The sequence below is a fragment of the Terrapene carolina genome, unplaced genomic scaffold, assembly GCF_002925995.2.
Source record: "Terrapene carolina triunguis isolate 2854851 unplaced genomic scaffold, T_m_triunguis-2.0 Scaffold53, whole genome shotgun sequence".
Classification (NCBI taxonomy): Eukaryota; Metazoa; Chordata; order Testudines; family Emydidae; genus Terrapene; species Terrapene triunguis.
This window is the reverse complement of record NW_020664404.1, coordinates 13,394,036-13,465,972: the sequence shown is the minus strand read 5'-3', so window position 1 is coordinate 13,465,972 and position 71,937 is coordinate 13,394,036. Positions and strand designations below refer to the sequence as shown.

Genomic DNA, 71,937 nt, shown 5'->3' with positions numbered 1-71,937 from the left:
TGTGCAGTAGGTGGCTAAGTATTGTTCACAGCCACATTGTTTGAAAGGCCAAAGCTACACAGTAGAATTCCGGCCCATCTGCCTTCCAACCCTGTGCTCTCTGCTCCACACCACTCTGCTGTCTTTCAGTTCCTGGGCTGGAGGGAACTTGGTCTTTCTGGTGTCAGGCTGTTGTTTCTGGAGGACCAGAACAGCGCATCGTAAAGAAGGACTTTCTCTGGGGCAGAAAATTCTTGCTGTATATCTCAGACCAAATGTGATTATTTTACAGGATGTCACTGCCCTGTGCACTCACTGCTGAAAGCAGAGAATTCCACCAATACCCACAAACCAGAAGTCAGCATCAGAGCTGCGACGGTGGGCAACAATTATGGAAACTGCTGGGAAAAATCCCAGTTGCACAAAGAGCAAAACGTTTTGGAGTTTTGCCTTAATTTGATCTTTACTGCTTCCTACAAACCAACAGGTGATTGCACACAATCAAGACCAGCACATCTCTGCCTGGGATACAATTATGAAAATGCATGAGCTATGGAATTCTTAGTTTCCCCAGAAGAAAATCTGGGGGGAAATGGTGAGATTTTACTTTTGACCAAATTCTGATTAAAATCTCAGTTTCTGCACACAAACATTCTCCAAGTGAGGATGGATCATTTTCCCCAGCTGTCCTCAGGTGACCTTTAGAAAGTCCTATGGCTTTTAGGCTGCTTTCATGCCTAAGTATTGGAAACATCACCACTTGAATTAAACTGTACATATTTCTGCATAAGCCAGCGAAAAATAAATACATTCATTTCTTCTGCTCAGACTGTTAATGTTTTCATAGCTGGAGAGGAATCTCCTTGAGCCTGGACTATTTTACGTATTTTATTTATTCACCTTTATGTTTTCCTGGAGCTCTCATTGCTGTACTCTCTGAGCTCCTCAGATACACTAATGGAGTTTTCTGCACATCTCTCAAGAAATACTTTCTCCATTAAACTGAACCACAGCGAGGGTAAGGCCCCGATCCTCCAATGTACTGAGGTACTTAAATATCTTTGAGTATCTGGGCCTAGGTGACTTGCTGAAGGTCCAGCAGTGAATCTGTGACAGAAATTGGAATGGGGCCCAGCTCCGCCAAGTTCCTTACCTGCAAGCCAGCCCATCCTTCCTCTGACTGGCTCGTTGAGCTAACAGTGTTGCTTGATTGGAATGGCTCCTGACAAAGGCAAGTCCCAGTGGAATGGGATCACATTGACAAAAGCGTCCAGTTTTTATGCACAGTTCAGTAACGGGAAGTCTTTTAAACAGCCAGGCTAATTGGCCATTGGTAAACCTATTTACCTAGGGATGTGGTGGATTTTTTGTCACTTGGAGTCTTTACATCAGGAACGGAGGCCTGGGCTGGATGCAGGAACCCCTGGATACAATTCTCTGGCCTGTGCTATGCAGGAAGTCAGCCAAGAAGCTCAGAACTGGTCCCTTCGGGCATTAAAAATCTCTGTATCTATGAGTTTTGGCTCAGCGTAAACGAACCTGCTGATTCAATGCAGACCAAACCTCATCCTTGTTATAGCTGAGCTGTGAACTAACCACAACACACTTTTACTACCTATAAGCCGGCTCACCATTCTCCTTACTTACCCTCTGCAGTGCACGGAGTCTAAGGCCCCTGCTGAGCACTCTGCTTACTCCCTACTGGCCTAGGAAGCCATGTTAGCTGTTAGGTCATTAACACTTCACTATATTGCTTCTTAGTGGAAACAAAGTCAAGCCAATTTCAGTGCTGTTTCTGGCAAGTCTGCTTAGCCCCAGGAGACTGGCTGTTTGTTTGCTGTAGCATTTCTCCAGCTTGAACATTGACAGCAACTAGACATTTATTTAGACGTCTCAAACAGGATTTATGGACTTCTGGGATGGCCCAGGACCCAGGACTCCTGTTTTCCATTTGGCTTTCACTGTGACTTCTACTCAAAAGCTTGGAAGCCTTTGCTGAGTCCTTCCTGCACGGCTGCTGACACTGAACTCCCGGTGCCACAGGAGCAGGCTCTGCCAAGCCTCAGTTCTTTGATCTTGCAATCTGGACGAACCCTCCTGCTAAGACTGCCTCTGACAAGCCCTTTCTGTGCACCCCCTTCCCTCTCAGCAGCAGAGTCTGGACATCTGCAGAGAATCCCCTTGGGGAAATTGCTGCTTCTTTTCCTGGAACCAATTGAAACCTAAAACGGACATTTTAAACAAACTCCTCGCTAGGGAAGGTTTCCCCTGCTCCGTTTCTGAGCTCTTCCTCCTTGGGTTCTGCCGGCGACCCTTTCTCCTCTATAGCATGTATCCATTATTCTGCTCATTTTGTGGGGACTATTTTTTCTCTGCCCAGAGTCATCCCCATTCTCAGTTACCTTTGCTGGCCTCGTAACCGCAACCCCCCCAATTCTCCCACCTCCATCTACTGCTACCTACTCTCTTCATTCTCAGCACCATCTGCCCCTCCCATCTTACTCCAAATCCAATTCAGAATTGCTCTAATGGCTTTGGAAACACTCTCTGCCTCACTCCATAGCCACCAGCTTTCCAACGCACTTCTTCCAGCCTGGATCCATCACCCCTCCTTGCTAGCTCTCCACAGGTGATGACTGCACATTCCTGAGTGCTCCCTCGTGTCCCTAAAACTCACTCCTCTTCCTCCAAGGTGCTGTCTTCTCCTTTTAAAGTCTCTTTTCTCTTTAGCTTGCAGCTGACTTTTTTAAAGAAGTAATTGATGCTGCTGCATGTGAAGTGTTATGTTCCTGGTATACGCACACAGAGAAGTTAGATAAAAATATAAATGCTCTTGCTGGAAGGTTGCAATGTAACATGACTTTATGTCTTAGAATTTAGAACAATAACACCCAAGAACCTGAAAACAGAGAGAGACAAAGCAGGCTGCTCCCTAAAACACAGAGGCACAGCTCACTCCACCTTATCTTAGGCTGGCTGCCAGCAGACTCCTGCTGGTAGGCCCAGATCTCACACTTCCCTAAAGATCCCTAACCTGTAAGCAGGCCCAGAACCCGCCCTACACTTGGCAATTTAAAGTGACAACCTACAATTATAACCAGAGTTTTCAATACACCACATGAAGGTCACATTATAGGAAAAATTTGTGCTACTTTATGGAACATGCCTTTTGGGCCTGATTGTGTGCTTGCTCTCCTAGACATACATTCAATAGCGATTGCTTTGTACTTGTCAATAGGGACTTACCTGTTGCAACGATGGTGGAGCAGGCATCTGCATAGTGAGGACAGCTGTGGGATCCTTGCTGGTTGCAATCATCCTCATTCGATGCAATGCAGCTGTGGCACTTTAGGGCCGTCCCTTGGCAAAGAGGACAAGAGAAGAGCATGAGTGGAATTGTGCTGCATGTCCTGCAGGCCCAGCCTGCTTTGTGTTGCTTTTCTGATCGAACAGCAAAAGTATGTGTGAGGGTTGTAACACCACACTGCATGTCCTCAGGAAAGCTTGATTATGGGTCCCTCTGCATGACTTGTCAGGAACACAAGAGTTCCCATACGGCAACAGAAATCATAGATCCATCAAGTCTCATTGCCTGCCTCCAATGACCAATAGCTAATGCTTCAGACAAGGGTCCTCTTTGATCCCTGTGGTGATTGGTTTATGCCGTGATTCAGGAGAGCCAATTATGCATTATTGCTATCTACACGAATTAGCAATGCTCATAAAATTATCTTGGCCTTTTATCTGTAAACACCTGGAGGATAATAGGGTTATAAGGAATAGCCAGCATGGATTTGTCAAGACAAAATCAGGCTAAATCAGCCCAATTTCCTTCTTTGGATGGGGGAAAACAGCAGATGTGATATACCTTGATTTAATAAAGCTTTTGACACAGTCCCACATGACATTTTCATGAGCAAACTAGGGAAATGTGGTCTAGATTAACTTACTATCAGGTGGATGCATAACTGGTTGAAAGCCCGGACTCAAAGTGTTCACTGTCAAACTGGGAGTTTCTCTTTAGTGTGCTCCTGCAGGGGTCTGAACTGGGTCCTGCACTATTCAATATTTTCATAAATATCTTGGCTAGTGGAGTAGAAAGTACACTTAGAAAATGTGCTGATGACTCAAAGCTAGGAGGGGTTGCAAGCACTTTGAAGGACAGGTTTAGAATTCAAAACGACCTTGACAAATTGGAGAATCAGTCTGAATTCAGCATGATGAAATTCAATAAAGACAAGTACAAAGTACTTCACCTAGGAAGGAAAAATCAAATGCACAGCTACAGAATGGGGAGTAAGTGGCTAGGCAGTAGTACTGCTGAAAAGAATCTGGTGGTTATAGTGGATCACAAATTGAAAATGAGCCAACTATGTGACGCAGCTGCGAAAAAAAAGCTAATATTCTGGAGTGTATTAATAGGAATGTTGTATGTAAGACAAGGGAGGTAATTGTCCCATGCTACTTGGCACTGATGAGGCCTAGGTTAAGGGGCTGTTATAAAGAGGACAGTGATCAATTGTTCTCATGTCCACTGAAGGTAGGACAAGAAGTAATGGGCTTATTCTGCAGCAAAGGCGACTGAGTTTAGATGTTAGGGAAAACTTTCTAACTCTCAGGGGAGTTACTCTCTGGGACAGGCTTCCAAGGGAGGTGGTAGAATCCCCAGCACTGGGGCTGGATTTGATGCCCTCGTGAGGGCCCTTCCAGCCCTATAATTCTATGATTTGATTTGATTGTCTCCCACCACAGTGAATTTATGCGGTAACCTCGTTATCACACAAAACTGGGCCCATAGTAAAGACAATTCTCTCTGCTATGTGACGGGCTTAATTCTGTCAATCAGTGATTGATTGGGAAGAAACACCTGACTGGTGCTTGGGCTAATTAACTGTAACTTTCCTTTGCAGAACCTATCAAAGGTGCTGCTCTCAGGAAGCAGTAAAGGGGAGAAAGTACAAAAGATAATTTATAGCACTATTAATGCACAGGCCGTGTGGTCCGGTGGGTAAGGGCCTGGCCTGGGAGTCAGGAGATGTGGATTTTAATCCTGGCTCTGTCAGTGAGTGACCTTGAGCATGTCACTTCACCTCTCTCTGTGCCTCACTTTCCCCTGTGTGTGCGAGGGGGAGTGCTTTGAGCATTGTGGGTGGACAGCTCTAGATCAGAGCCAAGTCTCTCTCACACATGCAAAATATATTCAAAATGTTCCAGAAGTGACTCAAGCTGATGAGACCAAAGCTAAATCGGACCCTCCGTTCCTTCCCAGTTCTTGTTCTGCAAAATCTTCCTGACATTACTCTTTCCCCTATTCCCTTAATCTTACAAATCACCAAAAAGAACATTTTAATTAAAAAACCAGTTAAAATAACCATCTATAACGCTCTGTGGCCTTTTGTGCCAAATTCCGCTCTAATGCAACTGTTTATGGTGGAGTTTTCAGATGCCACGGCAACAGGCACACTATACAAACCTGTATCCGACCAAGTGGGTATTCACCCACGAAAGCTCATGCTCCAATACGTCTGTTAGTCTATAAGGTGCCACAGGACTCTTTGCTGTTTTTACAGATCCAGACTAACACGGCTATCCCTCTGATACTATACAAACCTGAACAGCACAGACACCCTTGCAACCAGCAGTTTTACCAGGAAAATCACGGCACAAGAACTGCTGTGATGATGCCATGGCCTCTGCTGTTCTCATAGGAGAGTAATAGCTGTAAGAAATGACTTAGCAGGGGACACTAAGGCAGTTCTGATTTCCAATGCAAGTGGCATGCTATGGGAAAGGCCCAAATGCCACACAAACTACTCAGGAGCCTGAAGATATGGGTAAATCCAGCCTGTTAGTATATAAGCATGTCAACGTGGACTCCGACACTGGGGAGACCTGTCCATTACTCTAACACATCTCTATGAGCTCCTGGGACAATCCTCCCACGCATCACTCTCAGGCTTTTACATGGTGCCTTCCCCAAAGACCTGAGAAGAAAGCCTTGTGCTAGAGTAGGACATGCCATGGGTTGAGGCTCTCTGCTTTGGAGATAGGAACAAAGTCCCTCAGTGCTTCACCCAGCAATCTGTGGTGCTCCAGTTGCAGCTTCTCTGACCTCACACCCCCACAAGAGCGCTAACCTCCACCTCCAGAGTATTCTCAGCTCCTGCCAGCTGTGCACACAGCAGTGTGTTTGGAGCTTAAATCCATAACCTCAGGGTTGGCCCGACCACGGACATGCTTGCATTGGGACATACGGCATGCACATTGGATATGTTGTGCATTTGAATGAATGAAGCTCTGTCACATGTAGCACCTTGCCTATAAGCTGCATCCCAGCGTGCTGTACAGGAAGGGATTAAACACAGGGTTAACATACAAAGTAAATGGAAGACATGACATTAAGAGGCAAGGCACAACAGTGGTCTTTCTATTTCGTTATGAAGAGGGCCTGGAGAGTTGATGAGGTGACAGGTGAGGAAAATAGCCAATTATTGGCTGGCTTGGGGCTCCATTTATCTGGGCCGATAATGTCAATAGTAGCTATTTGACCCACTTCTTTCCCTGAGACAGAAACTGTGTGATTGCAGAGCATCACCTGCTCACACAGACCCGCTGAGAAGGTGCTAACATGTTTGTGTCACTTGAGGACAACAAGAGACTTTAAAGCACCACACTGGTTTACAACACCTGCAGACCAAAAACCTCAACAAAAACTAGAGAATCTCATTTGTGTCTAAACCTTGGTATCTACGGGTGTTTGATATTGAACCATCCCTACCGAGATATCATTTATGTGGTCGGCTGTGCCTCATGTCAGTACCCACGTTCTCAGCTGAACAGAGCCCTCTCGTGGCCAGAAAAAGAGCTCTGGATACCACTGGGAGAGCAGCTGGGTTTGAATAATCTTGGCTGCCTATTCTGTTGTTGCTGCTGCTGCTGTGTTACGAGGTTCACCTCAAAAGAAGCGAGGGACTGGATTTCACAAGGGAAATAGGACCGTAACGGGGCCAAATGACAGTAAACACTAGCCATTCTTTCCAAGAAACAGTATAGTCCAATTCATAAAGCCCTGGCTCATTCTCTGTAGTGCCAGTGCAGTACGGGTGAGTCCTAAAAACCCAACTGTTCTGCATGGAACCACTTGGAGCATTGGTGGTGCCACCCGCCTGTGAAATGGCAACATGTGCACCCTCTCTGTTGGGGAGAGATTCCGTAGTCAGTGGGAGCGTGGCTTGTGTAAAGATGGGGTCAATATTGAGTATGGACATCAGGATTTGGCCTTATAGACATGGATATGCCCCTGGCCAGTGCACCTGGCTGTATCCTGGCCCCCGTATATGCACTGCCCTCCCCTCCCCCGGCATGTGCACCTGTCTGTATCCTGCCTCCTCACCCCCGCCTCCCAGTATATGAACAGATGGATACTCCCTTCCCGCCCCCCCGGTTTAGGCATCATTCTATGCTGGTCCCACATACTGCACAGAGATCTAACTCTCACCTGTCTGTGAGAGAGAGGAGAACATTTTAAAATATCAGCCATTGCGAATCACAATATCTCTACAACGTAGTGCACAACACGAACGACCGTTACGGCAGTAACAAGTTTCCATCTGTAGTTCCAGCCATCCCTTCTGAACACTGCGGTGTGAATCTGGGTACGTTTACAGAGGCTCTTGCCTCATTGTTTTAAGGTGTCACCCGCTTGCAAACCAAACAGCTCCTTGGTTTCTGAGTATCTAATTGTATCTCCCCAGGATGTCAACGTAGAGGTTCTCCTAGCCCACCGAGATGACTGCTAGCCCAGTCTGGGGAAGCAGAATGAGGCTTCCAATCCTCCATCGGAGAAGTGGGCAGATAAGACTCCCCGCCATCACTGCCTGAATGGGAAGGGAGCTGGCAGGAAGAGAGAACTCTTGACAGGGGCCTTTCCTGCTGGGAGGAGAAAACATCCCTGGAAATGGTGCAGAACAGCCTCTAGTGAATGAATAAAAAACGCCAGCGTCTGTTCTGCGAGATTGTCGAATAGCTCGTCGTACCCTTCTAGCCCGGTTGACTTTGGTTTTGCCGAGAAGCAAGTCATAACGCTGCACTAGACTATAGGACCCGTAAGTCTATATAAAAATGCACTGTACACCATGGCATGGCACCTTCAGCAGCAAAACAGCTTCTCTGCCTCCCTGCTTCACAGTAGCTTTTCAAAGGAACGATACCAAAGAGCGAAGTTTTAAACTTGCAACCAACATCCTAGCAATGAAAACATCACCCTCATCAGGGAACAACTTGGATGATCCAGATCTCCAAAACACAAGGAACTAGCCATCTCTCTTGGGAGAAGCTAGTTCTGGAGTTTCCATATGGTGCAAAGTGGATTTTACGCTTGCATTTCAAACATCCTGAAGAGGAAAGTGTGAAGGGAGGTTATTTCTCTTTGAGCCCTCTCCAAAAGAGAAGGCACTTTCCTCTGAACGAAAGTGAATTCTCTGCTGGGGAAGGAACGCACTGTCCGATAGGTGAGGTATTACGCTCTATAGAGATGAAATAACAGGGCACAAGACAGACAGATAAGCTGGCAGCTAACAAGCAGTGCAGAGTTATGCCAAGAGCTGTTTCTTCTACCATCAATTTCCACTACATGGCACTTACTTTCTGCTGCCAGGGACATGAAGATGACCAGTGCCAGGAGGGTCTTCATAGCAGACATTTCCTGGAGTCTCTGGAACGTTCAGGACAATTTCTGGTTTGTAGTAAGGTCTTCCACGTAATCTACCAGAGTGATGGGCTCAGCTGTCCAAGGATAACATACTTAGTGCACAATCTGTGGTTAATACCTTCTTAGCCACATAGGACAGGAGGCAGAATCCAAGGGCACTGCCAGACCTGCATACAGGGGAGGGTTGACTGTAGGCTGTACTCTGGGCATCTCAAGGCATAACTTAGTTTTCAAGGATTTTTTATCCTGTGAAAGAATAAATCAGGAACAGTCAATGACTTACTTAATGTACCACGGGTGGCTTTGGAGGGACCTCGGTTTTAGCAAAGCACCTGACCACAATATTCTTCCGTCAATTTAGACGTAAGCTCCTTAGGGAAGAAACTTTGTCTTTGTGCCTGTCAGTAGAATATCTAGTACAGGTAGCACTATACAAAAAATAAATGATAATGGTATGCCTGGCTTGGATGAGTACCCCGTCCCTGTCCCCTCTAATCTCTAGAAAGCACAATTCAGATACTTCTCCTTTGAGTGAGGAGGTATTGGGTGAAAACAGGCTCATTCAGATGAGTGAGGTCTCTCTCCAAATCACTTCTTATAATCACAATGAAAAACAATCCCACAGGCAGGAACTGAAATCTAGGTTCCCTACCTTTATCGGGGTTACCCCTGGATCAAGGGTCGGAATAACACACTCAGAGACACGCAGCATTGTCTAGTGGTTCATGCAGGCAATTCTGAGACAGACTACTCACAAGCTAATCCTGTACCACTGTGACCTTGGCCAAACTCAAATAATGTCTCTGTCTCTCAATTTTCCCACCTGTTCAAAGAAAAGGGGGAACAGTGACACTGCCATACTCTTGCATTCTGAGATCCTCTCACAGAGAGGAAAAGTATCAATGATCATTAAACCCATTTAACATGCACCTTCCCATTGCTCTGGCTGCACATATGAGATTTACTACCCAGCTCCAGCAACTACACAGGCTTGTTTCCAATCTGGGAAAGTCTAGTGCAAAGGGTCCAGTTATTTGTCAGATGGGGGATACGGGGGTACACGACTCAGAATGGCAGGGCATTGGGTAGTTTGGCAATTGCACACAGTACTGAAATGTCCTTCTTCCCTTAGAGAGTTGTGTCCTGGCAAGGTGAACTGGGCTGCTGGAAATACAGCGTGGAAGCAACCTGCTGGGGCACAGCACAATGTCCCACTCGTTTTTGTGTATAGAATGCTTCTCAGCGGCTGGAAAACGCTGACGTTGCAGTGGATTTTTAAAACGCTGATTAAGCTGATCGACAGTGCTAAAAAAGGAACCCGCCTCCTCCCATTTGATGGAGCTCAGCCTGGACACAGTTCTCCCATTCCCAAATCCTCCACCTCCATTTACTTTGAAACTCTCCCAGCCTGAGGATTATCAGTGATGAATATTAACACTGAGCATTTACATTGTGCGCTGCTTCCTTGTCCTTCACGACCCCGTGGTCAGGCTGGGAAATATCTGCCTTTTTACAGATGGAGAAGCTAAAGAGAGGAGAGGTTTTACCTGAGGCCATCAAGAGAATTGGTGTCAGAGCTGGGATTAGAACTGAATCCTGTCTCCTGATCTATGACCACAACCCTCTATTCACCCTTCTGCAGCCAGCCCGCCCAAAGTCTGTCACCATGTAAACCCACAAAATACAGGGAACATCCCCTCAAATTAGTATGAAACTATAAAGCACGTGACCTGAGGGCACTGGAAATTGATCATTTTTAAAATTAATTTTGGGTGCATTTTAGAGTCCATAAAAGCCAGTCTCAGGATTTGATTCTGATCACACTTGCACTGGTGTAACGGAGGAGTAACTGCATTGAAATCAATGGAGTGACACCTAACCCTGTGTAAATGGGTCAGAATTAGGTCCTCAATACACATACAATAAACTAATACAGGAAAAGCATCCAAGAATGGTAAATACAGTTTTTATTCAGGCAATGAAACATGGAAAAAATATATTAGTAATCATTATTATAATCTCATTTGTGTGAGTATAACTCTTACAAATATTTACCTGACATATAAAAGGGAAATTATTGTACATATAAAATTTATGCAGATGGCAGTTACATACACTGTACAAAGCAATCCTGATAGTAGTCAATGCAAAGAGTTCTTCTTCCTGCCTCTGGGAGGGAAGAGACTGCACGAGGGATGCAGTGGAAACAGATTTGCAGTCAGGATGGTCATTAATTGGCACTTTACTGCAGACAAGATCTATTGCAAATGTACACTTGTAGACGGCAACATTAATAATTTTACAGGCAGGCAACTTTGACAGTTAAAAGGGATGGTGCAATTCTACTGGAAAAAAGAGAGATCATGCTTTGAACTTGGTGCATGGCCATTTGCAAGTTTCCGGGTATTAGCGATACATCTTGGCTTGTTCATTAGGGAAGGAGTTTTGTGTTCACAAGACACTTGTAAAAATTACTCAGCAAAGCTTGAGTATTGCCATTATCTCTCTGTACAGGAACAGCAGCAAGTTGCAGATCTTCCTGAAAATGCTACTGAATGGCAAAAGATGAAGCGGCATCTTTACAGACCTGAATAGAAGGATCTACAGATGATGAGCCAGACTATACCAAAGCTTTGCTTCTGGGTTTGTACACTATAAAGCAGCATACAAGATAAAACAGTCTCACTGATTTAAAGTTCCATACATCTTCCATTATATATAACTATAACCATTATATATGTAACTATAACCATATTATAGTTAATAAATCATTCCTTAGGAATCTCATTTGCCCAAATTCTAACGGCATGCTGAGAGGCACAGAAATGGAACAACACTCAGATGATACAGACAGTGAAAGTGCAATCACTGGACTCTGGGGAACAGATACAAATGGGAAAATGCTCTCAAATCAGATTACTACTGAGGGGGAGGAAGGAGCTCTCTGCAGAACTGTCTTGCATTTCAGTTCTCTTACCTTTGGAGGAGAAGGAGGTTTGTTAAAGATTTACTTTGTAATTTGCAAGCTGCAGTTCTGTATAGATGCTGAGACTCATGACTGTATTTTATAGAGCTGTGTTCTCTGGAGTTTATCAAAACCTCTCTGCAAGGACGCATCATCTCAGAGAAATGGAAAAAAACCTCACAGAGAGACAGCTACCTCAAAACATGCTAAGATTTGAGGAATCAGTGTCCCCACACCCTAATGCGCTGGATCTCCAGACTTTAGCCCTCAATAAGCAAACCTTTCCTGCTTTTGTTTTAGTCCCTTATGGCCCCAGTGAGATAGCAAATGCAACTATGTTTGCTCAGAAATCTAATTTCGCTTCTCTTAACACAGGTGGAAGTGAACATGAGTGGCATAATATGGGGCAGTGTATCTGAGGGCAGAGATAACATCAAACAACTATTCATAACAAAGAAAGAGTGGATCTAACGGACATCATTTACACTTTCTTATGTGGGTTTTTTGGGGGATGAGGAGAACCTGTGATGTGACTCAACCATAAAAGGGGGTTTTATTAAACACACTTTATTAAGAAAACTCTTCTCAGTTCTGTGGCAAACTCTTGTTTATTCATAGGCTTTTCTCATGGGGCAGTAGAATAATGTTTTACAAAAACTCAGATTTGGTTCTGGAGCTGCCAGGCAGGTTTTCAATGCCATTTGGTTCCTATCTAAACTCTGCTACAACATGGACACTGTTTGCAGAGAGCAGGTCAGCCCGGGATCCTGGCTACTCTTTTACAATCTATGAACGGCTTTAGTTAAAACTCAACATTTTGAGCACATTGGGTGAAATTCACACCTGTGCAGAGGACTAGTGCCAAGACTAGGTACCACTCAAGTCTCACCAAAATCATGTGCGACATGAGTGGTGCATGGACCTCGTGCTGGAATCTTGCCCATTGTTATTAGGGGAGAGTTAAATGGATCCCGATAAAATCAGAAACAACCTGAAATTTGCCCCCAACTCAAAACTAGCCCAAAATAACAAATAACTTCTTCTGGGATCTGAAAAAAACTTGATAACTCTCCTCCCTCACACAACTTTTTTCCCATCCCTGCTGGGGCTGGAAGTGGAGATGCCGAGCTCCTCCCACAGAATGGTTGCTCTCAACAAGGTTTCTAGCCCAAATCTGCAGACCCCAGAGGTTCAGAGCTGTATCTCAATGTTTGGCTTCTTTCCTTCGGGGGCTCACCTTTGATTCATCTATTTGCCATTGTCCACTTGCAGTAACATCTAGCTAACACCTGCCAAGAAAGAGTCGTTATTATTCAAGAATCACAACACGGTTTAGGTGCGTTCTGGAAACGAGTGAGCTAAAGAGAATGCTCCTACTTCAGTCTGACCACACTCAAACTATGGTATAACCCAGGGCAATCAATTATTTTTTGTCAAGGTCCAAAATTTCTTGGTTAAGGTATAGTCAAGGTCTAGACTTCAGAGAAAATAATTTAAAAAAATAACAATAATGATGATAATAAATAAATTAAAAGATTCTGGCATCCGTTCTAAAGCATCTGGTCATCCGGATTTGGCTACCTCTGGTGTAACCTGATCACTGAGGTTGACAGGAAGAGCAGCCTCGTGGCCCCATGCTCTCCTTTGTTTGTGGTTCGCTCACTTACTGCCTGGACAGAGGTTGCCCGTCTCCCTCTGTAGATCATCTGATACAAGCTCTCTTACCAACATGCTTGAGGGCTGTGTAACTACTGCGCCCGGGGGTACAGCACAGGAATGGGGGGTTTCCTTTCCTGCCACCACAGAGTGCTCAATAGTCACAAAAACGCTGGGGGTCCATATCCCATCAAGGGAACTACCCCTGGGCTAATTTCGGAGGGACCTTCTCCAGTGCACAGCAGGACACTACTTTCAAAGGAGGCATGCTAAACTAGTCCCATTAGCTAGTCAGGGGCAGGGTGTCACCATCTTGGTCTTGTTCAATGTATAATAATCATCTCCCTACAGAATACATTTCAAAAAGTATATTTTAGAACAGACGTGTGCTCTGCATGGTCCATGTTAGGAACCAGAAAATAGAAGAGTTTGATTTTGGTATGAAACGTTAGCAGCCAAAAGGCTTGCTAAACTTTTACATCCGCCACTAGCTAGGGCTCAGTTCCAAAACAGCAAATCCTTCCCTGGTTTGATACTTCACCACTATCCACTCAGGACTTTAAAATCGGATCCACTGCCACCCCAGCTGTTGCCTAGCCCAGCCCATGTTTTGTTCTGGAGTTACATTTCTCTGTCTGAAGGGCAGGACTGCTTTGCACAAAACCTCAGACAAATGGTTCCAAAGCATAAGTCCCTGACCAAGAGAAATTAGCATGGACAGAACAGTTCATACAGCTTGTGAGCATCACTGCTGTCAGGCTAGAGGTACTGCACCCTAGTGAATGCCATATGGATGAGACCTGCTGCAACTCTGCAGGGTGGGAAAGCATTGCCAATGCGCAGACAGGTAAAACTCATTGCTAATGTTGGCTCATGCAACAGCATTCCAAGTATGGTACAAAAACAATCTACATACATTTAAATATATGTCACCCTGCAGAACTTCTGGGTCTCTACTGCAGTATGAAGGGTGCTTCAGCAATTCTGCATGAAATTGGCTTGGTCCAAATAAAGGGAAAATCCACACTACAGTTCCACTGAGTGGTTTGCTTGCATAGTTAGTATGATTCGGTTTCCTGCCCATTTGTACCTGCACGTTTATTTAACAGCTGTTTGCAGCTGACTTTGCTTGTACTAGTTTCTGGTTCTATTAGTACTTGTAAAACTGCAAAGGCATTTCTGAGAGCAAGACACAGTCCAGAGCATTTTGCATAATTTTAAATGGCATTCTGTATTGACTTGGAGAAAAGGATTTTAGGACATTCACCATATGCACAAATTAGGGCCTGCTCCCTTCTTTCTGCAGTCCCCAAAGGGAGCGGTCACTCCTCTAATCTCACAGCAGCATTTTGATCCAATACCAAAGAGCTTTGCTTTGCATATTTTGAATTACTATTAAAATACTACTAATCAATGCCAGGAAATGATGGTGCTAGAGGGCAGCACAGGGCAAGTGGTACCACCCCAAGAGGAGATGTACAAAGTAGGTAACCAAATATGCACGCACATCTGTCTGGATGGAAGATCCAGCTGTGCAGCTGTGAGGAAGGACCCACCAAGGCTGACGAGAGAGCCCTAGTGCAAGGACAATAAAGTGCACTGACCAAGGGTACCTTTGCACTGCAATTTGAGGTGTGACTGCAGCTCAGGCTGAAACACCTGCGCTAGCCTGGCTAAAGGCAGCAATGTAGATGCGCAGTACAAAAATGCCCGGGACCCTGGGTACCTACATGCATTGCTGAAGCCCATGCTGCTGCATCTACATTGCTATTTTTACCCATGTTAGCGCAGGTATGTCAGCCTGAGCTGCAATCACACCTCAGAGTGCAGTGTAGACATACCCAGAGAGACACTTGGGCTTCCCTCCCTAGCTGCTGGCAGGGCATGGGATCAGGACTTGCTACAACATGTTACATGAATATACACTTGGATCAACCTATCAGAAATGAATCAAACCACTTTCAGGCAAACCAGTTCAGCTGTAGGATTAACCAGTTAATCAAAATCGCATGCTGTGGACACCGTGTGTGTGTGTGAGTGTGTGTGTGCGGGGTGTTTCCTGTCAGATGCCCCTGATTTTAACATCATTACCTCCCTATCCCAGACACTTCTACTGAGACCCCACAGTGCCTTCCTTTCTCAAGGTACCAGTATTGCACTGTCAGCTCTCGGCACCTGGGTGTGGGCTTAGCCTCACAGCTGGGACCTCCCCATTGTTTTTAGGCGGAAAATGCCAACTGGTTAGGTGCTCAATAGATGTAACCAATAAAAATCCCAGCTCTCATATGGGTACAACTCAAACCAGCTCTCTAGCTGCCAGGAAGGGACCCCAGAAAGTGTCCGCAGGCCTGACTGAGGTGCTGTCTGTAGGGGTGGGCATGTGGCTGCTGATGACACCAAAAGAAATGCACAAGTCCTGCCGGATTAGGGAGAAACTGAGCGAAGCCCTAAAAACCTGGGGCTGCAAACCCTCTGAAACGATCAGACTAGAACCCTTTGGGACGCCAGCTTTGCCTCTGGGGTGATGGGATCCTGCAGTCAAGTGGGGCAGGCAGCTGTGCGCATGTGCTTTTCTCTGCTCAGGGGAGATTATTCCTGGAGACTAAGGCAAGGTGCGCAACGTTACAAAAAAAGCAGCCAAGTGCAGAGTGTTGGACAAAGGGTGGCGAGGCTCAGTCAGTCTTTCCCATCTTTGCAATCAGCTCGTCACAGATCTTGGTCAACTCTTCAATTTCTTGGTTCTGAAAGACAAACGGTCACATGGAGATGAAGAGCTGAAGTTCCCTGATGGCCACGGGTAACCAGTGAGTGACCAATTCCAGCCCCTTTCCCCACTGGTAATACAAATAAATCATCATCATCATCATCATCATAAAAGGAAAGGCATGGCCCCTGGGGGGGGGGGGGGGGGAGGAAGGGGAGCAGAGCCAATCTGCTTCCACTGCTGACCCTCTGCAGGGACTGGGGCTCTATCACATGGCGAGCGGGGGCCAATGAAATTGCTCTGCAGTTGGCACTGTAGTTCAGGGCATTCACTTCTGCAAACAGGATTATGGCTACTAATCCCTTTGTAACACCATCCATTGCATTTCAAAGCAGCTATCCTTGTAGTATGCAGGCACTCTGGCATGTGCCAGCCGAGTGAATGGCAGAGAAGCATGTAGAAAAAGAGACTCGCTATCTGCCCTGATCTCCAGGAGATCTCCCTAGAACGATGCCAGGGATCTGCATTCCAAGCTAGTCCTGCAGGATCTGCTGTCTAGGCTGATCCTGGGGGATCCTAATCACAAACTATCGCTCTCCAGCTCCGTATAACTGCCCACCAGCCCAGGTCCCTGTCTAGGAGCACAGTCCTGATACAACTCAAGGCGAGGATCAGCTGGGACACACATTCCATGGTGTGTGGGGGTTTAACAGCCGCATGGAGACACCCTGGTATCATTTATCATGGATTTCATGTCCCCAAGTGGACGGTGCAGCTTGAAATGCAGCTGTTCCCAATAGCCACACCAATATTTCAGTGTGATGGTAAGTGGATAACGGGCAGAGATTTAAAGAACAGAATTTATATTCCTCCCCTCCTCACTCTGCCTGGCTTCAGGCTAGCTTTTCTGAGACCCTCCCTCTCATGTCAGCTGTGATCTGAGGAATGATCCCAAGATCAGTAGGAGACATTTTAATGGCAACTGTTTCCACTGAAATCAATAGCTAAACAAACACCACTTCAGGATCCAGATGGGGGCGGTGGCCGAAGGGCCTTTACCTTCTGTTGGAGGGCTCTCTCCAGTGATTCCACCTTCATCTGCTCTTTGCGCAGCCCAGCATGGAGAGCTGCACTCTCAGCTTTTGCTTTTGTGCGTACCTGTGCAATTTCTTCATTGGCTCTACGTGGGGGTTTAGAGAGAGAGAGAGAGACAGAGTGAGAGAGAATATTTATCACATGGGCCACAGCCCAACAGAGTAACATTACACAGTGCCACAGCGTACAGTTATCTAAACGCCTAAGAAAGCAAAGGATAAAGTCACCTGTTAAAGCAGCCAGTAACAGCTGCACTTGCTGTGCTGGCTCCAGTTCTCCTCCATGTTTATGAGCAATAGATTCTGAGGCTGTGTCTACATGGGGAAGTTGCAATGGTGTAACTTACATTGGCTTTTAAACTGGTTTATTTAAGATGGGGCAAACCCGCATGGACACGCTGCTTTCAGTTTCAGAGCAGCTTTTCTTGGGGTAGCTTAAGTCAACTGCAACAAGTTTAAGATGAACAAAAATAAGCTCCTTATACCAAAATCAGACTGTCGACACAGGGGTTTGACTGGTTTAACTACATCAGTTTAAATTCACACCTTCATGAGCTAATTCAGTTCAAACTAAATGGAAGGATAAACAAAAATAGATCTGTGACTAGGGTTTTTGATTCAAAAGGGCTAACTTAAAAAAATTAAGGAAATTAGTTAGGGAAATGGATTGGACTGAAGAACTTGTGGATCTAAAGGCAGAGGACGCCTGGAATTACTTCAAGTCAAAGTTGCAGAAACTATCAGAAGCCTGCATCCCAAGAAAGGGGAAAAAATTCATAGGCAGGAATTGTAGACCAAGTTGGATGAGCAAGCATCTCAGAGAGGTGATTAAGAAAAAGCAGAAAGCCTACAAGGAGTGGAAGATGGGAGTGATCAGCAAGGAAAGCTACCTTATTGAGGTCAGAACATGCAGGGATAAAGTGAGAAAGGCCAAAAGCCGTGTAGAGGGGAGGGAATTAAAACCAATAGTAAAAGGTTCTATAGCCATATAAATAAGAAGAAAACAAAGAAAGAAGAAGTGGGACCGCTAAACACTGAGGATGGAGTGGAGGTTAAGGATAATCTAGGCATGGCCCAATATCTAAACAAATACTTTGCCTCAGTCTTTAATGAGGAGCTTAGGGATAATGGTAGGATGACAAATGGGAATGAGGATATGGAGGTAGATATTACCACATCCGAGGTAGAAGCCAAACTCGAACAGCTTAATGGGACTAAAATCGAGGGGCCCAGATAATCTTCATCCAAGAATATTAAAGGAACTGGCACATGAAATCGCAAGCCCATTAGCAAGAATTTTTAATGAATCTGTAAACTCAGGGGTTGTACCATATGACTGGAGAATCGCTAACATAGTTCCTATTTTTAAGAAAGGAAAAAAGTGATCTGGGTAACTACAGGCCTGTTAGTTTGACATTTGTAGTATGCAAGGTCTTGGAAAAAATTTTGAAGGAGAAAGTAGTTAAGAACATTGAGGTCAATGGTAATTGGGACAAAATACAACATGGTTTTACAAAAGGTAGATCGTGCCAAACCAACCTGATCTCCTTCTTTGAGAAGGTAACAGATTTTTTAGACAAAGGAAATGCAGTGGATCTAATTTATCTCTATTTCAATAAGGCATTTGATATGGTTGCACATGGGGAATTATTAGTTAAATTGGAAAAGATGGGGATCAATATGAAAATTGAAAGGTGGATAAGGAACTGGTTAAAGGGGAGACTACAACGGTTCATACTGAAAGGTGAACTGTCAGGCTGGAGGGAGGTTACTAGTGGAGTTCCTCAGGGATTGGTTATGGGACCAATTTTATTTAATCTTTTTATTACTGACCTTGGCACAAAAAGTGGGAATGTTCTAATAAAGTTTGCGGATGACACAAAGCTGGGAGGTATTGCCAATACAGAGAAGAACCGGGATATCATACAGGAAGATCTAGATGACCTTGTAAACTGGAGTAATAATAATAGGATCAATTTAATAGTGAAAAGTGCAAGGACATGTATTTAGGGATTAATAACAAGAATTTTTGTTATAAGCTGGGGACTCATCAGTTGGAAGTAACAGAGGAGGAGAAGGACCTCGCAGTATTGGTTGATCACAGGATGATTATGAGCCGCCAATGTGATATGGCCGTGAAAAAAGCTAATGCAGTCTTGGGATGCCTCAGGTGAGGTATTTCCAGTAGAGATAAGGAGGTGTTAGTACCATTATATAAGGCACTGGTTAGACCTCATCTGGAATACTGTGGGCAGTTCTGGTCTCCCATGTTTAAGAAGGATGAATTCAAACTGGAACAGGTACAGAGAAGGGCTACTAGGATGATCTGAGGAATGGAAAACCTGTCTTATGAAAGTAGACTCAAAGAGCTTGGCTTGTTTAGCCTAACCAAAAGAAGGCTGAGGGGAGATATGATTGCTCTCTATAAATATATCAGAGGGATAAATACCAGGGAAGGAGAGGAATTATTTAAGCTCAGTACCAATGTGGACACAAGAACAAATGGATATAAACTGGCCATCAGGAAGTTTAGACTTGAAATTAGACAAAGTTTCTAACCATCCGAGGAGTGAGGTGAAGTTCTGGAACAGCCTTCCAAGGGGAGCAGTGGGGGCAAAAGACATATCTGGCTTCAAGACTAAGCTCGATAAGTTTATGGAAGGGATGGTATAATGGGATAGCCTAATTTTGGCAATTAATTGGTCTTTGACTATTAGCGGTAAATATGCCCAGTGGCCTGTGATGGGATGTTAGATGGGGTGGGATTTGAGTTACTACAGAGAATCCTTTCCTGGGTGCTGGCTGGTGAGTCTTGCCCACATGCTCAGGGTTTAGCTGATCACCATATTTGGGGTCGGGAAGGAATTTTCCTCCAGGGCAGATTGGCAGAGGCCCTGGGGGTTTTTCGCCTTCCTCTGCAGTGTGGGGCACGGGTCACTTGCTGAAGGATTCTCTGCACCTTGAAGTCTTTAAACCATGATTTGAGGACTTCAATAGCTCAGACAGAGGTTAGGGGTTTATTACAGGAGTGGGTGGGTGAGATTCTGTGGCCTGCGTTGTGCAGGAGGTCAGACTAGACGATTATAATGGTCCCTTCTGACCTTAAAGTCTATGAGTCTATGATTCTTAAGTCAAACCCAGTGCAATTTTCTCATGTAGCCAAGCCCTGAGTGATGGGTAGGGTTTCTCTGCCTTTCCACTTTTAGAACAAGAGGCCCCAGTGTCCCTGATATTCTCTGCCTCAGGACTTTGGGAAAGCCAGTCAGCATGTGCTGCCCCTTGATGACACTTTAAGTAGTAATGGTATCTCATCAAAAGAATTGCTAATAATATTGTAAATAACCAGCAGCTTTATAACCATTCTTAACTCACAATCTCAAATATTATAAGAGTACAGTTATCATCCAGCCACCTCGCTATAAAAGCACAAAGGATATAGAATGGTAGATTTCATTTTGCAAACTCTGTTATACAGATTGCTTTACCCTGCAGGAGTTCAAATTCCTCTAAACAATGAGCAGGACCCTTCTCAAGGTTACAGATTCTTTCAAAGACTCTGGTATGAATCTAATTTTTTATTTATAAACCTGGTTGAAAGACTGAAATCAAAGCTCATTCTTGTTTCTCCCAAAGTTCCAGACTCAGCCTGCATTCCGCAGAGCCCACATCTGGGATTCTTACTTGTCTAATTTTTCTTCTGCATGGATTTTCAGGGCTTGATACCGCTGCTCTTCCTGTTTGACCCGGGCTAAGTAATCCTGAGCACATTTTTTCAAAGCTTCTTCATTCTGGAAGATAAAAATTGCAAAACAATGGTGACTAATTTGAAATGGAGTTGAGCATGTCACACTGTGCTGATACGAACTACAAAACTGACACCCAGATGGAAATTGAGGTTCACAACTTTTGAAGTATTTTTTATTCTTCCGACAGATTGCTCATTTATGCTATGGCCTTTTTACACCACTCTGATAATGTTTTTATAATACCTTGCCTTTGCTCCAGCCCTTTGCTTGGATCCCTCTGCTACTTCTGATGTCTATTGTTCACAGAGTACAGGGAGAACGCGACCGTAAAATCTATAAAGAGGAACAGGCTCCCTGCTGCGATCAGCTCCAGCAGCTCTTATCACTGGCTTCCTGTGACATTTACAACCCGGACAGGTACCCTGCTTATTCATCCCAATGCTGACATATAAACGCAAGCACCGGAAACATCCTTCGACGAGGGCAAGGAGTAGAGCTGGGCAATTTTTTGACTTGTTTTTGGTGAAAAATGAAGATTTGGCAACATTAAAACAAGTTGCAAATTTGTATCAATTTTGCCAGATTGTTTCAAATGAAAAAAAAAATCTGAAAAAAATTAAACATTTAATTTCAACTTTTTAAAAATAAACCATCCTGATGTTTTTATTTGAAATGACTTTTAGCTTAGAAATAGTCCTTTAATTTTATTATTAAAAATGCTCCATATCAAAACAAAACGTTCTGGTCACCCTGAAATTAATTTTTTATTACTTTCTGATTTGCTGAAAATTTCAAAAAAATTTCATTTTCAGTTTGACCCACAACAATTCCGTCCCCCACCCCACCCCCCTGCCCCGAAATCTTGGCCTTGCCAGTGTATTGAGAAATCTGTTATTTGCCCAACTCTACCAAGGAACATTGATTCAAAGTGGCATTGGGGACATAGGACAACCAGAACAGTATTGGACAAGAAACAATAATAGCCTGTGTGCTTCTATAACCCCTTAACCAGAAACCATTGGACAGGACATCACACAGGCAGCACAGGAGGTACAACAAGGAAGAGGAAAGCAAGTCTCCCAAGAGAGTAAAGGACCTTCTTAAACCCTTCCAGAATGCCCTTCAGGTTCTCGTATCTCCGAAACAGATCCGACAGGGACCTTTCTACAGAGTTCAGGTCTGCCAGGGCCTGTTCCTTTTCCATTGTGAGCTGCTGCAGACTCTTCTGGGAGGCCATGTTTGTCCTCTGTTCATCTTCTGTGAATTAGAAGTAAATTATATTTACATCAAAACTCTCCTTTTCTGAAATGGAGACTGCTGCAGCAACGGCCTGGGGGTTATCGCTCCAAATTGCCCCATGACAGCCCTGGCTTGGATTCCAAGCGCGAGGGACTCTCAGGAGCAAGCAGGGATGAAAGCACAGCTGCCATCACTGCAGTGGTCCTCACTGGCCAACTTCGGATGTTGCTGATGGCTCTTCCAGGGGAGCCTCTGTCAGCCCACCTTGACTGGACGATACATCGTCACGGTGGAAAGCCGGGATGCGGGGGGGGAGAGGGAGGTGTCTAACGGAGAGGAACCTCAGGGCTATGGGAACACGTGGAACCTCCAACTTAGAAAACCTAACGTTCATTTATCAGGACGGAGAGAAGCTGGTCAGGGCAGCTGGTGGAGTGGGAGTAAGGGATTCTGCTTCATGCTCCTTATGGAGGCCAGTCCTGGTTGTAATAGCAGATGGGCACTGAACTAGGGGAAGCAGATGAAACTGGGTCCATTTTTCTCTGTGTTGTTACTGTGATCAGCATCCCACAAGCCATCCCGAGGCCACCAACTTCCTAACGCTAGTGACGGCTGCCACCCAGAGAGATCTTACCTATCATCTGGGCAATGGTCTTTTCATATTCAGCCACGATTTTCCTAGAACGAAAGGGGACAGGGGACATTTACACACAGTCTGGGGGTTTGTTTGTATCTGTGAAGCTCTGTTGCTGGCAAACTGCAGCTGGTATGTTGTTGCCAAGCCCACTTCTTAAGGCTTTGGGAAACAAAATGACACCAGCCAGTTCCAGAGGCAGCCTGTGTGCACAGTCTGAAACTATATGTATAGTCACTGAAACAGTCTAGATTATAGTTCTGATTCCTCTCAATCACCTCCTCTTTTCTCCAGTAATATCTGCCATCCAGCTGACCTGGCCTTCCCCTGGGCTCTCAGGCATGCACAGTTAATAGGATTTTACTCTTGCCACAAAGAACATGACAGACTTGTTACAGTCTGAGCATGATGAGCTCACGGCTTGTAACATGTTCCATCCTGAGCATGGCTATCCATGATATCTTATTACCACCAGGGCAAACTAAACCACAAGAGTCACAAAAGAAGAGACGCATGAGCAGCTTTTCAGTACCAAGCAATTCAGCACCCCAAAATCAACAGCTTTGCTTCAATATACCCCAGTGGCTGCATGGAAAGTCCAAGAGTCAGGCATGATTTGATCTGTAGCTCTGTGTGGGAATGCTAACGGATAACGTTGGGGGGTGAACACCTGAGAGCTCAGATTTTTACCTCATTTCCAAGACTTCTTGTCGGCTCTCTTCATATTTTTTCTTCCATTCATTTGCTTCGATCTCCTTAGTGATTATCTACATGGTAAAGGAAACAAAATGCAAACTCTAACTCTCCACCTCCAGGCATACAAGGGCTGTCTTCCAGGAGGTGGATCCCTACACCCAAAGCTCAGCTTCAGACTGTGAATTGGGAATGTTGTAGAGGATAGTCAGAGACATTAAATCCAATCACTAGCAATGCAAAACCCGAACACTTTGATATTAGCTGAAGACAGCTCTTTAGAAGATTACCAGCAATGGGCAAAGATTTAATCTAGATTCCAGTGCTGGCTCAAAATGTTCGGAGCCTCTAATTGCAAACGTTTATGAAGCATTTCTGCTGAAAATTACGTGCTTATGCCACTTGAAAAATAAATGTTAAGTGGCAAGCTTGAGGCATGAGGAGATGATTGCCCCAAAGCCTGCCACTGCACATCAACACAGGTGCTCAGCTGGGGTTTTACAGTAAGGGACCTGTGCAGATCTTAGATAAATTCATGGCTATAAAACTCTCCCCTTTTGTAAAAAGCAACAAAGAGTCCTGTGGCACCTTATAGACTAAGGGACGTATCGGAGCATAAGCTTTCGTGGGGAATACCCACTTCGTCAGATGAGCCCAATATGTCTGTTAGTCTGTAAGGTGCCACAGGACTCTTTGTTGCTTTCTACAGATCCAGACTAACATGGCTACCCCTCTGATACTCTCCCCTTTTGGAGTCTCGCTTTTGCCACAAGACGATGGAAGTGTGAGAGTGGGGGGATCTGCTGCTATCTTCTTTGCAGGCACCTTCTGCAGGCTAGGAGAATTGCTGGCCAAGCAGTAGGAGGGTACCCAAGAGGAACAGAAAGATTACAAACTACAAAGATTCTCCAGCACTTGATGATTTAAAATCCAGACTGGATGCCTTTCTGGAAGGTGTACTTCAGCCAGACACAAGATTTTGGGCTCAATATAGAGTAATGGGGTGAAATTGTAATGGCCTTTACTATAGAGGTCAGACTAGATCTACTGTTCCCTTCTAGCCTTAAACTCCATCCCCTGCCCCACCGTGTCCGCTGAGAATGTCACCCCCCAGAGCATCTCTGCCTCTCTGGGAGGCTAGTTCCCACATCCTGGATACACCTGTGATGTGACACCAGTGGGGAGCAGAGGTTATATTATTAGTGTGTGGTAGTCCCTAGAGGCCCCAATGGAGATCAGGGCCCCATGGTGTTGGCTGCTTCACACACACAGGCTGAGATGAATTCCTGCTCTGGGTGTACACGTTTTGCTGCCCTGAGCAGGCACCAGCCCCGACAGTGCTGAGTCACCATTACCTCTTCTCTTATTAAAGTGAGCACGGCTGTTTTGTCAGATTCACTGAGGCAAATGCTTTCCAGAGGACTTTCACTTCCACTCGCTCCGGTCGTCATGGCCCCAGGGGCTTTGTCCTTTGAGCACAGTCCAGAATCGCCCTGCGGTGACAAGAATTACTGCTCAATGATACATTCGATCTGCAGCTTTTCTGCCCAACTGCCCGTATTTGGGGTATGTCTCCACATTCTAAAGTCCTTCCTTCACCCATCCTGTATTTGTACACTGAAAATTCAGAGGCCTGTCTCCATTGTGGGAAGGAAACAGTGCAGTGTCCGGTCTAGGTACAAACCCTATCATTCCGGTCATGCCCCTTCAGGTCCCATTGTCTGTTGAGGCTGGATGAGTGGTTCCCTCCAAAGTCACTTGAAAATGCAGCTGTCAGACTGGCATACGGGCACACACTTCCATGGCGGAGTGAGGGGTTTGATGCATGCTCTAGGAGGAGCAGGAGCTCACAGGATGTGTGCACAGTGAAGCGAAAACAGGCCCTAAGGGAAGTCTCTTGCTAATGCATCTGATGGGCAAAGATTTGAGTCCCTTCCAGGTCAGCCTGGCCTCTGTCTCTAGGCTACCACCCTTTAGAAATCCAATAAACTTTGAGTCCTGAATAGGATGCTAGATTTAAACCAAACGTAGAAATGGCAGAAAACCCATTTCCCAGGACCTATATCAGACAGTTTCTAATGAAGATATTGCCAGAGCCAGATCCCACAATATCATCACACTCCCTTTGCTACATGCCCCGTGCTGCTACCGATTTAAAACAGCTCCAGGCACGTGAGCTTTGCTAAGTGTTGTTAATTGCAGCAGCCTATGTCAGGGCCTGCAGGGGACAGCGAATCCTGTGCCAGTCACCTCCCATTTAATGGGGGATTTGCTACAGCTGGCAGCAGTTGTATAGAGGTTTGCACAGCCTGGGTTATTTTGCTGGGCTTCACAAGTGGTTGTAGGGTCAGACAGCCTTCATGCAGGGAGCAGTGTTGATTATCTGTCTCCGCAGAGCAGCCATCTAGCTAACACCCCTGTGCAGACAGGCTCCAATCATTGCCTCCCTGATTGGAGACAGATCACCGTCCCCTTCCCTCTGTATTAGCATGTGCTGCAGCAGCAACCTCCTCTTGGAGCAACTGGTCCAGCGGGGTATTTAACACGCTTCCTTAGAGCAGGAGGTCATCAGATAGGGCCATTACAGTCTGTGTTCTCTGGAAAGCTTGCTCCATATTCTCTGACCAACTACTCAAAGCAGCCTCATCCGGGACACACCCCATGAAAACCAAGAGTCTCTCCTGCCCGGGAGAACTTCACAATCTAATACCCTGATCTGGATATCAATGCACCTTTCATGGATTTCCCCTGCTACTCTTACTAATGAGTAAAGTCACAGGTGCTCTACCTTGGGACTTCTCCACTCAGAACCCATCTCCTCTTACTTGAATCTGCAAGGAAAATCACAACACTAAAATCATTTAGAAAAGGCCTCATATACTGCACCCCCGAGGGGTTTATTCTCCACTGTTGCAGCCAATCTAGCTTTAAATATCTCCAATCCCTTCTCTTGGGAGATTCCTCCACAGCCTGACAGATCTCACTGTTAGAAAATCTTTCCTGACAGCTAGTCTCCTAAAATGTCCCTTTCTTAATTTTATGCCACTAATCCCAGCTACACTCCCTTCCCAGTTATCTGCTTGGCCACAGGCCACAAACAGAGAAGCATTATATCAAGGAGCTAGTCGGAGTTTGTGCAGCGTTTTGTAAATGAAAAACACCCTTTCTCTGAGCAGTAAGTTCTAGTGTTTTTCAGTCCCAAGCCAGATGTAGAATTTTGTTTGGTTAGTGAGGGTGACAGTTCTTATTACGCAGCACAGTGGCAGGTGAGTGAACACAGCAAAGTAATGGGAGCGTCGGCTGCTCTCAGCACAAATGCTCTGAGACCCCAAGCTGGTGCAATTGGAAAAATCTCTTTAATGCAACCCCTGCCCATGGCCACGCAGTGCACCAAGAGAGGAGCTCCTTGGGAGTAACAGCTCTGGGCATAGCTTGGAGACTCCCCGATGACACCCTACACTAGGGCACATACTCCTGAGCACTCGGCAAGTAACAATCCCCCATGTTTCCCGCTTCCCAAATCAGCCGCTCCCACTTCCTGCCAAGCTCCCAGTTCCAAGGAAGAAACAAACTGCCCTGGACACTGACCATGACTTGTCTGACTGAGCAGAGGGTCTCCCTCTAATGTGGCCCAATACCCCCCTGAGCCCTGCATGCCCATGTCCACCCCAGAGCCTCCCTGTAGCAACTAATGCATTACACTGAACCTCCAGAGCTGCAGGGCTCTGGAGACCTGAGCTGGGAATCCCCACAGAAAGCAAGTACTTTTCCCTTGGTTTGCTTTACTAATGTCCTTGGGAGGCTTAGGGTAGTGAAATCTGTCCCAGGGAAGCTGAGCTGGCTGCTGGGGTTAATCTCATTGTCATCTGCCTGCCACCTTCCTCTCTTAGCTGTTCCAGCCGCGTGGAGCTGAGCTGGCGTAGCATGTCCCCTTGCCCACAGCTCTGTCGCAGTAGGGAAGGGATTTTATCTACACACCGGTCACAGCTGCTCCGACACTGCTGCCTGGCTCCCAGCAGTGCACGAGGCTGAGATAGCAGGACACAGAGCGACTGATGGGAGTACACGGAGTTGCACTGGCAGCAGCAGTGCTCTCTCGATCACCAGGGCTGTTTTATCTCCTCCTCAGTGGACACCATCCTGGTTGTAGGGAGGGAGCCATCAAGCTGGCTTCCAGAAGCAGAATTTGGGGCCCTTTCCTATAGGGTGTGAGAGCTCGCTTCCCCATCGCTATTCACTGTGATCGGTTCCAGAGAGGCACTGGATTTTTATTCACTCCACCAGTCTGTGTTTTCTGTTTCTCTCTTCTCTCCTCTTCTCCCATCCCCATCAGCAGACACTGCAGCGGCACGCTACCCACGACCACTTCAGCGCCATGCATCGCCCAGCAGAGGGAGCCGTGCATGCAGCCCATGGGGACAGCAGACTTGCTGTGCGTTGAGGGGCACGGCTGGCAGCGTCCCACCAGCTTTCAAAAGAGTCTCTTGCCACATGAATCCAATTCATGTTGCAAGGGGATTACACAGAGTCCACAAGAGCATGATACCACATGCCAATTTCCCCAAGCACATGGCAATGGGAAGGCAGCTGGCAAGGACACAGAGACGGTCTGCAGGCAAACGCAGCAGCTGTCACTGCCAGCACCTCACAGCCACCGTCTGTCTCTGGGGAGAGTTACTGCGGCTATCGGGCTGCACTGCCTGCTTTTCACCAGCGGCTGCCACAGGATGCCACGTGATGGGGACAAGACTCTCCCTTGTCACTGGTCTGGGCTCTATCCCCCAACTTCTCCTCTTCCACTTCATTCAGGCTGTCAAGCTTCATATCTGGGCATCTTACAAATGCTCCGACAGCATCTGCGTATGTCTCCACTGCCCATCTGACTCTGGGGATCACAAACATCCACTTGTCCATCACTCACTCCTGACCACGTGTGGCTCATACACTCCCACCTGTCCTGATTCCCCATGGGACTCCTGGGTGTACAAAGTACCGTCCCCTCTGCCGACAGTTCATGTGCCCCTGCCTTTCCCTGCCCATCAGCCTATTCCAGCACCATCCCATCTGCCTGCCTGGACAAAGCTTTGGGCTGCACGCACAGAAGGAAGGCCTCTCTCTAGAGTGCACTTCAGGGGCTGCTGTGAAATCAGGATTGGTTAAATCCCCAGTTCACAATTTTAAATACATTAGCTCCCAAAGCAGCTTTCTCCTGAGGTGCTTTCAGAAAGACTGCCCACCACTGTGAGGCTGATCCAGAGGCCACTTGGCCATTTCTGCAGCGCCCTGGAGGAGTCAGGCCTGTATCAGGGAACGTGGGATAGTAGCGGTCAGAGAGCAGGGATTTGGGGTGATCACTTAGTATATTCAGCATAGTCTCCCCCTTTTCACTGTGCCTGCAAGTGTCTCAATATGCTGGCAGAGGCCAACTCTTACTCACAAAGAGCACTTCTTACTCATGCAAACAGCCCTGTTCAAGTCAAGGAATGTGAGTAAGGGCTGAAGAATCAGGCCCGTAGTGAATCACGGTGTTTCACCGGGGAGGGGGGGGTCACTGGCACAGGAGAAGCCACAGGAGGTCAGAGTAAAGGCGAAGCTGCACTTACCAGGGTGCCGCTGGGCCCGTCCTTCTCCTTCTGTTTGGATGTCTCTTTTTCGAACCCTAAAACACAGGGCACAAGGTGTTACAGCCGCGTTGAGAGCATGACTGTCACCCCAGCAAAGAGACTTGCTGGAATAGAAGAGTTTAAGGCCATCTCTTCCAGTTCCCCGAGGCTCAAGATTCCAGGCTCTGTGGGGTTCCTGTCCTTACACGGATGGACAGTTTTATTTTGGGTCAGCACATGGCCTGTTTTCCTCACACACAGGGACACGCCCACCCAGGGGGGAACCCTGACAGCAGCAAAGGAGCAGATTTTTTTAGGTTTTTAAGGTCAGGTTTGACAAAGCCCTGGCTGGGATGATTTAGTTGGGGATTGGTCCTGCTTTGAGCAGGGGGTTGGACTAGATGACCTCCTGAGGTCCCTTCCAACCCTGATATTCTATGATTCTATGATACCAGCACCTGCTTTCCAAAGGAGCTGGCAAAGTATGCGGAAGACAATGCAGCAGCTCTGTGTAGGTAGGGGTGCCAAACCATACTGACATTGAATAGGGACCCCAGGGAGGATCAGAGCCCAGAGCAGGAATGATGGGCTAGGGGTGAGGCTGCTGGACTGAAACTCAGGAGACCCAAGTCCAGCTCCTCACCTTGGGCAAATCAAATCTATCCTGTGCCTCAGTTCCCCATCCGTACAATGGGGATGAATGATACCTCCCTACCGCATTCGAGCTGTGGGGATACAAGCCATTAATGACCAGGAGGCGCTCAGATACTGTGGTGAGGGGGCCATAAAACTCCCCAGATAAGCTGCGCTAGGTGCTGTACAAATGCACATGAAGATGAGAGCTCGAGCTTTTCCTGTTTTCTAACAGGATTTACTTGAGTGTCTACAGTCACGGTCATTATCCACGTACTCTGTAAACTTTGGGGTGTTCTTTGGGATCCTTTGGCTTGGGAAGTGTCATATCAATGTAACATAGAATCACAGAATTGTAGGGCTGGAAGGGAGCTCGATAGGTCATCTAGTCCAGTCCCCTGCACTGAGGCAGGACCAAGTGTTATCTATCCTGGAAGGTGTTTGTCCAACTGGTTCCTGTCAGGGATGGTTCGAAGATATTATTAGAATTAATAGTCCCTACAGGATAAGGTGACGTGCAGCATAGGTGGCAACTGCCCACCCTGAGAGCTCTGGGGCAGGCACAGAGGTTTTGCTCCAGCCCCGGGGCTCAAGACAGGAGTAATGGATGGGCACAAAGGAGATCAGAGTTAAGGGGAAACCCATCATGTGATGGAGCTTAGAAGGGATGAGCTGCTTCACTCATTCAGCATCCTTTGCAGGCCAATCTGTAGAGAGGTCCTGTTGGAGTCAAGGTGGTGCAAGTCTCATTCATTGGGTGTGAGACTCACTCCCTAGCACGCGCTCTCACTCTCACACACACACACACACACACACACACACACACACACACACACACTCCTAAGCTTATCACACTCATTTTAAGTAAAAATATAGAGATTTAAATTATTTTTACTCAGGCACTGCAAGAGACAACAGTAAGCTTGGAAAGATGCTTCCCAAGTTTGTGTACTGCAGTAACCATGGAGACTACAGTCCCTTGTGCGATACGTGTGAGAAAGGACAGAGGAGGCTACACGGGGGAAGGGGGGGTTGTTTGTGTGAATATTGGACTGTCAAAAAAAATATGAATTTGCCCAAAAAACGAGTAGGACTTGATCAAAAGTTTGCGGGTTCTGCAAAATACAGTTCCAAATTTAAACTGCACTGAGCAAATTCACATCCTCGGTGATCTCCAACCACCCAAGTTTTTGTTCCAAACAATCGTTTTGATTAAAATCCACTAGTTTGCACTGCATATAAAATTCTCACGTGCCCTAGCCTTTAGTGTGAATTAGGACAATGAAGTATCAGAGGGGTAGCCGTGTTAGTCTGGATCTGTAAAAAGCAACAGAGTGTCCTGTGGCACCTTTAAGACTAACAGATGTATTGGAGCATAAGCTTTCGTGAGTGAATACCCACTTTGTCAGACGCAAGGTATTGATGAAGTGGGTATTCACCCATGAAAGCTTATGCTCCAATACATCTGTTAGTCTTAAAGGTGCCACAGGACTCTCTGTTGCTTAGGACAATGAAGCGTTTCCTATGCAATATTTAGCAGTGTACATTTTAAAACTATTAAGTGCTGGTTGGGTTAAACGCCTGGACTGGACGTCACCAAGGAGCAAAGACAAGAGTCCCTGTCTTAAGCAATGATCTAGCACACTTCCTGGAAAGTGTCTCTCTTTGGCCTTGACCCTCGCTCTTAAGGACAGCCAGCCCTTGGCATCTCTGTACAGGGCTGGTGTCCATCTGCTCGATGGGCGTGAGGATAAAGGGACCCACGCAAGTTCAATCAAGGGAGTGGGGCCTCTTCCCCTCCAAATGAAAATCACTGGCCCGCTCCCCACAGGGGCACCCAAGAACAAGAGCGGCAGCAAAGCGGTGGGCTTGCTGATTCAGCGATACCCACCCTGCAGGGCTTCCCTTCTGCTGCACTCAGAGCAAAGGGGGGAACAACGCTTTTGTGGCCATGCCGCAATGTGCCTTTGTCCTTGACAGGTGCCATTCACATCACTCCCCTCGGCTGCTGACTCCTGACCTTGGCAGTGACAAGGTATTTTCAGTGGACCTCCCAAGTTTCGAATTTACCCCCATCTGCAACATACTGTTGGTAAATGTAGGGAGACTGTAGGACATTTGAAAAAGACAGAGCAGTTGGGAGTTGGGACCGGCCGTGAACAAATTTTGCCTCTGGTGTGTGTTCATGGGTTTCCTCTGACTTCCCGTGCCCCAAGGCACATGTCCTCTCACTGTGCTTTGGCCTCAAAGCCAGCTCTGTCCAAATAAGCATTTAAGGGTAGGGTTTTCCCCCACCTTTGTCCTTGACAAGACGCTGCCCTGATGGCCCCTTTTCTCCATCACCACTTAGAGTAGCAATGCTGGTTGGTTTCCTAGAGGAGGGCGGGAGGTGCCCACCATACCTCTGCCCCCCATACTCTCCCCTGCTGCTGCTGCCACTTGGAGACATCGTCACACACCAAGAGGAGGAAGGGCAATTTCAGTCCTCCAGGGTGCTGCCTCTGAGCAGTCTTGACCACAGCCACTGACCTTTCCAGAACCACACTCAGTTTGGCGTGTGCACAGGATCCTCCCCCATCTTTCCCCCACTCTCCAGCTCCACAATCTGGATTTGCACAACCACCGGCAACAAATGTGAGGCTGAATAGTGATTGGGTGCAAGATCCTTCATTCCCTGTGTGTTACCAAATAGGTTCGTATATTCTACGGCCAAAGAAGCCCATTGTGCCCCTCCAATCTGAGTTCCTGTATAACACAGGCCATAGGACGGCCCGGAATTCATTCCTAACTAGAGCAGCTTTTAGAAAAACATCCAGTCTAGATTTAGAAATGCCAGTGAGAGAATCCACCACAACCCTTGGTAAACTCATTCCATAGGGTTAATTACTGGTGCTGCGTTCCACCTCAGAGGTGTCTGCATTTCAGTGATGGTTGCAATGACTCACACATATATAGTCTCTGTAAAGTGGAGGGATCATTTGGGATGAAAGACTGTTGATATTGCAGGTGGTGACAAGCAACAGCTGTTCCCCCCACTCTGAATAACACAAATATAAGCCTCACACCAACTGGCCCCGATGATCTGTCAAGAGAGTGGTTCATGTGTCCCTTTCTATTCTCACCAGCAGCAGAAGAGAGTAGATAAAAGCTGTCTCCTCCAATAACTGATGTCTGTGGATATCCTGCAACTCTACATGACTCCAGTATATAATTTATGAACCCTATGTTCCTAAATTACACTGTGGTGCTCTGTGAATGTGACTGGCAAAAGCATATGTATCATCAGAATACAATTATGACGGAAAGCAGGAAGTGAAAGGGCCCACTCTCCACTGCTACAAATTCTGGTTCATTTTCTCCACTTGGTCTATTGTTATTTTTTATTGTCTAGATTTTCAGTAGGCCTGCATTGCCCTGCATCGTGGCCAATCTCTTCCCTCAGTGGAAAGTGAGTGCAGAATGCGACCAAATCAGAATGATGGGAAAGACGTAAGTTTTGCACTGTGACACATGGCTACCCAAGGAGCAAGGCGCTGGGGAATCAAGCCCTGTGAGTCTACAGGAACAAATATGTGAAATAAAAGTTTTTCTCCTTAAACCATGAAACCTTTATTTCCCTGGAATACTCAACAACTTGTGGCTCAGTTAATTATCAACGGTGACCTCCCATGTAGAGAGAAGTAAGAATTCTCTCCTCCAGGAAATATGCCCACAGAGACTATTACAGCTATTTCTCACATTTCAGGAGAAATGATTAATGTGTAAGAAACAAAACTGGCCAGGAGATGGCTGCAAATTTTCAGTGTGGCAGTTTTTGCCGTTCTCACCTGTAACTTTGACATTGATTTAACATCACCCTTGCTGACTTTTAATTATTTCAAAATGGATTGGCTGGAGCTGCAAATTCAATAGAAGACAAAATACCGCCACAACGTTTCTACAGACCTTGCTTAGCAAATCCAAATGTCCTTACAGGCACGTATCCAGAACAGTTTTCATTTATACGACTCTTAAATATACAGATCTACATGATCTAGTAGATCCACACATTACCAACTCTCAGTCTCCCCACACTCACACTGGGCAGGTGTCAAAAAAGCAGTAGAGCACTCACAGGAATTGATTTTTGATTCACATTTGATTGTTCTGAAAGAGCACAAGCTGGTTTGCAGCTTGATAAAAGGTTGGCCCCACTTCACCCCATTGGATTCACATGACAGAACAGATTCATGGCTTAGATGGAGACTTTGCAGCAGCAGCAAGGCAGCAGGAGAACTAGCGTTGTGAGAGAGGGGACAGTTTGTGATCCTGGATTTATTCTGTACATCCATTGTCTGAGCCAGTTTCAGTCAGTGGCGATGGAGATGAACTTTCTAATGTAATGCCGTGAGCTTCTGTACAGCACTAAATTAAAAAGGGCCTATATAAAAACAACCTACAATCACTGCTGTAGCTTCCTGCCCAATTAATGTAAATAAGATGCGGGATGCTGCTGCTCACATGGCTCTGTTTGCTGTTAGAGGTTATTTTAGAGGTCACTTGGATTTCTGAGTCTACATGCTGTATATGTCTATAGAGTTAGAGAGAGAGATAAATAGAGATATGCTTCCATACCTGCTTCTGAGGATGAAAACGCATGATTTATGGTAGACACGGGAACATTGGAACATTCAAAGTACTCCAGGTCGTCTTCTGGCTCACCTTTCACCTCTGGCCCGGATGGTTTCTGACTGGAGGATGTAGACGCCAGCTTCTCTTCATCAGTAGCGTGGCCATCACAGTTTGCAACATCTGGGATTTTTGAGATCAATGCTCCTTCATCCTGTGGGATCAAGGCAGGCAATTCAGCAGGGCTAAACTAATCCATAGGGATCAGGCTAATGCGTCATCAGAACAGCTAATGGAAAACAAAAGAAAACTCATCAAGTGGGCAAGCCGCTTCTACGGCATCTCAGGAAGGTTTTGGAAGACAGAAACACATGGCAGAAAGGAATGGACAAAATCCATTAAGCTGTGTGATCACAAAACTTGGCATCTCACCACTGCCCCAGAAATGGACAGGGGGCATAAGAACATAAGAACGGCCGTACTGGGTCAGACCAAAGGTCCATCCAGCCCAATATCCTGTCTACCGACAGTGGCCAATGCCAGGTGCCCCAGAGGGAGTGAACCTAATAAGTAATGATCAGGTGCTCTCTCTCCTGCCATCCATCTCCATCCTTTGACAATCAGAGGCTAGGGACACCTTTCCTTACCCATCCTGGCTAATAGCTATTAATGGACTTAACCTTCATGAATTTATTCAGTTCTCTTTTAAACCCTGTTATAGACACTTTCAAGGCATTGCCCTGGTTCCCTCCTATGAAAGACAAAGAAATGTAGAGACCATGGGTTCATTTATTGGCCGAAAAACTTAGCAGGGCAGGGAGGGGAAGGATTATCGGATAGTTGCACATAAAACATCTCCATCATGGATTCTTCCAGCTCCTCCTCATGTTGTTCATCTCCTCCCAGAACCCAGGATTTGGCGATGTAGAGGGAGATTTTCATTGGAGAAGGGGGATGTAGTGCAAACTAGTGTTTTCCGGGACATCTGCTGGCTGGTTCTGGGTTGTTACAGGTAAATATCAGTTTAAAGCTAAACCCTCCAAGCTCTTCTCATGATTATGTCCCCACTACATCAGAACAGTATCAGGAAAGACAGCCCCGAATCAGGATTGCAAGTCCTCCTCCTTCTCGACATGCTCACTTCCCACACACAAGCACCTGCTGGCCTCTGAAGAACACAGGTAAGTGCCATTTGCTTAAATGTACCTGAGTGCAAACATCCAGGACCAGGGATTGCATCTCATATTTCTTCACCTTGCAGCCACTCCTGCAACAAGAAAAAGACAGATTCAGACCCAGCTTTGCTGTTCTCACTGGGAGGACAGGTGGAAGGAGAAGCATGTGCAAAGAGAGGCTGAAGCAAATGAAGGGCAGCCCCAGCGTAGCACTGCACTCTGCTGATGGGACAGGCCCAAGCACTCATTAGGAAAATATTATGGCAAAGCAAGTTCTTAAAACAAAACAAAAAAACAACCCAAACCAACCAACCAACGTTGTTTTCTTCAGAATATTTATTCCTCTGCAAAGGTAAAGCCCAGAGGAAGCATCTCCAGTCAGCTCTTGCCTGCTGATGGAGAGGATTACAACCAACAATAAGCTCGGTAAGAAAGGTTTCTCTTACTAGGTCATTGCCCTGAATCTCTAAAGCTTTATCTGGAGATATTATCCAGGGGTTTAACATGCATGTTGGCCTTCCACAAGCACCAGTGCATGTCTCCTGAAGCCGTGTGTTACTCTGTTCTATCTACCTTGCGGCTCCGCAGAGCGCTCATCTCCATAGTAACCGTGCCTTTCCTAGCAAGTCAGATCTGCACAGCCAGGCCCGGACAGACTTTATGGGGTCTTCTGCTCTTCTCCCTTCCCTGGTCGTAGTGCACTCTGCTTGGTTTGAAGGGCAGACTCATTTCATTCCTTTGTATTTTAATGATCTATCCAGTGACGGTGAAAACGACATCTCAAAGAGGAGCGTGCTGCAGCATGCCCTAAAGAAGGCTAAGCTCGGGGTGACGCTGAGCGATTCTTGTGGCTCATTCCAGACATGGATCCCCTCAAATGAGAATGCTCCATCTCCAGCTCTCAGGCATTTAGTCCTGGGTTTTGCAAGCTGCACTGTCCATAGTAAGTCCTGGATGGAGATGTGGTTATAGGCGTATCTGGGGCCTAACAAACTGATGGCCCAGGCCTTGAATTAACTCTGGAAGCAGACCAGGAACCAGTGCAGAGACCATAGCACGGGGGTGCGGTATGGTAGCTTGGTACATGTTCCCAGTTGTCAGCCCATTGAGGAGCTGGGTAGCAGCATTCTGCCCAATCTACACTCATAGCCACAATCAGCAAGTGTGGCTTCACTTTCCCACCAGGTTGCATCCTTGCTTTAGGCCCTGTATTGAGCTTTGCTTGGGTTAAGGGTCTGTTTTTCCTTGGACTCCGTGTCGATTCATTTCAACCAATGTGTTAAACAGATCTAGCAGACAGCACCGAGCTCCAAGGGCCGGATCCAGCAGAAAATAACACAGGCTCTCTGAACTGCGCAGTCAAGCATGCAGGGCTGAGAGGCACTATCCTCATTCTGGCATTTGGCAAAACAGACTGGCCGTGTCCCATGGACCCGGAGCATGCACCAAGGGATGTGGAGGCAGGAGTCTCTGGGGCACAAGAGGAAATGGAGACACCTGCCTTGCAGCAGGATAACATGCACAAGTGCATTCATCTCTCTCACACAGCACAGGAAGTCACGTTTCACCATCTTGGCAGGGAGCAAAGTTTCACCATCACCTCACTGCCTCAGTTAGCAACCTACTGTTCCAGACCTTGGTTTTTGGTTCCCCAGAGGACAAACATTTGCTGAGCTTAAGACAGACAGGGCCGGTGCTTCCACTAGGTGACCCTAGGTGGTCGCCTAGGGCAGCAGGATTTGAGGGGCGGCATTTTGCCGTCCCCGGTGGCAATTCGGTGGTGGGGGTCCTTCCGCTCTGCGTCTTCGGGGCGCTTCGGTGGCGGGTCCTTCACTCGCTCTGGGACCCGCTGCCGAAGCGCCCCGAAGACGCGGAGCAGAAGGACCCCCGCCGCTCTGAGGAGGAGCACTGCTGCCTAGGGCGGCAAAAACCCTGGCACCGCTCCTGAAGACAGATCTGGTGAGGGTCCATTACAGACATTTATAGGAAGGCTCATTGCCTCCTGTTTTCTCAATACTCCTTACCAGCAATTTTGCAATGGTGAAGTATGAAAAGATTTGCATTGAGGCCCTACTCCATAATAATCCCCTTCTCCTCCCCTCAGTTCACTCTCAAATCGCCCTGTTCTGTTTTCGTGCCTCTGCCCATTTTCCATCATGCACACGCTCCATGCAGGGATCACTAGTGCCCCAACAGAGCACAATGAAATCCATCATATGCTGGCCCATGAGGGAACCTGATTTGGAGGCTAACATTCACATCTGTGTCTGCCTCAAAACCCCACTCAACTTCACTTTTCTTCATAAGGTTCTAACACAGTTGAATCTCAGGTCCAATGGGGCTTGGCAGATAGCGCTCTCCTTAGGTACAGAAGAGGGCCACCATGCGACTCGCTGGGGAGAGGGTTCTCATACCATCTGGTAGCCAGTCTGATCAGAGTACCCTATCCCCTGGTACGCTATCCACAAGCTCGAGGGAAGGAGAAGAACCAGGCTAAGCTGCTCTCAGCCATAGGTTGCTATTACGCACATCCCACTAGCCAGCTGAGTTTTGCTTCTCTCTGCTAGACACATTTGTGCTCTTCTGCTATTGTTCTAATCCTGGAGCATGAATATAAAATGACCTGCTTCAGTAACCTCCAGGGCTTTCAATCAGCAAACCCTGAGGCTACCAGAGTCAACAGGGATATGGGACTACACAAACTAGGGAATGCAGGCCATGAAATACCCTCTTTCTACAGCGTATTGGGTGCCAGTACTTAGGACTCAAACTAAAGCAAAGAAGGTTGTATTCAGCTCAGGAAAATGCCTGGTAAATGGATTCCTAAAAATATGTACAATAGGAAGATCCCTAGTCCTGATTAAAAAATAAAACACCAATAGTACAGAAAGGCTGGTCAATTTTCAGTCTGAAGGCAAATGCCAACATTTGCATTCAGTTTTGCTGAATATTGTTCAGTATTGTACATACTGTAACTGACCCTTTCTCTGCTGGCATCCCCAGCTGAGAACTACGCAGACAATAAAGGCACAAATGGGGTAACATAATGTAAATAAACTACTGGTAAGTCTCCCGTTCCAGGTAGTTCTGAATTTCCCTAAATCTACCAGCATAACCTACATGAATCCTATCGCCTCTGCTGCTCTCCACAGTGAGTGGGCGGCGTTAGACAGTCACAAGTAAGATGAGTCCACCTGTTCCAGGAGAGTAAAAGGTCCCTAGAACCTGGTGTCAGACGATCTCTGCTGCTCTCCTCCTTACTACAGGAAAGCACAGGGGAAAGTGCAGAACTTCCACAGCAACAACACCGGGGAAAACACAGCTGGGGGGAAATACTTTCCTACAAGAACATGCAATATTTCACTGGTCCATTGTGGCCGGGGTTCTCATGCAAAGTGCTGTGGCGTACGTGGCTAGTTTGTTATGGTCAGGCTGATCACACATGCAGGCTGAGCGCACGGGTGTGTTACTGTAGGGGGCTGATGCATGCTGGGTGGCGCACGCTGGTTTACTATTGTAAAGTTTTGTGATGGGTCCAGATGAGGCTTAGCCAGGTGAGGGACAATACCCCAGCATGTTTCAGTCTAACTGGCTGCTCTAAGCAGGCTTTAGGGGCTCAGTTCAAATAAGTAGACAATCAAAAAGGTGTCGCCCCAAGGTGAGAGATGAAAACAAGGAGTGCAGACAGCTGCCCCTGACCAGTCACTAAGCAGAATTAACCAGCAGAATGGTTTTGTGCCGTCAATGTTTGAGACCATCAAAGGCAGGATTCTCTCCCCTCTCGCAGCAAGCCTGGGCCCAAATGCCAGCTACCTAGCTCAGACTCTTCGGGGCACGTTTCTCTAACAGTGCGGGGTGTCATTCATCACGGCCGGCTCCTGAACAGGCTGCCTGATGTTCTAACCGAACCCTAAGATAACGAGACAGGGCACTGGCCTGGCAGGCAGGAAACCTGGGCCTTATCCCTGGCTCTGCCACCGACCTGCTGTACGACTTTCAGTTACTTGTGTTTTCTGTTTCTCCTGTTACCCTTTGTCTGTCCCGTCTATTTAGATGGTAAAATCTCAGAGGCGGGGACTGTCTCTTACAATGTGTCTGTGCAGCAGCTAGCACAACAGAGCCCTGATCGTGTCTGGGCTCTAGGTGGTACTGCAGTACAAGTAACTAACATTAATCTGTGCACTGAGAGCATTCGGTCTCCACCCTGCCTTGCCAATCACTGGATAGGGCCAGTAGTAGTAAATACATAATGCTAATACTTCCCTTGTTGAAGATTGCTATTCTTTGCACTAGATTGTGGTTTATTTTATTGTGCAGGAGATCTGTACTGAGCCAGGTAAACCCTCCCCAAGCCCTAAAGACATTCCCACAGGAAGTTATGAAAAAGAAACTTAGGCTTGACAAAGCCCTGGCTGGGATGATTTAGTTGGGGATTGGTCCTGCTTTGAGCAGGGGGTTGGACTAGATACCTCCTGAGGTCCCTTCCAACCCTGAGATTCTATGATTCTGTGGTTTTTGAGTCCCTGGGCTCGGCAAAGCCTCTGTGAAGCTATTTCAAGACGTTCTGTCCATCATCCTATTTAGTCTCCTGCTCTTGGAGCCATTCCTTCAGTATACGCTGCCTGCCTCACTACTTTACAAAGGCTAGTCAGGTGGGGAGACATCCCCCCAGGGGAGAGAATCACCTGAAGGACAAAAACAACGTATGGGTCCAGAAGATCCCCCTAACCCAGTGGTTCTCAACCAGGGGTACGCATACCTCGGGGGGGTACATCAACTCATCTAGATATTTCCTTAGTTTTACAACAGGCTACATAAAAAGCACTAGAAAAGTCAGTACAAATTAAAATTTCATACAGACAATGACTTGTTTATACTGCTCTATATACTATACGCTGAAACATAAGTACAATATTTATATTCCAATTGATCTATTTTATAATTACATGGTATAAATGAGAAAATAAGCAACATTGCAGTAATAGTGCACTGTGACACTTGTTTTTTATGTACGATTTTGTTTTTAAGTGAGGTGAGCCTTGGGGTACGCAAAATCAGCCTCCTGAAAGGGGTACAGTTGTCTGGAAAGATTGAGAACCTCTGGCCTAACCAACACATTGATTTCATACACTTCTATGTCATCAAAACACACTGGAAGTTGACATGCCATGGGAGCAAGCACAGACACACACCTACAGTACCACCGCCGTCTCCCTTTCTCATTTATTTGCACACAGTCCATCACAAGGCTAAGCTGTCTGATGAAATAAGGTCTGAGAGAGGTGAACACGAGTCAGACAACGGAACTCAAAAGGTAGGAAGGAGCCTGCATGCCATGGAGAGAAGAGGGGTTGGAGAATGCTAATAAACACTAGAAACAAATAAAGAAAACAGAAGAGAGTACTTACAACAGAAAACAGAGAAATTTCACTTGTTCAGTAGTCCTGATGCATCAAATAATAGACAGGAAAGAGAGACAGACAGATGGAGAAAAAAAAAAGCATGTGAAACGACCTGGATATTATCTCTCATTTGAATAAATGTAACGAGTTGCACAGTTCTCTTTCTTGGGGAGGAGCATGCAGATAGGAGACAGTCCAATTCAGTGTTTATTATTATTGGAGAAGAAATGAACATTCATGCAAAAATCCAAAACCCCAGGGGCCCAGGGGCCTGGAACAGCTTACTCTGCTCCTAAATAAAGAAGAGATGGAACCTGAAACTTTAAGTGATATTCCATTGTCTGCTAATTCTTAACCACTTCAGAGTCAAACACAGAGGAGCGCTGGGGTTTAAACAGATCCATATAGATTCCTTGCAAGATATTTCTGAAAGATGTCAGAGAGACCAGTTCATTCAGGTTTGCCAGGTTTTCTCCATTCTCTCTCAGTTAAAATCCATCCTCCAGGTTTCCCCCCTCATTAAAATTTCACCTATACAACCTGTGAGCAGAATGGTGGCTTGTTTCATTTTTAATGTCAATTCAAGCACAAACTGTGCGCTTCCCAAACTTCCCCATTTAACCTGTTTCCTGCCTCTCCTTTTTCTGCTGGTTCCACCTGCCCCTTTGGCCAGGTGAATGTCAGTTAATAATTACAAGAAAAAGGCCCAAATATTTAGTGCGAAATGACTCTCTAGTGTGAAATAACAATCTTTAGTGCGAAATAACAATCCTTTCTGCCTTCCTACCTGTTCACAAACTACATATTGGGGTTATATCAAAAGATTAAACTGTATTGTGACATTTTGTTTCTGGTGTTTTGTATGTTGCAACTTCAAACTCTGGGACTCAAGTCACCTGGAGACATCAATAAGGCACAGTCCCTGCTCGGAAGAAACCTGAGATACAACGGGTGAAAGGCTTACAGTGACATATGCACTCCCAGAGAGTGGATACAATTCAGCCTGCATTCCCAGTTGGCACTGTGAAACCTCAGTACTTACATGACCATTTTAAATAGCATGCTTTAAGAACTAAATATGTATTTAAAGAATCCCACATGTACGTGTACCAAAATAGTCCTGCAGGGGAAGGCAAACTGCATGCCGTCTGGGCAGATGTGATACAGCCGACAGAACAAATAGCCTGACTGTTTAACCGTACTTCTCTTCATTAGCTATGAAAGAGGAAGTTCCAGGACGACCTGAAAACCGTTTCAGCAATATGTGATGAAAGAGACATCCATTTGTGTTGAGTGGAAGAACCACAGAGCCGCGGTGCACCAGCAGTTGGAAAGCCCCCTCCTGCCCAACCCTCACATTAAGGATTTGTTTTGAATAAACCATTTAACAGCAGGGGATTTTAAACTTCATACACTGGAATCTCAACCACCTGTTCTCTCTAACACACCAGGATCTCAGGTGATTTCTTACAACCAGGTCCCACTAAGAGACACTAGGCTACTTGGCTCTTATGACTAACACACGCATTGCTGAGTGTATTTGGCTTGCTCATCCTGTCAATTCATGAAGAACCACTGGATGAGAAAAAAAAAAAAAAAAAGATACAGCGACCTATGTGCAAATACAGCAGGGCAGGAACAAAATATAGTGACACTGCAGAATCTGGCTGCCTGCCATAGTTGTCTGTCTTGCAGCTCATTCACCAGCAAGACTAGCTTGGGTGAGAACAACGGGGCAGGAAACAGGAGTATTGCTGCAATTACTCCCAAGGCATCTGGGAAACAAACAAGCAGGCTGCCATCCCACAAAGCAAACCTCCGGCTGCCTGACCCCCAGAGAGCAGCCAACCCAGCACGCGGCATCACTCACGTTATCAAGCGCGACTTGGCCTTCTTCGGAGAGGCTTTGCCTATCGTCAGCTCCTCGCCCTGAACCTCCAGGGTCTGAGACTCCAGAATTTCATTGAGATTGTTATCAGCTGTGGGGCAGGAGTCAGCAGCTGTGCTGGCTAAGCTCTTGGTGGGTTTAAAAGGATCCACTGTGTCAAAGTTGTTGGGGTCAAAATGATAGGAAGCCTTTGGGAGGGGTGGGGAGTTCTGCAAGTTCGAGCTGCTGCCAAAAGGGTTGAAGTTAGGGTCGTCCCACTGACTGGGATCCACCGGGTACAAGACTTTGGGGAGAGGCACCTCTGCTGGAGCCTTTTCCAGGCCATCAGCACTCATAGGTTTATTAGCAGCTTCTCTTTGTCGTTTAGGAGTTAGTTTGCTGGCAGGTTTCCTGCCAATTTTCTTTGGCAAGGCTTTCTTGACCTCTCCATTCTCCACCCCATCCGTAAAATCAAATTCCAGCTTCAGAGCATGGCTCCGGGACTCCTCAGCCAACTCCACCCCGGAATCATTGGTGTCGCTGTTTGAAGCCATGAAGGTTTGCTGAGCTGCAGAAGGAGAGTTCTGTATTTTGGAACCTCCCATCACAAAGGGGTTTATTTTCTCATCAGACTCAGCCGGATTGAACTGGTAAGATGCTTTGGGGACAGGGATGCCCTCCGTGGCTGCTTTCGTTTCTGGGGTCTCTCCAGCTGTTTTCTTCCTAAGAGAAGATGGTTTCACTTTCTTGAGCTTGCTCTTGCTTGGCACTGACTCCAGGGCAAAGGTTTCAGCCTTTGGCTCAGCATCAGCCAACCCTTCAAGAGTGACCACCATGTCTTCTTCTGACATCACCCACTCTTGGGTAGCTGTGGGTACATTGGATGGTAAAGTCTGGTCTGGAGCCGACACTACTGAAGATGGAGAATCGGTTTCTTTTGTGAGTGCGGAAGAAATATCCAAAGGCGGCTCCGTTTCTGGTGCAACTTGTGTCACTGATGAATCTTCATCAAGTTTGCAGTCAGTTTCTGCTTTAGAATTCTTGTCGGCTTGAAGAACTCCAAGAGGCGATTGCACTTCATCCTCGGAGTGCTTCTGGGGTACATATGTCTCTGAAATTTCAGCTACCAGCTGTTCATCATCTTCACGTAATTCTAAAATAGATAAAAGCAGCTATTAAAACCATGCCTGCTCTATAGCATTCTAGCATATTCTGCACCTAGACATCAGCTGAATGAGTTATGGATTGGCTTCCCTACGATTTTCCTCTTCTCAAAGCTGCTCCAAGATTCATAGACACAAAGATCAATGTATTTATTTAGATTTATAATTTATCCCCAGCTGCAGATATGTTCTGTAGAATTTAAAGTACACAATCCAGAATCTGAAGGTCACCATGAGAGAGAATGCCCACACAGACCAGAGCTACTCACCTACCAACAAACCTATAACGTCCTCTCCCTATGACCTACTACCACCCTAATGCCCAAGAAGAAAGATGGGCGTTGCAACTTGATTGGAAAATTAACAAATCTGAGTTGCAGAGAACCTAACCCCTAGCTAGGACTGATCAGATAGTGTTTATTGTGACTCCCAAGTATAAAATCTAGGTTGCAAATGTAGAATAAAAACAACAAAACGCATTATTGCCCACTGCAATGGGAAGTAAAAAAGCCAAATCAGTCTAAAGCAACCACAACTTGAGAAAACAACCTAGAAGTTCATTTGAAATAACATAATTTTACTTTATTTCACAGACAGCGGCAAAAGGGGCAGGTCTCTAGGGATAAGTGGCAATACAGATATTTTTCAACTACCTTAGTTCTATTTTGTCATTGAGCTAATATGTGACAGGGAATTTTTTCAAGTCCTGCTACAAACTACCACACTGTTATTCCATGGCCCTAGCTTGACAAGCATGAAGTGGCTTGTTCAAAAGAACACCAGTAGGAGCAGCTATGTAATTTGCCATTTGGACACAGCCAGTTAACAATGCTGCCAGCAGCCGTCTCATAAGCTCCATGCCTTTCGCCACTTCTTTACTTCCCATCCCAATGAGGGGAAGTGTCCTGTCAATGGAAGAGGAGTATGGTACAGTACTACACCGCCTTCAGCCTAAGCACCATTTCACCCAAGTCCGTGGGATTCGCTTGCGTTTACATGGAGGCTGGTTACACCGCGCCAGTGTTCAATTATATCCACTTGAAGGCCCCATTACATTGCCAAAAAGCTGTCGAGTGGCCTCAGTGTAAAGAAAAGTAGTCCCAGTGTTTAAAGGACAAATTACAGGCTACAGCTTGGGTTGCAGGGGCAGCTGTGCAGAGATGAACGGTGCTATGGCGATCTGACTGCGAGTGCACATGTGGGTGTCCATACTTCACTGGGGGGGGGGCGGAGGTTAACTGCAGGTAGTGTATGGTACACAGTTATTTACCTTTGTACAGTTCCACTTCGAGCAGTAAATGCGTTAGGTACCCAATTCCCTACGCCCCTTTGAAAGCCACAACCTGGTGTCTCTCCTCTACGGCAGCCTTTGTTGGGTGAATGCAGATTTTAGGCAAAAAACCAAAACCAATAAAACAAAAACAAAAAGCAGCCAGAGGAAAGAGAGCACCCTAAAGTCAGTGTTTGCAGTGCAGTCTGCGCATGCCCAGCCCACAGAAGCACAGTGTAACGTCCGTGCTGGGTTGGTCTCACGATATTCAGCTGTGACATTCTGAGTGAGTTTCCCAGGCCTGAAGAAGAGCTCAGTGTGAGCCCGAAAGCTTGTCTCTCTCTCGCCAGCAGAGGTTGGTCCAATAAAAGATATTACCTCCCGCACCTTGCCTGCATTTCAGCATTCCTGCAGGCGAAGGCGCTGTTCACAGCAGACAGGGCTGAGCCTTTGAGATGATGGTCCCAACTTTAACTCCCATGGATTCCAGTCCTCTCGGCTCTACGGTCACGCTTAAAAGTATCCTGCAAACTTACAGGGAAGCTCTGAACATGATGCAGCCCAAGGAAAATCCCTTTGTCTGTAGGTCTCTAATCTCCAGCAATGACCAGTGTGTAACCACGACACACGCCTTCCTGCAGGGTGAGCGGTGCTATGCAACTCCCCCACCCACTCCAGCACACGCAAAAGGCATGAGGGAGGCCTGAATTTGTCATAGTGACACCAGCAAGGGGGATGCTCGTTTAGGTAAGGCAGCACCCGCCCCGAGTAAGGGTGGCTGGATCAGGCGCACAGTAAACGTCTAAAGGTTTCCTAAGGACTCGTATGCTGAGCCCCGCGGCGCAGGAGTTTGTTTGACAGCGGCTCTGCTCGCTTCTGACATCCCTGCGTTTGCTCTCCACAAACTATCTTATTAATCCTGACAAGCACAGCAACCACTTGGGGGCTCATCAGCCACCAAAGAGCCCTCCTGTTGCACAACGCTCCTGACGTCAGTGTGGTGGTTCTGTGCCCCTTCCGGAAGCAGCGCCGATCCAAACCAGGAAGCCACGCCAAGCTGAACTGTCTTAACCTTTCACTTGCTGTCATTTATTTTATGTTCCCATTTCCCTTTGAAGGATTCTCTATCTTCCTGATAGTCATCTCCCTGGGAACTGGCTGTAAGCTCAGAAACACAGAGCGGTCCCCTCACAAGTCAGGTACTGGGGAAGGCGATTATCTGAAGACAGTTTTTGCAAACATTAAAATGCTGTGTGTCTGAATCAGCAAAGGAGACACATGACCAGTCAGTAGGTTCTCCGGTTAGTATTTTAAACATCTGCTCTAGCTATAGAAGCCCCATGCCACCGGTTCTCTTTCATTTACACAAAATGCATGGCTCACATCACTGAGATGTATAAATGTGAGACGCCACAGTGCAGTGAAAGCAGACAAGCATATATGCTTGAGGGGAAAAAATACAAAAAGCAGGGTCTTAAAACAACGGAGGGTGTGTTCAAAATGATAGATTTAGCTCACAAATAGGGTGACCAGACAGCAAATGTGAAAAATCGGGACGGGGTGAGGGGTAATAGGAGCCTATACAAGAAAAAGACCCAAAAATCAGGACTGTCCCTATAAAATCAGGACATCTGGTCACCCTACTCACAACCAACCAACCCAGGAATATCTCTGAGTTTTTCTATAAGATTCTCTCTCTTCCCATCCCTGGAATGTTGCTTAATCTCATTCTCATTGCAGCAAGCCCCCTCTGCAGAAATCCTGTCTACGTGTTCATATCGTGCTCAACACTATGCTATCTGAGAGCCTTAATCCCGGATCCTGACCCATGACTTCATCACTGCCGGCCACAACTACTGCAGTTCCCTCCCTCCGTTCGTCTTACTAAATCCTTGACTTTTTAACCTTTTCTTCTCTTTCAGGGGATCCTCATCTGCTCAGACACCTTGAAAACGACAGCTGTCAAGTGTCTAGATGCAGAAGGGACGGTACAGCTGTGAGCTGGGCTGGGAAGGGAGGGGGAAATGCCTGCAGTAATGAAAGCCCATCCTCAACTCTTCTGCATGCCTCTTGCATTTTGGCAAGGGGCATTTGGCCAGATTTCCCAGTACTCAGCACCCATAATTGAAGCCAGAGTTTTAAGTGCTCATCTCCCATTGTAACCCCTATGGCAACCCCCCTGGATGCCTCTGAAAAAATCTGTCCTTGGCTGTGGTGTGCAGAGCTTGTTTGAAAATCTGTAATAGCACGGGAGACTTCAAGGCGCAGTGCTAGTCCTGTGAAGCCAGTACCACGGTCCATGATTCTGTCTCTGGCCAGCCAGTGTAAGCAGTACAGCATCATGTCTGAAATAATGCAAATGTTAATACACTTCACAAGGGAAATATGAATTATGGTAGTCAGGACAGCCCATCTGGCCTGCTAAACACCAAAGCACTCATCTTCGTAAGGACTTTATGTCTATCAAAGTGAGTCTGTGGCTGTTCCATATTTTCTGGCTCCTGAGTGCACTATGGATCAGCAAAAGAAGGTAAACATGGAGCAGAGAAATATCCACATTCCTGCACTAATCCAGGATGCTGAACCAAGCCTGACTCAGCTGGTGGCTTCTGATCTGCATAATTGATCCTCAATATGCTAAAAGCCATGGAAATGAAGCATGAAGGACTGTCTGCACCCCAGGCTGGGGAGGGAATGTCCTCCGCTAGAAACTACCTTCCTGCCCTTGTGAAATACATTACCAAACACAACCACAACGACAGGACCTTTGTGAAGCCGTGACTGTGTAGCTCTCCAAGCCAGCACTGGAGAGGGTCTTCCTCCCACTCGTTAACAGGAAAACTAACCCTTCTTAACAAAGTCCACAGTACTTTACTAGGCCTGTTCTATGATGTAGTGTTTCAGGCTACTGCTGTGGTACCTGTTCCTAAGGAAAGATCTGACCCTAAAATTAAAGGGACACAGGACAGCCACATTTTATACCCCGGGGCGGTGCATTCTCCTTGTAGCCAACGTCTGACAGGCATAAACTTAAATCAGTCTAAATTCATCTACCTTGGGTAAATAAAAGAACAAGCTACTCCATCTCCGTGGAGGTCGCCTCTCTGACCTCTGCTGTGACCCACACCCCTGTGTGAGAGTCGCACGCGGGTTTGGGCTCTGCGTATGAACAACACTTTGGTTACCATCATTTTGAGCTTGGATGTTGAGATTGGCTGGTGTTCCCTCATGGGAAATACTGGTGAACTGACTCTTCTGGGAAGGCACTTCGATTTTGTAATTTGCTCCCTCCTGATGCCCGCCAGAGCCCAGACTTGCTAACCCTTCAGGCTGTGGCAGAGCCCACCTTTTCCCCAAGCACCTGGGGAGCTGGGTTATACTGGAAACAGGAAGTGTGCATTCGGGACGCTGACGGGCTTGCGGCAAATTCCAAATGGCAAGCGATGATCACCGCAAGGCACTGATCATTTGGGTGGAGGACTGTCTTAACTTGATGGGAGGGACAGTGGTCACTAAAATCTAAAAACTGCAAAAACAAACAAACGCAGGGCTGGGGTCAGAGCCCCCAGCACCTGCGGGGCAACAGGGGATGCACTGCTGGGTCTGGGGAACAGCCTATGTGAGAGAGAAAAGCCAGTGGGGCAGTAAAGAGCCACCTTATCTCTTATTCAAAAACCAGACGGAAAACACTTCAACCTCCCTGGTCACTCAATTACAAACCTAAAAGTTGCAATACTCCAACAAAAAAACTTCAAAAACAGACTCCAATGAGAAACTGCTGAATTGGAATTAATTTGCAAACTGGACACCATTAAATTAGGCTTGAATAAAGACGGGGAGTGGATGGGTCATTACACCAAGTAAAACTATTTCCCCATGTTTATTCCCCCTCCCCCCCACTGTTACTCACACCTTCTTGTCAACTGTTGGAAATGGGCCATCCTGATTATCACTACAAAAGATTTTTTCTCCTGCTGATAATAGCCCACCTTAATTGATTAGTCTCGTTATAGCTGGTATGGCAACACCCATTTTTTCATGTTCTCTGTGTATATATATATATATTCCTACTGTATTTTCCACTGCATGCATCCGATGAAGTGGGTTTTAGCCCACGAAAGCTTATGCTCAAATAAACTTGTTAATCTCTAAAGTGCCACAAGTACTCCTCGTTTTTATCTCTGCAGTAGAAATCCCCTCTTCACATTCCCCGAATGCGCATGCCACCCCGCCTCTGAGGTAATCCTGGATTCCAGTTCCGGGGTCTGGCTACCTTGTTAATACCCCACAGGGGACAGCGGTAAGGTGGCAGATGATCCTTGTACACACAGTACATACCCCCTCAGCTGTGTGAGGCCTGGAAAGGCACAGTAGGGCTCTGGCCCTTCAGAACTTGCCCACTCTCACAGCAGCTTTGACTCTCACTGCTTCTCTCCACGGTGTGTCTGAGGGGGTGTGAGGCTCCGTGCTGGTTACGTGATAGGATTATTTTACACGCCATCGGTTTTCCCACTTCACGGCCAGGCTGTACACAGCCCCCTGGTGGATCCTAGGCCCACCCAAACCGCTCCAGAGGGGTGCTGGCTTATCCCCAAAGATCTGTAGCTGGGAGGAGGCCAGGATGGGTAACATTGCTCACCCAAACAGCACTAGGGTTACCAGACAGCAAGTGTGAAAAATCGGGACAGAGGGTGGGGGGTAATAGGAGCCTATATAAGAAAAAGACCCAAATATCGGGACTGTCCCTATAAAATTGGAACATCTGGTCACCCTAAAGCAGCACTGTGTAAGGACAGGGAGTTTGAAAATGCCCCTCCTTGAGCCTAGTGGGCCCCTCTCCACAAGTGTCAAATGGCAACATTATCTCAAGCGTGGGGGTGTTTTGCTGCCATGAGCCATCGGGAAGGCCATTCTCCATGGCGTGCTCCCCTGGGCAGGATGCATACAGGCTTACTATTCAGCAGGGTGTTGGCTGCATAGTTCAAATTCCCCTGTGTAGCCAGTTCATGGCCAGAGCCCACCCTCCTCCCTCCCCAGGGCTCACCCTCCGCAGGGAATCAGTCAGAGGCCGGGGGAGAGGCTTAGTCTAAAGAGTTTTGAAACGAGATGTTCCAACAACAACAAAGCCCAGCAGACCCGATCCAGGCACTGCTCAGTACAAGAGCCCTCTGCTAAGCTCCCAGCACCAGCCAATTTCTCTATTCTGCTTCCACTGACTTTATCTGGGTTGGGAGGGAAGAATAAAAAACTAGTCTCCCAACACTTCATACCCGGCTATACAAACTGGGCCAAATTCATCCCTCTGGCTTTACTAGCCACTATGCAAATGCACTGCAGCCTAATCTGCCTACCCAGTGGACAGCCCAGCCAGAGAGCCCTCCTCCCCCAACCTGGCAGCTGCTCTGCCTCCTCCCTGCATTTCCTTTGACTCCAACGTGCTCGCCCATCAGTGGCGCGTTTTTCAGGAACAATGACACAGGATGCAAAATGCAAGTGACACACAGGGCCTTCCCTGCACTCTGGAGAAGAGTCACTGCAGCAGCAGACGCACGTTCCTGGCAGTCCATCTATCCCTCCAGCTAGCCTGCGAATGAGCCATCCCAATTGCTGCAGTAAATGCAAGCTATTCCTTTTGGGAATGCTTTCCAGCACTGCCCCGGCGTGTGCTGCTCTGCTCCTTACTCAGAGGCCTGTGTGTGCATTTACATTCCAAAGAGAGTCTCTCCTGCCACACGGCCACCCCCACGCTGCTGCTGCGTGAGTCATGTTTGGAGAATGTGCGTGCAGGCTGTGCAAAGACCACCAAGCTCCCCTTCCCTTCCGTGTGCATGGCAGAAGAGCCCAAGTGCGGCACACTCAGCCGATGCTCCTCAAAGCCCAGCTGCTTCACCAGCCTGACTGCGTAGTGCTGGTTTGTATTTAAACTCTACCAAACGCTCTAAAGTGACTTGGAAGGAAACAATTTTACGATTGACAGGCTGCTCCCAACCCGAGCCAGGCGGCAGCGCACACTGACCCGCTGAATGCAGCCAGATCACGACTCCTTTGGGGCAACTCTTCTTACTGACTTCTTCGCTGGCTCCTTTGATCATGAAAAGGGCACCCTAACTCTTCTGTACAGCACGTCAGAGACATGGCCATGCCCCGCAGCCCCATTGTGGGAACAGGCCATGCAGTCTGTGAGCCATTCTCTGTGGCTCTGGAATCCACCGCAGGCCTGGTCACTTTCACATTGCAAGGGAAGATGAATCATTTTGTTAGGGCTTTTCACTCGCCCTCCTGCGGCAGTCAGACCCACGGCTAGGGAGAAAGGCTAGTCTTGGGATTGAGGCACAGAGCTGAAATCCAGGAGATGTGGGGCCGGACTCTCCACTGCCCTGCACCTTGGAAACTGGTGGCAGAATGCTGCCATTCTGACGTGAAACCATACCATGTCCTCATTGCACTGGTACAAACCACTGCACAAGGTGCTGGGCAGTGGAGAACTGGGCCCCTGCGGTTTATCTCCAGTTCTGCCACTGACTTCCTCCGTGACTTCTGGCAATTCACTTCCACTCTCGGAGCCTCAGCTTCACCATCTGCAAAACGCAGCCCCTGATACTCCCCAGCTCACGGGCATAAGGGCTGGAACAGTTTGTACAGTGGGGGTGCTCAGAGCCATTGAACCAAACTGTAAACCCTGTGTGTGATGGAAACCACTTCAAGCTGGGGGGTGCTGCCACACCCTCAGCACCCCTACTTCCAGCACCTATGCTCACTGGGGCAGTGAGGCTTAATGCATTGGGGTTTGGCAAAGCACTTTGAGCCCCCCTTCCCCCCCCGATGGAAGGGGAGATAGAACTGTAAAGCATTTTGTAAAGCAGGGTTTCCCCAGCTTTTTGATACCAGGGACCCGCTGGCTGCCTTCCTAAAGGGTGTCAGAGAGACCGGTGCCAGTCCACAGACGGGTCGTTGGGAGACGCCGATGTAAAGGATCGGCTGTGGGGGTGATGAATGCTGTGCACATGCCTAGCAAGGCGGCAGCGCTGGTCCTGTCAGGGTAATTGGTTTGCAGGATGGAACTGGTGAGCAGGTTCCCTATTTTATGCTCCCTTGAACAGAACGTACATAGAGGGGACTGCAGTGGTGGCCACCTTATACACACGTACAATAACAACAGTACTCGCTAGTCTAGAGAATGAAATGCAACTACTGACTAACCCAAGCACAGCCCCAAACCCCCCATCCTCTGACACTTCCAAATGAGTCAATAAAAACTGGCAGCAGCAACATGCTGCAAAGACCTTGTTCCCTTTTTATTCTACACATTCCAGCCAAATGAACCAGCAATGATTCCCCACAGCCCTGCATGCCAAGTGCCTAGGAGAACAACCCTTTACTATCTATAGCCTTTACATTTGACTCATTCTTTGTGTGCTCCATGTGTCACACACGTCCCTCTTCTTTGGCAGGGCTCAGACACTGAGCAAGCCCGGGATATTTGGACTGCAGACTCAGCTCATACTTTTAAAGCTTTTCTCTGCTGGTTTTTCACTGTTGTTTAACAGACACTGGTCTGTTTTAAGTCAATGTTGCTGTTAAGCATTAGGATACTTGTGAATGGTGCTTTACAAACCAACCAGTGATAATGCTGTTAATATACAGTATAACATGAGCCTGAATCACGGGTAACAGAAGTAAACGCTGGTGAGAGCTGCTACAATCCAGGATCTGTTTTGAGTCCTTCTGCTGTATTCCTTGTGAAAACTAACTCTGTAGGAGAGAAGAAGGAGGTGTCTTTAGAGAGAATAGGGCAGAATTAGGGTCTCTATAGTCCTGGATGATAAAGGAAAAGAGTTAAGAAGATTTTGTGTGGGAAGAGAGAATGAGCCAGTGGCCTGCCCTGACAGATGAGTGGGATGTTCTGTATCTCTGACTCTGACAATGCAGGGTGCCGTGTATCTATCCCTAGTTGGACTGTCTGTGCAACAGGCCTCCCCCATTCAGTGCTTTTGTCCTTACAGGTTTCGTAACCTAATTTTGTTTCTACATACTGATGATATCACAATTTTATGTGGATAAATGAGTTTCTAGTCCCACTAACCCATCTGAGCACTGGGAACGGCTGTGGCATGTCTGTGCATGAAGCCTTCGGACAGCAGCCATTTCCCAAACACTCCTGGCACCCTGGTCTCGCTGTTCCTGATACCTCTGTTGTTTAAACCCTGATAAGCAGTCATTAAACTGGATTGACTCCTGATTATTGTATCAATGACAGCTACCACAGCTCTTGAGCGCCAGGCAGCTCGCGTGCAGACTGTGCTAAATACACTGCCCTCCCAACCTCCCGGGGAACCAAGATGCATTGTTATGAGGAGGGTTTAATGTATGCATTAGCTAAGGTCCAGTAGCCTTATATCCCAGGAAGCCTTCCGAGCATAGTATATGCATCATGAGTGACCTCACTCCATCGTTTCAAGAAACTTCGCTGGAGGGCAATGGATTGAGCCTCCTAACTGACTGTTTTTCAGCTGCGATGTTCAATGTGATACTAAGAGCTTATCCGGACAGAGATGGTGACTGCTACCACTGCTGTGAACTACCGCAGGCCTGTGCCTGCCTCACTCCATCAGCAGTTCCAAATTGCTCCCAGGCCAAGAGCTCCAGAGACCCAAGTCCACGTGGCTGGAGTTGGGTTTGTGTATCCTGGTGAGGTTCGTGTTTTCTAATGGATCTATTTCATCTAGAGCCTGAGGCAGACACAGCTGGCAGCAGCTGAACCCAACAGAGACTACATTTGTCCTAAATCAGTTCCCCAGCATCCTGCCCTGGGGATGTGGTCTATCGGAAAGGGACAAGCTCACCAGGAGCCATCCGTACGAGGTGACCTTCCAACAAGACCTCGGTCCATGTGCCACTCATGCAATTTGCCGCGCATGCCCATGAGGAGCTGGCTCTAGCAGCCAGTGGCAAAACCCCTCCTGTTTACCAGCAGCAGCACCGGTATGTAGCTCGCCCTGGACATTCAGCTGTCAGTGAATGGGAGCATAAATACAACACTTCCTAGACAGTGCAACTGGTTACCCTCCCTTCTCAGCAGCCCCAGCCACATGCCCTGCAGTACAGCCCAGGAACACTGCAGCCTTTGTCCGGGATACCATGAGGAGCCAGTTCATTTGTGCACTGAATTTTGGCCCGGGCAGTAGATTTTAGGAATAGTGCTTCCCGGGAAAATCAGTTGCAAAATGCTGTTCTCTGAGACATTTAAAATGTTTAAGTGTCTCCCTGAGGCCTTGTGCAATGTGCTTCCTTGAGCCAGAGGCCTTGGCTACACTCGCGGATTCACAGCGCTGCCGCAGCAGCGCTGTGAAGCGCGAGTGTAGTCGCGCCGCCAGCGCTGTGAGAGCTCTCTCGCAGCGCTGCAAGTACTCCACCTCCCCGAGGGGAATAGCTTGCAGTGCTGCGAGGGAGCGTGCAGCGCTGCAGGCGCTGATTACACTGGCGCTTTACAGCGCTGCACTCGCTGCGCTCAGGGGGGGTGTTTTTTCACACCCCTGAGCGCAGCAAGTGCAGCGCTGTGAATTGCCAGTGTAGCCAAGGCCAGAGTCTTTGCAGAGATGATCAGAAATCTTGCAAAGAAAATCTCCTGAGAAATCCCACCCTCTGCGCCCCAGAACATCAGCCTACAAATGGAGTAACCTCCGGCTTTTCTAAAAAGTAAAGGATTGCGCTGCTAGCCCTTGGCAGTAAGAGTGCGCGGACCTCTCCACTGAGGCACACAAACAGCACCTGCTGCCAGTCTAGCTGGACTAGCACTAGGGTCTCTGCCCCAGCAATAGCAGGAGACCAGGGTCACTAATGATGGATGGTCCCTCCACTGAAAAGGCCTGGCTGCTGACCCCAGCGCTGACTGCATTCACTGGGTACTGGGGTCCGATGGTGGGCCAGAGTACAGGGAACATCACAATAAGGAGCAGCTCCAACTCTTGAGCTCGACGGAGTCACAGCCTAGAATGTTTCCACCAGTCACAGCGCCCCATTGCCTGAAACAACAACCTAATGGAGCAGAGGTAACCAGCTGCAGCTCGAGGAAGGTGAATTACAAACCCAGCAATCAGCAAACGCCTGTGAGCTAAACACCAGGGCAATGAGTCCGTGTTGGGTGAGGGAGGGCAGAGACTAGATCAGGTCACCAAGCCAGCACTGCGTGCCCAGTGAGAGTGGCTAGTCCCAATGTACACCATGTCCCCAGCTACCCTCTCACCCAGAGACACTGCACTGGGCCGTTCCTACCCTCCTACATATGGCCTTGGAGGTCTACAAGTCACCATGTTCTGATATGATTCAATCACCTGCCCTGCAGATTGGATGGATGAGTGGGGTGTGTGGGGAAGGTCCCACTGAATCCTTTTCACAGATAGCCTTTCACATGGTTTACAAAGCCACCACATTGCAACAAGAAGCAGATGTAGATATGGGATTTGACAACAGCACCAAGTCTCACGGAGGCATTAACCCTGATTTCCACTTAGAAATTCGATCCGGGAGTGTGAAGGGCTGGCTAGCACCCAGTAGTGCAGGGTGGCAGTGTGTGGGAGAGAGCAGATGACTGGAATGAGATGCAGTTATGATACCATTGTATCATGGGATCCTGGTGGATAGCAGCCATAGAGACAGGAAAACCTGACTGGGCAAGGAAGCCCTTGGTTCTCTGCAGCTCTCACTGGCTGTTTTTTAAACAATGAGGATCAGAGATTTTAAGTTTCTAAAATTTTAACAGCGACCATACTGGGGAGAACTAAAACTAATAAAAACTGTTAGTGCATGAGAGGTATGCACATTCCAACCCCTTTTAGGGCCAGCATTTGAACAGAGGTAAATTCAGATAGGATTCCTGGCATTCAGAACTAACATGGCTGTTACTCTTTTTCAGTATATTCAACCTACAGTTTCCTGTCAGAGCAGTGGATTCTGACTACTTCTGCACACAGTTTATACGCAATACCATCCGCACAGCGTGAGATTCCTTGTACAGCTCTGCCAAAGCCCTTCAATGCTGGCTGGTCGGAGCCCCTTCTATTTCAGTGTTAATTCCCCACACCGCACCCCAGCTCTGCCAATACACCTCAGCCGTCACCTGTTATTCTAGATCTGGGCTTACAATGCACAGGCTATCTTGTCAGATTGTCCAGCTGTGCTTCTGTTACCTGGACAAATGCCCAGGAGCAACTAAAGTGAGACACCCAAATCCACTTAATTTGTGACTCAATCAGTCCCGGGTATCCAGAGGTCAATTTCTGTTCATCTCTGCACCGTGACACTGAGATTATAAAATCCCCTTTCCCCATGCAACAAAATCTTAGCTGCAGACGGTAATGAGGAAGGGTTGAGGGATGAAACATCGCATCAACTACTGTGAAAGGGGGCGGAGTTGTGCCATTGCAAACGGCAAAGGGCCTGCCCGCTGAATGGCACCCATCAATCAGCTGACTATCAAGTGACTCCCCAAGCCAACAAGAGACATATTTACCCAGGCGGGGTTTTCAGGAAGGTGTTAGGGAGGGCACTTTGAAAAAGAAGAGTCTGAAAATACCCTTTGCTCCCTTCTATTAGACTGAGCAGCTTCTGGCTGCATGCTGTGCTCTCCATTGTGCCATGGGAAAAAGCCTCAGCTCCTCGGGGTAACTCACAAAACCGGATCTATAAACATCTTCGCCATATTGCCACATTCCCGCTTGCTCTTTATCTCCGCTCCGGGGTAGCGGGTGGGTGTGACCAACTATTGCAAAACAGCCTGATTATAATTGCGCACCACAAGGGCACGAGCTGGGAAATCGAACTGACTCTGTCACATGTCAGTGCAGACCTTGGCCCCTCAAAACTGTTCAATAAATCAACATTTCACTCAACTTAAAATGGCCCTTTGCAGCAGGTGCATAGCCTGGAGCATCTGAATTTAAACTATCCAGCCCAGGAACTGCAAACACCTGGCAAGCATTATTCAAGAGAACAACTTCCCCTCCCCAGCCCCAACCCCTTTTCTGCATCCAAAGCAGAATAAAATGAGACCAGAAGATTCATGGCATCTCTTTACCTTGGGTCCTGGCCTCGGCTGCATCCAATCCCAGTGATGGGTCACAGATCTCCTTTACAGGTGACCGGATTGGGGTTTCTGCTTCAGGGGTCTCAAAATTGCCTTCGGAATCCGAGCTGCCAAGGAGGGGAAAAGAATGAAGAATTACCACTTTCAAGGCTAGCTCCGAAATGCTTCGCATATGTTCCCTAAATATCCAACCAGACTGGATTCCAGCTCCCAGGCCGACCAGCAAATCAACCGATCTGCAGATGACATCCCGTGGCTGGAGTGATTCATTCCCAACACACCATGGTAACCAATGGAAAAGGTAGAGGAGGTGAAACCATGTTACAATCAATTCCCCTTGAAACTTCCCTTCCAGCCTCCTTGCCCCAGATGCCCATCTATCAGAGATTAGTCACATAGCACCATTACACTTTGGTACCTTGCGCACAGATTGTTTTTATGTGAAAACACACACTGGCTATCTCAGCATGGGTCAGTGACCCCTGGGACATGGCACCTCCGATTGGAGCCCCTTCCTCTAAAGCTTCAGCTGCTCTGGATGTTGGGAAGTTCAGAAAACAAGCCTTTACCTGTGTGTTTCATGTCTGCTAGCATTTGCACTGAGACCAGAGAGCACCATGTCAGAGCAGCTGCTGGGACCTGCCGGACTGCTCTGCCACAACTCCCTTCCCCTACGATTGCTGCATCTCTGTGGGACTAAAAAGGGTGCCTGAAATCCACGAAGCTGAACGTTTCCGAAAAGGAGCGCAGATCCCAGGGGGCTGGGAATTAATAACGCTAACACTACACACCGTCTAGGGAGCTGAAGGGAAGGGCAGAATTAGCAAAGGCAGATGCAAATGATGAACATTCAATACACTGAATAGCCAACAAGCTCTTAAGGGAGAAGCTGACAAGCAGGGCAGACGCAGTACATGGGACTTCACGGAGCCACAGCAGAGCATTTTGTCCCTGGAAGGATGCATCGTGCTCTGAATGCCATTACACGTGCAAGTCAGCGGGGACTGGAGATTAATGGGACTGTGACAAGTTCAAAGGCTGAGTCCTAGCAAAGCAGGGATGCTGCATACTTGCCTGAAACTCAATGATTTGGTCTCTGCCTGCGAGTCGTCCTCCTCTATCTCTCGCTCTACCCCACCATCCTCACCGTCTCCAGCACCCCCCCCTCGCACAGCAGACCACGTCCACTTGGCCCACTGGACTGGGGAGAGGATCTGCCAGGGGCTAAACGCCATGAGAGCAGTTTTCCCAGCTCCGGCTGCCAGGGGATTCTTTTCAAAATGGAGGGAAACGGTGACAAACGCCTGTAAATATTTCTAGCTGAGGCACGGATGTGGTTAAAAGTGAACCATCGGATCCCCGCTCTCGGCAGCTTCCTCTGGGGCAGGCTGCCTGCAGAGCTGCGGAGACTCTTCCAGATGCTGCAAGCTCCTGTCGCCGAAACTTAAACAGCGGCGCTGACTTTCACTTCCAAACAATGGCAACAGAAAGGAGCGATTTGTCCCAGATTTCCAAGGCGCTGCACAAACCCTTGTCAGCAGAACCTGCTCCTCCACCTCAGCCGTCTTCGCTCCATCTAAGCCCCCTGAATGCTAGAATCAGCTGGCTGCCAGATCACAGACTGTACATTCTCCAAAGAGCCTCCCCCTCGGACTGTACTACTCTCGCTGGCAGGGAGGGCGCCTGGCTCTGCGCCTCCCATCCTTGTCGCACGGGAAGCTTATTTCCCCTGCTGCTTGGAGACTGGTTGTGACCGATTTGCGGGGTGAAGCGAGCAGACTTCAGGCTTGCTAAGTTAAAAACACCAAGGGGAGAGGCGAATTCAGAGTAACTCCCCCCACCCATGCCATAGCAACAGAGCATCCGCTCTGGGAGTGAGTAATCACTGCCTTGGATTCGGTCACTATTTATCCTCCCTCTCGCTCGCTATAGCCCAGATCTCCTTAGGACCCCAGCTCTTCCAGGTAAATTATAGCTGCACACAGAGACCCCCCCTCCCCCCAGTGCACTTCGAGGAATCTCAGGCTCCTCTCACAGTGGCTCTATTTATCTCGGTACCCAGGGGGGTCAGACACAAAGATGCTGCACCCGATGGAGCTGCCTTGTGTTTTTTCATGCTGTCGTTGAGATGAACTTTCATTCCTGCCCCCCCCCCCCACCTCGCTTTCCCTTCTGCTTTCGCTGGGGTTTCTCTTGCCTTCTTGTCGAGCGGGCGTTTCTGAAGTGAGCTGGCTGACTGGTTAAACATCAGCTCCTCTGCATTTCTGATGGGAGTGGGGGAGCAGCTGGGCTTCTCGGTTCTCTTTTCACCATGCGGCATGTTTGCTGCTTAGGGGCTGCTGCTCAGAGCAGTTCACACGGGCACTGCCCACGGAGGGACCGCTACAGTCCTGCAGAGATCGGGTAATGCTGACCACAAGCATGTGACTGCTTCTGAATGTCTCCCGCACGCCGCTCCTAGAGCCTGGCTGAACACCAGGGGCCCAATTCCCCCTGGCCTCGCCCCATGCGTGGGGTGTAAAATGCGACCGTTCCGCTCTGATAGCATTTGGCACCCATGTTGCAATGGTGTGTAGACGGAGTGCACAGAGGCAGAGGAGGATTGGTCCCAAGGAGCGGGACTCTCCTCTCGCTCGCACCAGTCTAACTCCGCAGAAGTATGCCTCATTTACGCCAGCCTGGGTCAGGGGACTCAGCCCCGGGCAGTATCTGTATCCTGCCACGATACAGCAGGAGGGACTCGATGAGCCAAGAGACCCTGCCAATAACTGCTAACACAGCAAACACGGTGCACTCGTGGGCAAGGGAGTTTCCTCCTCTACCCAGACCCATAGACACTGTGGACAAACAGCACACCTGACTTTCAGGAGGCCACTCTCCCGGACAGGAGTCCCCACGCCCCACCTTCTGCAGGGCATGAGGTTTCCCATCCCAGAGGCAGCACAGACCTCTGGGCCTGGTACAGCCACTGTGGCTGCATGTCCTGCTCCAATGTGGGACCTCCCTGGTTTTTTGAGACCCGACTGGCATTTTAACCACCTCTGAGCAGTGTGGAAATTGAATTGTGGATATGCTTCCACAGCAACATAACAACTAGAGATCCTCAGCGGGCGTAGGTCCTCAGCAGGCCCTGCGTCTCTCCGACATGCCAAAAGAAAACACGGTTCTGCTGCGCAGGAGTGTTAGAGTGGCCCACTTAAAAGAGGTGAAGATGTCTTTGATATCTGAAGAGCAGAATTAATCCCCCCACCCTCTTGCCAGCCCCCAGACAGATACTGTCTCCCCCCTTGTGCATGCCTAGTCATTGGGAATAGTAGTAGAGGCGAGGTCAGCCTGGCAGCCGTCTCTGGGCTTGCAAGCTTACATAGGGTGCTGACCCTCAGCCATATGCCTGAGCACAGGCCCAGGCCTGCAACTGTTGGCCAAACAAAGAGAAAAGGGTATATTGGCCACGGGCTATTTCTAAGGTTCTGTGCTCTGCCCATGCAGAAGGAACAGACTCGTGGTCTTACTATCCAAACCACAAGCATGCACTATACCAGCTCTTCAGAAAGCACACACTGTCCTCACTCCACCCGAAAGGTCACCAGCATGTGGGTAGAGCAGGGAGCTGGGCAGTGGTATCTGAACAGTAACTGGGGCAAACCCCTGCCCTAGACACTTTCCAGGGAAATTCTGGCTCCATTAGCTTGGGTTGATATTTGAGGCTTTTAAAACCTCCCTGGAGGAGCCTTCCCAGGGCAAACCATTTATTTATTAAAGAAAGGTGTTTTTAAAAGAGATCTCAGCCTCGCCTTGGGATGTGACCAAATTCCCTGCGAAAATAAGCTGAGCCAGTAAACACTAGCCAGGTGATAACTCTCCATAAACAAATGCCTCTGAAGCAGTCCCTTGGGAATCTTCCCATAAAGTGGGATCAGGCTCTAAGAATCATCAGAGCTTAGACCGACTGTCCTGAGTTCATTACTTCCCACACATCAGCGAGAGGTGGACCAGGTTCCCGACACCTCCCAGATTCACAAAGTGCCAGGGTGGAATGCACAGGAATTTGGCAGCAGGTTTGTTACAAATTCTGGCATTATCAGCTTTGAGTCAATTGCTGCTAGGACAATCTCAGCCTTCCAGAGCAGAATGTTTGCAGATGAAGATCCAAGCTGCGGGGCGAAATCTTTGCATTACCTTGGAGGAAAGGTTTGTGTTTCAGAGTTGACTCATCCACCTTCTTCCCCCACCACTTCCAGAAACATTTCGGGCAAAGGGATGACAATTGGAACAAAAGCTGTGAAACTCAGCTCAGTGCAATGCACAGAAGTAATACTGGCCTTGAACAATTCTACACAGTCTGCATGTGACAGGCCAGGATCACAGATAGCGTGCAACTATTCTGTAAATTAGCAGCTAATTGCAATAGTCAGGAATGCTTTCACATGAGCATAGGAATACCAGATACCACAGCATAGGTGATACCAAATCAGACCAGTGGTCTGTCTAGTCTAGTGACTGTCTCTAACGCTGGCCAGCATCAGATGTTCAAAGGAAGGTGCTGGAATCCCCATTGTGCAGAACTGTCAAATAACGTCCCTAATGCAGCCCCATTGTGCTAGGCACTCTGCGAACATAGAGTAAAAGACTGTCCCTGCCCTGAAGAGTTTACACTCTAAATATACAAGACAGGCAAAGGATGGGCGGGGGACCAGAGGTGAAGGAACTTGTTCAAGGTCATGCAGCAGGGCCAGAAATAGAACCAGGGCTCCTGACTCCCAGTCCAGTGCCCTGTCCACTGGGCCACACAGCCTCCCATGGGACACTTGAGCCCTACGAAATTTACCCTCCCAACACTCCTGTGATGTAGGACCCTGTAATTATCCTCTCTTCACAGATGAGGAAACTGACGCTCCAGCGGCACATGGGGCGGTGTGTAGTGTACAGGCACTACTACCTGGGTTACTACAGGCCACAGGGAAAGCTGAGGCAGTGGGACATTCCACTGCTAATAATTGCAGGGTAGAGTGGGAGGCGCTGCTTGGATGTGTAGAGAGCCGTGTAGGGTACGTACCCTGCGGGTTCAGGTGTGTAGGGCACTCGCCTGGCCTAAGCTGTGGCCAGATGTCCCAATTTTATAGGGACAGTCCCGATTTTGGGGTGTTTTTCCTTATATAGGTTCCTATTACCCCCCACCCCCTGTCCTGATTTTTCACACTTGCTGTCTAGTCACCCTATGTGGCTCCCCATCTACACAGCTATTTATAGCCTTGCTAGCTGAGCGTGCAGTGTCTGTACTCCGCATGCTGCCTGAGTGTAGACCTACCAGAGGAGTTAAGTGACTTGTTCAAGGTCACACAGGAAATCACTGGCCGACTCAAGAATAGAACCTAAGCATCCTGACTCCAAGCACTAGGCTTTAATGACAATACCATCCTCCCTGCTGGCTGGTTGTAATCGGCATCAGAATCAGTTTTCCCTTGCAGTGTGTGCACTTCTGGGCTGCAGAGTACAAGCTGGTTTTTGGGGAAGATCTTTACAGAAGCTGATTTTGAGAGATGTGATGATGTTGCATTAGTAGTCCTGTAGTGCTGCACACTATAATCTGAACACTGCCTCCCCTGAATCACTGTTTTCCCAAGGACCTAGCTAGTGTGACTGCATTGCTGCATTTAAAAATAGAACATAGCAACTCGGATATTGCCAGTGGCTCTGCTGAGAAAAATCACAATGCAAACAATGAAGTAGTAAAGATGGCCGGGCTGTCGGCAGTAGGAACACAAGTCCATCTCTGCTGCAAAGAGGAAGTATCTGGCTCAGCAAATTTCTATAAACCTCCACTTGTTGGACGGGGATCAGAGACACGTGAGCCAATCAGAAGGAGGAAATTAACAGCATCCTTCAACTGTGAAGGCTGCACAATCAGTACTGCCAAGAAAGGAGCCTCTCGTCATCCACAGGAGAGGAAGCAGGCAGGGATGGGGGTGGTGAAACCAAACTGTAATGCTTCAGAGGCACTGTAAGAGACGTCAGGCAGGTGGACAAGCTTTGTACATGCAGTGCCTGAGGGCGTGAAGATACCAGGGATGGTTTAAGAGCAGAGTCAGCATCCACTTGCCATTTATTTATGATAGACAATTAAGAAAAAAAACCAAACCAACCCAGCCTGTCAATAATGCTGGCATACACAGAGCAACACCCAAGTGAAAGAGCACACAGCTCGGAGGAAACCGGATTTTGACATGCATCACCAACTGCCGAATGTTGCTCAGCACCATCAGCAGGTGTGATTCCCCAGAGCAAAGAGAAGAGCGAATCTGCCGGTTTAAAAGGTGTCTTCCACAAGCCATTGAGCCCATGACGAGATCCGAGGGGGCACAGGCAGTTTGCAGCCTGTGCCTGGCCTGCCCATCGAGCAGCATCAGTGATTGTATTCACTGTAATGCAGTAAGCTCCTGGACAAGGGCCTCAGTGCGCTAGGTGCTGTAAAAACACACGGCAGCATTAGAAAGAGGGTAGTGCTGTATAGCCTAGGATTACGCAGCCCAAGTCTGCACCCGGGCTCACTCAGTGCCTCCATCTGGAGCTCCCCACTTCATAGACACACTCCCCCATCACACCATCCAAGGTCCCACGGTGCCCTGCCCTCCGGAGTTTGTCCCTCACTATTTTCTGAAGGGAAGATCTTCAGGACTGAAGCAGAGGTCAGCACTGTCCTCAGACTGTGCCTGAGGCCTTGGCTACACTCAGGACTTCCCAGCGCTGCCGCAGCAGCGCTGTGAAGCACGAGTGTAGTCATGCCGCCAGCGCTGCGAAAGCTCTCTCGCAGCACTGTATTTACTCCACCTCTCCGAGGGGAACAGCTTACAGCGCTTCGAGCGAGCGTGCAGCGCTGCAGGCTCTGATTACACTGGCGCTTTACAGCGCTGCACTCGCTGCGCTCGGGGGGGGGGGGGCGTTTTCACACCCCTGAGCACAGCAAGTTGCAGCGCTGTACAGCACCAGTGTAGCCAAGGCCAGAGCCTTCTGTTCTTATGTGAGAATGAGCCGTGAAGTGTCCTGTCGGCTTTGTGATGTACCAGAGCCCCTGGCAATGCAGGGCAGAAGATTCTGATCATAGTCACTCTGATTCAGCAGTTCCTGGGCCCTGCTGGGTCTCACAAACAAATGACTCTCCTGGCTAGCTTTATTATTACTTTTAAATGAAAGTATAAAAACCAGAGGCTGTTTCCACACAGCAGCAAAGCTCTGCGGAGGTTTAATATCCATCTATTTAAAGCTCAGCTCCCTGGCTCTCTCTGTTCACAGCCTCCTCACTCGGCGCTTTGCTTCGCCAATTACTGTTAGAACAACTCTTATGTGTTCCTTCCACATTAGGAAGGCTGAGAGCTCCATTGCCCCCCCAGGTGCCCTGTGCAATCTGGTCACTGAAAATGTAATTACAACGTCGCTGCTACTACATCAGTGTCTGCAAGGCTATCGTTTGGTGTCCGCTTTAATGGAGGCAGAAAAGCATAAATATTTCACGGACCAACCTGTTTGGTTTTAAAGGTCAGTCTGAACTGAACGTCAATGCATGCAGCTTGCATCCTGTTATCATGTACTTTAACCAGACTTGGCTGGCTCTGCCCTATCCCTTCCTGAGACCTTTCTTTAAAGTGCTCAACACCAGTTAACACCAGTCTCCAAAGGGGCAGCCTTGCAAACGACCGTCAGCACACGGTGAGCTCCAGAAGCAGCGTTCACGAATTGCAAATGAATCCCTACATCTGGAGCATGTTCAGAGATGACTGTGCAGATCAGTGGCTCCAGAGGGAGGGTTATTTTAGAGTCTGTCCTGCATTTTGTGCTTCTGCCTGGTTTCCAAGTGCTTTTGAGATGCTACTTCTGGACGGCTGTACTTGCGGGAGGAAGCCCCTCTCAGTCCTCTTCCCAGCCTCAGCTTGCTCCCCTCGTTCTACAGTGGGTTATGTTTAAAAACCCAACACATCACTGCTCCAACTAAATAAGCAAAATGCATTTTTTCCCTTTTGTATTTTGCAAGTGAGAAAGGCGACAGCCCGAATGCCTTGGAGAGCATCTCTGTCTTGACACAGGTGCCACATGGGCATCAGCAAAGCAGCTTCATTCACACCGCTCTACCCTAAACAAGAAGGAACCCGTCTTTGTAGGCAAGAGGGAAATGGTCTCCATAGCCCATTCAGCCATCAGTCCCTCTGCTAAGTCTACCAACAGTGGGACTACTTAGTTCCAGTTCTTCATGCACAGATTTGCAGGCCAAAAGAGACCATGATGATGGCCCCATCTGATCTTTCCAATGGTTATGGTGGTGGCTGGGTGATGGAGGAGTGCATCCACCGACTGGCTGCCGAACAGCATTCAGACTGTGATGAATTTGGATTGGGACCAGTAATTCGGAGGTGAAAAGGCTCAATGTCTCTTCACCAGCCAGCCAGTCTCCCCTGAAATGTCACTAGTGACCTTATTAACCTGCTCAGGGACACAAGCCTATCTTTCCCATCTCAACGCACCTGCAATCCTTTTGCTTGCAGGATCATCCAGCCTCTTACTACTCCAGCAAATTTTGTGTCCCTGTTGATCACTGGTTTTGCAGCATTTGTGCAGACTCCATTCTAGCTGCTTTCGGGAAGGAAGTGGAGAGCGCACAATGCAGGGCATGAATCCCTTGTTCTGTGACAGCAGCTGCACATACCAAAAGGCTCGGAAATCATCTCTAAATTTGTACCTTGCTCTGGCTTTTCTAGCAGGAAAAGTTTCTCTGTTTTCATAGAATCATAGAAACGTAGGGCTGGAAGGGACCTCCAGAGGCCATCCCGGCGCTGAGGCAGGACCAAGTAAACCTAGACCATCCCTGACAGGTGTCTGTCTAATCTGACGGGGATTCCACAACCTCCCTCGGTAACCTGTTTCACTGCTTAATTATCCTTAGTTAGAAAAATGTTCCTAATATCCAACTTAAATCTCCTTTGCTGCAAACTATAACAATTATTTCTTGTCCTACCCTCAGTGAACATGGAGAACAATTGATCACCGTCCTCTTGATAACTTTTTTACAGATTTGAAGATTTTCATACCCCCCCCCCCAAAAAAACCCTCTCTCTTCTCTAGACTAAACATATTCAGTTCTTTCAACCTTTCTTCACGGGTCACGTTTTCTAAACGTCTTATTTTTGCTGCTGTTCTCTGGACTCTCTCCAATTTGTCCACCTCTTTTCTTTTAAACTGAGGTGAGCTAAAATAAGGTATTTTACACAGAGCACCACCTAGTGGCTGAACAGTACAGTACAGTTTAACATTCCACTACACAGTGATAGCAGCGAAGCCAAGGAATGGAGCATGGGTCTTTTCTCTTCCCTGGAGGTGGCTGCTCAAAGGCTCATAGACCCTAAGATCACAAGGGACCATTCATGATCATCTAGTCTGACCTCGTGCATGTCGCAGGCCACACAACCTTGTCCACCCACTCCTGTAGTAGACCCATAACCTCTGGCTGAGTAACTGAATACCTCAAATCATTATTTAAAGACGTCAAGTTACAGAGAATCCACCATTTACACTAGTTTAAACCTACAGGTGTCTCGTGCTCCGTGCTGCAGAGGAAGGTGAAAAACTCCCAGGGTCTCTGCCAATCTGACCTGGAAGAAAATTCCTTCCCGACCCCAAATAGGCAGTGGGCAAGGCTCCAGGTTAAGGCTCCTGGACTGCTGGGGGAGCAAATCCATCGCTGAATTTTACAAACACAAAATAAAGCCTGTTACAAATAGGGGCCAAAGCTCCAGCTACTGCCAAGGAGCACACAGCACAGACAACGGGTCCTGGGGGGCTGCATGCAAAGATGGAATAACACTCGCACTGCTCCCACCCCAGACAGGTCCCCTGGCATGTGTTAAAATAGTCTCTTGGTTATGCAGGATGCCAGTCGCCAAAAATGACACAAAGAACGGCTATACTGGGTCAGACCGATGATCCATCTAGCCCAGTGTCCTGTCTTTCGATAGTGGCAGGTGCCAGATGCTTCAGAGGGAATGAACAGAACAGGGCAATTATCAGGTGATCCATCCCCTATTGTGCAGTCCCAGCTTCTTGCACTCAGAGGTTTAGGGACACCCAGAGTGTGGGGTTGTGTTCCTGACCTTCTTGGCTTATTTCCATTGATGGACCTATCCTCCAGGAACGTATCTAATTCTTTTTTGAACCCAGTTATACTTTTGGCCTTCACAACATCCCCTGGCAATGAGTTCCACAGGTTGACTATGTGTTGGGTGTAGTACTTCCTTGTGTTTGTTTTAAACCTGCTGCCTGTTAATTTCATTGGGTGACCCCTGGTTCTTGTGTTAGGTGAAGGGGTAAATAACACTTCCTTCTTCTCTTTCTCCAAACCATCTATGATTTTATGGACCTCTATCAGATCCCCCCCCTTAGTCATCTCTTTTCTAAGTTGAACAGCCCCAGTCTTTTTCATCTCTCCTCATACAGAAGCTGTTCCATTCCCTAATATTTTTTGTTGCCCTTCTCTGTACTTTTTCCAATTCTAACACATTTTTTTCTGAGCTGGGTCGACCAGAACTGCAGGCAGTATTCCAGGGGAGGGCGTACCATGGGTTGATATAGTGGCATGATGATATTTTCTGGCATCTGAGGAAAGCTATGCCCACACTCCTTTCTTCAGGGATAGTGATGGCGTAAGAGCCTCTCCAGAGACTCAACACAGGCCGGGGGAACCCCCTTCCTTACACTGGGGTGATCCTCCCAGTTCCCTCCAGCAGCGCCACACTCAAGCATCAGGCTCCAGAGCTTTGCATTCCTCAAATCTTTCTGCAGCTGGCAGCCTATGAACACTCTGTGCAGGACAGTAAAATAATCATCATCATCATATCATTTCTTCAACAGCCCCGCTCCCTAGCCAGGAGCAGGTACCTCACCGTGCAATGTGTAATGCACACACCGCTTCGCCACATTTCCAGCCTGTGGATCTAGCCCTGCAAACCTGCATGGCCAAAGGTAGCCCTCATTGAAGCAGACACTCTGCTTTGCTCAGTGGGGCTGCGTGAATGAATAAGGTTACTCATGGAGCAAGGGTCAGGCCACAGGACATTATTTCCTTCAGCAACTGCTGCATTTTCCTGATTGCTGCAGTCGTCTTCCTCCAGGAAGGCAGCTGGAAATGCAAGTCTAAAAGCTGACACAGTATGACCAGTGTTTGTCATAGTTTAACCCGAGATGCCCTGGGTTGGAGAAAGGAGCGTGTCTGGAATATGTATTTTGGTCCCGGTGTGCCAGCTCTAGGAAGGTGTACGTCTTGTTTTGATCTTTTTCAGGAGATGCACTGTAAGTCGTCAGTGGATTAGTTTCTGGTGCACACATGGCCAGTGGTCCATAGCCATCATTTGTACTTGTCATCAGATTTTCCTTTTTCTCCTTCAGCTGTTCAGCTGACTGAGAACGATTTCATTTTAACAGTTCTGTTCCTTTGCAGCCTTCAGTTAATTGGTTCCATTGTACTGAATTTTCTCCAGCTGTGATTAATGCCCAACTGGCAATTGCAGAAACTCCACTTTATATAATACACTTCTTTACCAATAAACAACTATATAAACCTCCTGGTTTTCTGCACAAAGGCTGAACAATCCCAGAGACCATGGTTTGGGTCAGGGAACTTTAGGAACTTCTCCTGCACAAGAAGTTACATGATCAAAGTTAACTCTTAGGAGTCCGGTTCAGAAAATTACCAGTTTAGACAACTGAAAAGGCTCTGCTCTGCCCTGGAAAACGTGCCTAAGCAGAGCAGGGAGACTGGGGTGGGTACGTCTCCACAGCCCGCGGCAGTGAATCCCAGAACCTGGGCTGACACACGCAGGCTTGTGGGGCTTGCACAATAGCACTAAAATCAACTGTGTAGACGTGACGGCTTGGGCTCTGAAGCTCAGCCCTGTCACTAGGCTTCAGAGTCCAAACATCCCCACAGTTACGTTTCGTGCCACAGTGCGAGCCCCGAGACGTGCTGCCGTGGGCTGCAGTTCACTGCGTAGGCGTAACCGGGGTGTGCACAGAGCTGGGGTGAACTCCAGAACATCATGGGGGCAGTTCACTACGGGTGAAGCTCATTCCTGTATAGAAGGGCCATGTGACACTTAAACCCTATGCTGAGGGCCTAAGCGGGATTTCAATGGTGCAAAGACCTTACCTTGGTGCTCTGCATCAGCATTAGCTCCAGCTCCACCCCACGATAGCCTGGCTCTCCAGGAAGATGTTTTGCCTCAGTAGCAGCAGCACACCCCAGAGACCGAGCCTTGCTAATGAAATCCCTGCTACTGAGTTCAGATGTTTCCTCCTCTATGTGCAGCCAGGCTGCCCACACAGACAGCGGCTTTTATCCTCAGTCAATGGCCCCATTCCCACAATGTGCCCAGTCTCCGATCTGAGGGCGATGCCAGCGTGTGAGCATATTTCCTATGGCCTCTCCATGCCAAGGATGGAAAGACACAGTTCACGTGGCAGCCCTGGCCCCACACTCACCACTCTTCAGCCAGGGGCTGTTCACCCATGCCAGGTTTCCCTGGATTCACTCTGCACTTTTCACAGAAGTTCAGCTCTAGTGAGGACAAAACAAAAACGTCAGCAACTCACGAAATGCTGCTGGCAGCACTGCAGGGCCCTTTTGCTGGTGGTCTGGGTGCAGAGGCCCAGGCCGGAGGGAATTCCTCTCTCACACTAGAGCCGGCCCCTCCAGATCAGGGCAGATACAGTGGGGTGCCGGCCTCTTCCCTTGCTTGTCCATCAAGAGCCCAGAGCGTTCAAGGGCAAGTGGTTGGGCTTAGAGATTGCTTTCACCGCAGCCCCCTCGGTCAGGAACAGGAAGGGGCTTCTCCAGTGCACCGAACTGGCCCAGTAACCTGGGCGGGAGGTCAGGTACGGTGACATTTCCCTGGCCCTAAACTGATGAGTTGTCCCTTACCCTGGAGAGCTCCAAGCACACAAAGTGAAGCTCTCTGTAGATGGGAGCCTGGCCAAGAGGCCTCAAACCGTGCGCTGTTGTTTCACAAAATCCCGAGAAGGGCCTTTCCCCATTTCCTTATCTGAGATGTCAGTGTTGCCAGCTCCCAGGAGTCTCCTGAGAGTAGGCGTTTTCCTAGCAGCCCCAGCGCCTGAATTCACAGGGAGAACACGAGAACGTCAGCCTTCCTTTAAAAAATGAAGTACGTTTCTAGCCTTCCTGGTTGCAGAGAGAAACCTGAAAACATGACCCCTGATGGCTCCAACAGCAGGAGGTAAACAAACAGACCCCCAGCATTTTATCTCAGGATTGTGGGGGGCTGACTCGAGATTTCTGAGCTCCGGAGGGATACTGGACACTGCATCTGATCCTCTGCCCAACCCCACCCACCTGCAGGTGCAGCCCAGATGCTAGCACAGCTGTTGCTATGGTGATGCTGTTATCTGTGGATAATGGGGAACAAAAGTCTCTGATTTTCCCAGTAGGTGCAGGGGATTTGGGTACCATGCAGTCAAACCAGAGACCTGACACGAGGTCAGAGCTGAGCTGCTGTCATTTAAATGCTGATGAAAGGAGTCCTTCATCTGAGCAGCAGGGCTGAATGGGGAGAGCACATGAGAAATCAGCGATGGGTTGCTTTGATTTTGGGAGGATTGTTGGCGTGGGAGCTGCCAGCACTGGCCGCACGTTCACCAGGCAGGCTTCCTCCAACTGCTCTGCCATTCAGATCAGTGGGGACCTGAAAGGACCCATTAGCTGAGCCCCAATGACCCCACAGCTAAGACTGCCAATTGTAAGTGTGGTGCCAATGTACTAGTCCATGGCGTTCAGTAGATTTATGACAGCTGCAGAGGTGAGACCTAAGTTCCCCCTAAGCTGCACAGCTGCGCAGCTGCCTACTAAGCTCCGTGCAGGGGCTCAGGGCTGCGGCGGGGAGAGGCGCCTCTCCCTGCTGATCCCAGCACGGACCTGCTGCGCCTCTCCCCACCGGCCCCAGCACGGACTTGCCCCGGCTGGGCGAGAGACGCCCCTCCCCTGGCCCCAACCCAGCCCTGGGCACGGATATGCTGCGGCCCGGGGAGAGGCACCTCTCCCCCTCCCAGCCCAGGTGCTGCTGCAGGGAGGGAGAGCTGGGGGGAGTCCTCTCTCCATGCCGTAGCCCCCGGGCAGCCTGCACCCCAAACCCTCAACCCCGGCCCCTGCACCACCAGTCAGAGCCCGCATCCCCCCGCACCCCCAACCCCCGCCCCCCCCCCAAACCCCCCCCCCCCCGCCCCCCCCCCGGAGCCCTCACCCCCCCCCCCCGCACCTCAATCCTCTGCCCCAGCCCCACCACATGAATTTTGTTATGTGCACCAACAGGGAGGTGATATGACACACATCACCTCCCTATTGGTGCACATAAGAAAATTAATTCTGCACATGAGTGGGAAAAATTAGAGGGAACACTGGGTGAGACTCCTAAACTCAGTTCTCAGATAGTTGCAGACCAGATTTGGACTCTGTTCCCTGGCCAGTGCTTGGCTCCGATAATGGCTTTTGATAGTACTGACTTGCCAGTTTCAGATATAGAACCGAAAGAACAGAGAACCAACATATGGCCAAAGGTGAAACTCAGGACACAGCAGGTTATAGCACCGAGGGGATCGGAGATGCTTTAGATCAAGACAGTATTTGGTCCTGCCATGAGGGCAGGGGACTAGACTCGATGACCTCT

The 71,937-nt window shown here is 48.0% G+C and overlaps 1 protein-coding gene across 1 annotated transcript; it reads right to left on the bottom strand.

Moving 5' to 3' along the window:
- Nucleotides 1-15,091: 15,091 nt before the first annotated feature.
- On the bottom strand, nt 15,092-58,778 carry TACC1 (transforming acidic coiled-coil containing protein 1). Its single transcript, XM_029912766.1, has 15 exons — nt 58,298-58,778; nt 57,215-57,330; nt 42,712-43,861; nt 40,848-40,883; nt 35,471-35,531; nt 34,271-34,478; nt 29,024-29,079; nt 26,246-26,251; nt 24,776-24,922; nt 23,418-23,494; nt 22,728-22,771; nt 21,951-22,111; nt 20,790-20,896; nt 17,074-17,194; nt 15,092-16,051 (listed from the first exon to the last, which is right to left on the bottom strand). Exons 1-15 carry the CDS (start codon nt 58,456-58,458, stop codon nt 15,983-15,985), a joined length of 2,520 nt encoding a protein of 839 aa, XP_029768626.1. The 5' UTR covers nt 58,459-58,778; the 3' UTR covers nt 15,092-15,982.
- Nucleotides 58,779-71,937: the final 13,159 nt, after the last annotated feature.

What these genes read in the sequence shown, in the direction of transcription:
- TACC1 (XM_029912766.1), bottom strand. Translation starts at nt 58,458, where the DNA reads ATGGCGTTTAGCCCCTGGCAGATCCTCTCCCCAGTCCAGTGGGCCAAG. An exon ending in GCCAAGTCGCGCTTGATAAC is followed by an intron (nt 40,884 to 42,711) that starts GTGAGTGATGCC and finishes TTGATGCATCAG; the next exon opens with GACTACTGAACAAGTGAAAT. An exon ending in GTTTTCATCCTCAGAAGCAG is followed by an intron (nt 29,080 to 34,270) that starts GTATGGAAGCAT and finishes CCTGTGTTTTAG; the next exon opens with GGTTCGAAAAAGAGACATCC.